Here is a 72,089-nt window from a genome sequence, read left to right as displayed (position 1 = left end):
CTCTTTTCCTCATGATGGAAGTTGTGTCTTATTTTGTACTTTGTACTCTCATTAGTAGCTCTTGTACCTGTTTAGACTAGTTCCTTATGAGGGTTGTATTAATATTTTAAAAGAATTTTTATTGTACTTTTAAAGGATGTTTAACTAAAATCAAGGTAGAGATCTTCTTTATTGTTAAAAGTGGTGAAATATTGTGTTTTTTTCATTCCGTATTACCTATTTTAAAAATGGCCGATAAGAATTCTCTTATATAGGTGTTTGAATAGGTGTGTGGACGACCGATAGATTGGGTTGTGATATAAGATTTGCGTATATTCTATTCTCACTATACCTTACTTGAAGAATTTCACTATGTATGTTGAGAAAACTAGTAGCGTGGACTGCAGAAATAGTTGCTTTCCTCCATTAATGGAGGTCGAGCTCACATGAGAGGAACAATTTTAGAGAGAAGAATTATGTGAAGTGTATTTCATTGAAGAAAATGGAAAACTGAATAATTATTACAGAGTGATATATGTATATATACGTGAGTCAATCAAATAACTACCTTGACTCTGACTTGGTAACATATTTAACTAACTAACAAACTTTTAACTAGTCCTAACTACTCTGATTCTAACTAACTCTAACTCTTTCAATCTCATCACTCCCCTCAAGTTGGAGGTGAGCTAATCACAGATAACTTGCTCAGAATTGTAGCATCTTGACTCCAGTCAGGCTTTGGTGAAGATTTCTGCCAATTGTGAGTCTATGGAGATGTGAAGGAGTGCGATCAAACCTTGTTGAAATTTGTTCCTAACAATGTGATAATCTATCTTTATATATTTGGTTCTTTCATGAAAGACTATTTTTTTGGAAATGTGAACTGCTACTTGGCTATCACAAAAGAAATGTATGTCCAAGGAACATTGTACTGTTAATTCATCAAATAACCTTTCAAGCCATACTAGCTCCCCCACCACTTGCCTCACAGCTCTATATTCTACCCCTGCAGAAGACAGAGACACTGTGGCTTATTTCTTAGACTTCTAGCTAATGGGACTATCACCCATAAGTACTGGATATCCACTAACTGACTTTCTTGAATCAGGAAAAGCTGCCCAATCTAAGTCACAATAAGTGCTGACGGTTAGTTCAAGTTTGTTTGAAATAAAAAATTTCAATGTAGGATCTTATTTCAAATATCTAAGAACATGATAAACTGCCTTCAAATGTGGTTATCTAGGTGACTGCATGAATTATCTAAGGTGTTGAATACTATATGCTATGTCCATTCTTGTGTTTGTGAGAAAATTAAGCTTTCCAACTAACTTCATATAGTGAGTAGGGTCTGACAGCAGTTTGCTATCTGTGGCTTTTAACTTCTCAATAGAATCAAATATTGATGTAATGGTTTTGTAATTCACAGAGTCAAATTCTTTCAAGAGATCAATAGTGAACTTTATTTGTAAAATGAGAGTACCATCATGTCTGTACAATATTTCTAGTCCCAGAAAATAGTGCAATCTTGCTAGATTTTGTATTTTGAACTAATCATGTAAAATAGCCTTCAAGGAGGTGGTTTCTTCCAAGTCAGTACCAGACAAGATGACATCATCAATATATATAATAACAAATACTAAGAAGCATCCTTTCTTCTTATAAAATAGTGAATAGTCACTATTTGAGTTTGTGTATCCTTTTGAAAAAAGACTGCTAGCCAGCTTATCATACCATTGTCTGATGGCTTGATTTAAGCCATACAATGACTTTTTCAATTACAGATCATGTAGTTGCTTATCCACGACAAAGTCCTTGAGGTAATGCCATGTACACTTCCTCATTTAAGTCACTACGGAGGAAGGTATTGTTGACATCTAGTTGGTACATATTTCATCCTTTCTTAATAGCCAAGGAAATTAAGGTTCAAACCATTGTTATCTTAACTATAGGTGAAAATGTATCAGTATAGTCTATTCCAGCCTGTTGAGTGTACTCCTTAACTACCAATCTAGCCTTGAACCTCTCTACACTCTCATCTGGCTTGTGTTTGATTTTATACACCCATTTACTACCAATAGCATTGTTTCCCTCACGTAGGGTGACAAAATTCCAAGTATCATTTGCATACAATGCTTTAAATTCTTGTGTCATTGCCATTTGCCAAGCAGAATTCAAGATTGCTTCTTCATAAGAAAAAGGTTCATATTCATGTGAGATGGTCTTTACCATCTGTTGGCTATCAAGATATAAAGTGGTGAAATAAACATTGCCATGTTTTGATGTGAATAAAGTAAGAGAGTATTGTGGATCAGAAGCATTAGATACATGTGTGGAGGAGTGTAGGTTTGGTAAGGTGTAGATGTATTCTTTCATGTAGTTGGGGTGTGAAGTTTCCTAGTTTTCTTCCTAAGTGGTGTTGGAGCATCACTAGAAACAAGAACATTAGGGCTGGATGAATGTGGTGCAGGTATGGTTGTGTACTGGTATCTAATGTAGGTTTATTATTATTAGTGATCACTTGGTTGTTAGTAACTTCAGGTGATGTGTTTGTTTCCAACAATTCATCATTAACAGAAGTGTTTATTGTACTAGGTATACAAGTCAAATTATTGAAATGATGGACAAGTAATTTTAAAATTGAATTAAAACTGGAACCATCAGGAGCAATAACAAAAGGAAAGACTGTTTCATGAAAAAAAGATATTTCTAGACATATGAACCCTTTTGGTAGCTAGATTTGAGACCATGTAACCTTTTGTATAGAAGGGATATCCAACAACGATTTGAGGTGTTGCCCTTGGTTCAAACTTGTATTTATGAATTTTCAAGGTTGTGGGAAAACAAAGGCAACCAAAATATCTAAGATGAGAGTATGTGAGACTTTTTTGATATAGCAATTCATATGGGAATTTGTTTTGTAGCAATTTGGTAAGTAGTATGTTAATGAGGTAGTTAGCAGTTAGGGCACATGCTCCCCAATATCTCATAGGTAATTTAGATTGGAATAGGAATGCCCTTGTCATTTCAAGAAGATACTTGTGTTTCTTTTCCACCATACCATTTTGTTGAGGTTAGTAAGGGCATAATTTTTGATGTATTATTTCTTTTTCTTGAAAGAAATAGGTTGCCTCAGCACTTGTGAATTCTAGACCATTATCAGATCTGATGATTTTTAGGTTGGTTTGAAATTGGTTTTCTATGAGAGATATGAAGACTTTTACAGTTTGCAATGCATTGCTTTTGTATTTGAGTAAGTGCATCCAAGTTGATCTATTGTGGTCATCTACCATGGTTAAGAAATAGTGATAACCATCATGAGTGGGTATGTGGTATGGTCCCCATAGGTCAATGCGAAATAATTCAAAAATTTTGTTGGTGGTGATTGTGCTTTCTGGTAAAAGCATTCTGGTCTGTCTAACCATAGGGCATATGGCACAAGTGAAAGGTTGTTTGGTAGAAAAGTTTACATGTATGGTGGAGATACTCTTCATCTTTACGAAAGGTACATGTCCTAATCTAGCATGCCACAAGAGTTCAGTATCATAATTGAGAAAAGAATTGACAACAAAACAAGAAGAATCAACAATAAAACAAGAAGGAGAATCAACAACAAAACAAGAAGGAGAATCAACAACAAAACAAGCTCCTTTATTAATTATTTGAGAGTATTTTATAGTAGGTGATGGTGAAACTTGAAATTCACTTCCAACTAAAACCTTTTCACATTGATGAAAGAGGTAACAAGTTGATAATTAAGGAGTAAAAAATGACATGTGATGCATTGTAAACATCAGAAGGCGGGCAACAGTTGTGGCATTTGGTGCATAGGAAATATAGCCCATTCTTGGCCCTACCAAGTTCTAGAGGGATCTTCAGAGAATGGTCCTGCAGTCAACAAGAGAAACTGTTAAAGCTGACCATACCTTTAAGTTGCAAGGCTAAACAATGGATTGATATCAAATTAAACATGAAACTAGGTACAAACAACACTTTGTATAAAGTCAAAGATGATCAAACAAGCATCACCAATTTCAGTTACTTTGACCTTGTATCCATTAAGTAAGGTGACTAGGAAGGGATATTATAGTATTCTAATATTTTTGAGGTTAGTTTTGTTGTAAGTCATGTGATGTGATGCTCCTGAGTCTATAATCTAAGAGCCAACAGTTAGTTTAGTGCACTCACATGATAGATCATCTATTTCAGTAATTGAAGAGTAACAAACAAGTATACCTTCCAGGTTCATAGCTTCACTCAACATGTTTCCTAAGCTATCAGTTCCATTCCCAACTTGTAGAAAAGATTAAATAGTTGCTTATATTGATCTTTAGACAAATGCAGTAGCATTTGTCTCTTCAGTTAGAGACCTCCTCATACTGGTTTCTATCTACCTCAGTAGTGTACAGATTTGCTAAAGAACCTGAGCCCATTCCTTTAGGAAATCTTGAACTTAATGGATAACCATGAAGTTTGTAGCATCTTTCTTTTGTGTGTCCAAGTCATTTGCAAAAATCACAAAAAACATTTGACCCGAGTAAGAGTTGTCAGTGTTAGATCCACCTCTAAGCACATTATTATTGTTGGAATTCCCAGAACTATTTGCACCTCCTTTATAGGAACTGTAGTTTGTTCTAAAACCTTTAGGTCCTGCACCATTGTGAGTTGAGGTAGATGCACTTAGGGAAGTAGATTCTAAAGCTATGTGATTGTGAGGATTCACTTCCCTCTACTTTTCCTCTTTTAACAATATGGTAAAAACTTGTGCCATGCTGGGCAAAGTGCTCATCATTAGGATGTTGCCTCTTATGGTAGCATACATCTTATTTAATCTCATTAAGTCAACTATCTTGTTCAACCTTCTACATTTTGGTCTTTCCATCACATATGCATATACAAGTACATGTGGAATTAACATCAATAAAATTCATTTCCCCCCACAACTTCTTCATGTTTGTGTAACATCTAGTGATATCCGGATTTCCCTACACAAGATAATTTATCTCCTTTTAAAGATGATACAATTTACATCCATTTGTTTGATCATACCTATCTTCCAATTCTTCCCAAAGTTCCTTAGCATTATTGAAATATTGTAAACCATTGTGCAAATCTGTTGAATGAGAATTCAGGATCCAAGAGGTCATAATATCATCACACCTTTCCCACTGCATGAAGTTTGGATCATCTGAATCTGGTCTCACAACTTCTTTATTAATGAATTCTATTTTTCTTTTGACTGATAAGGCCCTAAGTACAACTCGTCTACAGGATATGTATCCAGTTCCATCAAATACTCTAGGTAGTAAACTTGAGTCTGCACTCTATGATGGATACAAATAGAAAGGACCAGTGATGTCCATACTAGCTATAGATGTGGTACTGACTAAGTTTTGATCAGCTTAAATATCAACCATGGTTACTATACTATAATCTCTAATAAATGTTTGGTTTGGGTTGAAAATTAGGTCTCAAAATACCAAGACAATTTCGCAAACTAGAATTGCAAATTGCAATTCCAAATAGAGTGACAATAATAGGGCTTTCAGGGACTAAGGAAGATGGGTGGATCACAGATCTAGGGTAGGGGAAATCGAAGGCCTATCGATATTGGGAATGGACGAGCCTCGACTGGGCCAACATTGATGAAAAAAGAAAAACTTTCCCCATCGCATTATTAACCGATGTAGGATTCAAGATCAAGTCCAGGATTCAAATCAAATCGACCTTTCCTCTCATCTAAGGGTGAGGCAAGGAATTATTTCAAATATGAGTTATTCAATATCTCAGATGCTCAAGAAGTTTTCCTAGTTGCTCCTCCGACCCGGAGTGGATTCTAGGGGAAGGGCAGAGCCTCACCTTGTAGTAGGAAGGTGTTCGTTATTGGGAAGGGTTCAAACTGTACTACAGGGAGGAGGTCAATAATTTATGATCGAATACAATCTAGGAAGAGTTGTACACCTACATAACAACCCTCCCAGCTCAAAGGAAAATACCCATATTATTTGGAAAAAAAAGATGTGTCAGTCACGGGCTTTATTTTTCCAGTCTCCAGGCTAGAGAAGGGCTATTCCATATCAACAACTATGGTAGCTTGAAAAGAACTAAAGACTATCTAATGAAAAACTTTCTTATAGTCAAAATAGGTGATAAAAGAAAGAGAGCAGAAGTATGACCTTTTCAAGAAGAATATAAATAAAGTAAGATTTCGACTGGTCATGTATCGAAGGAGCAAAGGATGAGGTAGCAATTGTAGCGAAAGCAAAACTTCTCATATCTCCATAATTATTTGTTCTCATGACCTCAAAATGATTGACTACATTCAATATAAAGGAGAAAATAGGATTTATCCCCCCCACCCGGAATGGTTAACTCACATAAAGGTTCTTCCTTAATAGCAGGGTTCAGAGGCTGGGCCACACTCCCTTGTGGAACATGTCTTATGGAATTTCACTCTTTATTCAATATTTCTTTTCTTACTATGCCAATCGCGTAGGGTGAGCCAATTTAAAAAGGCTTTGATGACTTCTTTTAGTTTTTTAGTAAGAATGGGTGAGGGTATTCTGCCTAAATAGTAGATACAAGTAATAAATAAGAGAATACTAAAGATTCGAGCTATATAATTTCTCAATTCTAATACAAGGTACTTATTAGATCGAATGTACTTCTTAGATCTAATAGAATGATTTTGCTTTATCTAGACTAATACCAATCCAATCTATTTTTGGACCAAAGGAAAGGTTTTGCTGCTATCGACACCTACCCGAATTCATTTTTGGTTGCAACCCGAATTTCTAAGAGAATGAAATTCAAAAAGTTGAGGAATGAAGTAACCTCACACAAACAAGTACCGCCCGACGAAGGGGGGACGGGGAAAGCTACAGGCCCAAAACCTTCGACCCTTCTTTCTAAATGGATGGGGGTGCCCGAGGCACCTCATCTTCTCATTTTATCATTGCTTTTTCTCTTTTTTAAAATGTCCTTAATTAAAGGCTTATAGAAAATGCTTTAACGAATGACGTAAGATGATGCCCGAAATAAGAGAACAAACCTGATCAAAGCAAAGAAAAAGATGCCAAAAAAGATTCACTTTAACTTCTAGCTTGCTTATCTTAGTGTAGGTTTCTTGTTTTGTTTCTCATGAAATTCGCGCAGCGAAAGATCCTGAATTTGAGACTTTCTACACCTAAAATATTCTCTTAAACAAAGATATTCGCGCTTGGATAGCGGCTCAAGATTAGCTTCATGAAAACCTTATATTCCCTGAGGAGGTTACCTAGGGCTTTTATTCAGATGGAGGGGCAGTCTTAATTCATCAACCAAAGATAAAAGTAAGAGCAGGAATTCTGTTAATTCTTTGATGAGTTAGAAGTTAGAATCGAAGCGAAGAAATTAGTTCATGCCATGACGATCTATATAGAAGGACAATTTTGTTGATGCATTCCTGCTGGCATGTGATGTTTGGACATAGAATTGAGCCCTTATAAATGGGCAAAGCCAATTTAAAGAGAAGAGAGAAAGGGTATTTCGAATCTCGATCAAATAGCATAGAATGGGACTGTGCCAAGCATAGTGAGTTAGGTATGGGCTTTCTTTCACTACTAGAAACACTATTTGGTATAGATAAGGTGAAATTTGCAGTGGTCATGAAAATATATAGGCCCCTTCCCTTCTCTTTTGGATGAATGGGGTGGTTTAGAAGGCACTTTCCGTTCTACGATCCCTCCGAGCAAAGGGTTAGGCAGGTAGTATAGGCCCAAGTAAAATGACCACCGAAGGGTATTTGGAGTCTTCTTCTTCACTTGAATGGAGATGGAAAGCGAAGAGGACAGGTTTGAAACTCATTTGGTAATCTTCTCCTGAAGTTTGGGCCTTGACGATTGGCCGACCACCTTTTATGTTAGAAGAGTAAAATGCCCAAGGCATAGCAGGATGAACCAATGTGAATAATTGTAATCTTTGTTGCCTGAATATGACTGGTGCTAACCACACTAGGCATGAACATCTCACTCTAAGATAAAAGGAATGAGGGGAAGAATCAACGAGGTGAGTGTTCTCAAAGAGAAAATTATGATGGAAAAGCGTGAGGAGAATTTAAAACTCAAGATATGCAGAATAGAAAGACTCTTGCTGAGGTGGCATAGTGAGAGGTGAGATCAATAACAAAAAAAGCAACAGAAGATCCTACAGTAGTACATTCGGTTGTTTGTGGTCTCACTTTCTCATTCTGATAGACTAGCTTGCGCATCTTGTCTTTGGCACTCATCCTTGGCTTGGGGAGTGCTCTATATCTTTTGTGTCAGCGAAGGAAGGATAAAAGCAATCAGCTGAATGATTGTTATTCCACTTACGGTTACAGTGCCTCTAGTCAGAAGAAGCACTTATGGCACCGGTCCTGATTGATTGTTTTGAAGTGAATGGCCTTTTCCTACTAATGAGTATAGATATGCGGCCTTAGTATTAGAAAAAGAATTAGCAAGGGTACGTGCAAAATCTTCAATGAATACCGGGGAATTGGCCAAGTATTATTTCACTTCCTTTTAGTTCAAGCTATTCCTTAGCGATTGTTCATCTTCCACTCCGCGAGGCCTCCAGAAAAAAGGCGTTCTTTTTCATGGATTCTCTCCATCTCAAAAGTGGATTCCCTGTAAGGGTACTTGAGTATGACTATGACTATGAAAAGCTTATCGAAAGAGGAGGAAAGAGTGTAAACTCGACTCTAAAATTTTCAGTTGCCTCCTTCTCTCTGCCCTATAACTAAAAAAAGGAGCACGGCGAAAAGACAACCCAGTGAGAGCCTTGCTCCAAGGCTAGGTGTTGTTTCAATTCACCGATTTAGATTTTTTTATCTAAAAAGAATCGATAGGTTCTTTCTTTCTGGAAATAAAAACTAGTTTTGTTGAGGAACAAAGTAGCTCGTCGCTTACCAGCATTTCTCTTGGGAAGGAAAGCCTGAATATTTTATGTAGATTGATCAATCTCTACCTGTTTGAGTGATCATCTCGATGGGGCTCCGCACATTGGGAAAAGGTTAACGCGATGGGAAATCGACTATCTTTGACTCTAGCCTCTTATTTAACTCGCTACTTCGTCAACTTCTTAGTCCCTCATGAGTGTGGTACGCAGCTCACGGTGGAGCACTCCAAAGGCTTGGTGAGCTAGGTTTAGTGATTGGGGCGGATTCCCTTAATATTTGAAGTGTAAACTCCTTTGACTGTTCTTTGAAGTTCGGCCATGTGATCTCCCTTCCCAGGTATTGGAGAGCTAATTGAAAGAAGTGCATAAGAAATAACAGATCTGAGATAGAAGTCGAATACGATTAAGTAACTAGGGGTATCACACCCCCGAGGAGAAGGACATTATTTCTCAAATATTAAATCAATTCACTCTTCAATGCCTTTCTTCAGACTATTTAATCGGTTGGAGCGTAAGTTTCTAATAGTGGTTCCATAACAGAGATTTTCGTTCTCTTTCCTGCCCAGGAAGGGGGATCAAAGAAAGGTAGCTTTCTTCTCTCCTGGACGGATGGCAACTTATATAGTGGTCGACCTTCCTACCAAAATGCCTTCTTGGTCGAAGAGCCCTTTTTTTACTAGTAAGGACGCAGGAAGCAAAAAAACTTGCGCGAAGCCCTTTCAGTTGTTCCTATGTCGAATGAGTTCATCATTACATTCATGCTTCACCTAAATTGAAGGAAGGCGACGCTTCAACTCGATTGACTCAATATAAGGCCTCGACCTTCTCGAAGGTGTGCTTTAAAAATTCAGAGTAAAAACTGACTTTCTATCTGGTTAGTAGGAATTTCTTGCCTACCAAGGGATTAGAGAACTAGAATAGGTTCAATTCCTCTTTGATGTAAGGTACGGTAAGTCACTCTAAGTTATGCGTGTAAGGCCACCCTTCTTTCCTTGTCCGAGGGACTTTTTCTTTAGAATTTCTTAATAGAAAGGGAATTCCATTGTTCAGAAGAGAATACAGAGAATCCACGAGGAGCTAGAAGAAGACTGTTACTATCCGGCTATCTCGAAATTCAATGTATGAATAAAAGGGATTTTAAGCGCTTTCCTCGTCTTAGCTGCGTACTCAATTCGCATAAAAAAGTGGGAAGGATTTACTGTCATTTAGAAGCACAACATGATGCATATCCGCTCTCTTGCCCGCATGCTTCAAGATCGAGTTTGACTTGCTCAACGAACTCGATTTCCTTTATGTCTTTCTTTAGAAGGCTCCATTCGGGGTTTTTTTCCAGTACCTCTCGCTTCCCAGAAAAGAAATCCATAAAGTCCTCGGTAGGATTGGCAACATCCCCCCTCAAGGCTGCCTTCAGCTCCATACTAAAAACGCTGACCATGAAGGGACATCACGACTATCCTTTCTGGTAATACCGAGCTTTATATGATACTGATTAGTGAAGTAGCTTCTTAGAAAGCAAAGAGATGTGACGATGTAGCAGTTTGAGAATAAGATATATGACTAAAGCTTTGGGACAATGCTCCCCAAGAACTATGTGCCCAGAGTTCTATCCCTAGCCCTTTCACCTTCCACTCAATGCTTGTCTAGCCTCTCCAGCCAAATTGAGAAATTCATCCTTCGTTTTATTTTTTTTTTGTTATGAAAGGCGGGTCTTCCTAGTGGGTGCTTGGAAACATACTTTCTGAAATAGGCCCTACCATGTATACAGTTTGCGAAACAATGCCTAGCTGCGGTGTTAAGCTCTCATAGTGGGCTAATTCAAGAATTGAATGAAATGGGGCCTTTTCATTTTCTAAATTGGAACTTAATTAAACTAAAGAGTCATGCCGAATCTCGTAATAAAGGGAAAAAAAGAGCTTGATCCACTCGAAGAGTTTTCCACCCGGACTCTGACTTCTTTCTGATTCTCCAATCCCTACTAATACCTAATAGATAACGAACCTGAATGGCTTTTTTAGGGCCAAGCTTTTTTATTGATTCAGGGCGCAGCGAAGCCAAATTCAATCAAGGAAAGGGGGCTTACTTTTCCTGAGGCTGATTCATCCTATTCAAATTTAGCCAATTCATTAAGGTTATCACCTTCTACCCCAAAAAGTATCCATCCTTTTCTTTATTTATTAAGCCTCACTGCTATGGGACTTCTTAAAGAAAACTACAATCGCAGTTTATCAACCACTCACAAGACCACCGAGATCTTCGACTTAGTTCCCAGAGGTAATTCACCCAGCCCTATCCCAACCTATACAAGGAGGGCGAGCTACTTTGTTCAAGCCTTTCTCTTTCTATTTTGAAATACTTTCGACTATAACCTCCAATTGAATCAACCGGAAAACAGTAACAGAGAAACAGAAAGAAAAATGAATTCACAATTTCCCAAAACAGAGAAAAAAAATGAGCTGGTGAGATAATATGATACTCACGAATCAATTGGACAGTAGAAATGGCTGCTTTCCTCTATTAATGGAGTTCGAGCTCACATGAGAGGAACAAATTTAGAGAGAAGAATTATGTGAAGTGCATTTCATTGAAGAAAATGAAAAAGTGAATAATCATTACAGAATATTGTATGTATATATACATGAGTCAATCAACTAACTACCTTGACTCTGACTTCGTAACAAATTTAACTAACTAATTTACTTCTAACTAGTCCTAACTCTAACTCTGATTCTAACTAACTCTTCCAATCTCATCATATATTGTTGTTATTGACATTTTTGAATCAAAATATAAACAAAGAATATTTTTATTCATTTCACGTAGTTTAAGAATATTTTTAACTTTTTTCAAAAAATAAATATCTATGAAAAAGTTATTTGTATTATTGTATACCGGATTATATTTGGGCTAAATGTTTGGAAGGTGAATTTTAAGCTATTTAGCTAATTATATATTTTTGAAACTTTTCCTTTTTTATACCCTCATTATTGATCAGTACATTATAATCTCTCCATTAGTAATCATTGTTTAAACAATTAGTAATATATAGTAGTAGCAAATAACATAACCAATATGTGAAAATTTTACTTTCCATCCCCTACAATGGAAATAATGATTAATATTGAATAAGGAAACTCCATCATTTTCCCTGGGTATGTAGGTATAAAAAGAGAGAGAGAGGTTTTGGTTGTGGTTTTGATCAAATCCAAAGTGGCTGTTGTTATTTGATCGAAATTGGTTGACGATGTCTTTCTCTTTCTTCAAGGCTTCAAGGCCTAAAACTCCATCAGAACTCGCAAAAACTGTCAAAGACAGTTTTAATGCGCTTGATTCCATAACTGTTGCTGAAGTTAAAGCCCTCGAGAAGGTTCTTTTTCTTGGACCCATTTGATTCTTTACCTCTATTTTATGATTTGTCATATTCTTTAGGGAACCGAGCTTTCTGGGTTTGTTTTTTTACCAACTGTATTTTTCTTGTTTTTACCTGATTTGGCATATTGTTTAGGGAACTGGTTGTTGTGGGTTAGTGTTTCTTTGCAGATTTTTGGGAAAAAATACAAGCTTTATTGAATTTGTCAAGAAAAACAAACAAAAGGGTATCGACTTGATTATTGGTAATATTGTTCAGCTGTATATAAGCACTACCAACCTGGTTAAGAATCAAGACAAATAAAAAAGAAAATGGAAATGAGCCTATGGTTTGATCTTAAATTCTTTTCTAAATAGAATGGACGGGGAGTTCTACTATTCTCCTTGTGGCGTGGAGACGTAGTTTAGTGATCATAGGTGTGAAATAAGTAGAAGTGATTGAGTGGAGAACTAGTTAGTACTGATTCAAATTTCTAACTGCTTAGAAGCAAATGAGCATTGCAATTGATCTATGGTTACGGGCCTGAACTGAAATTGCTATTTTGTTATGTATTTGGGTGCTTAGAAGGAAATGTTTTTGGTAGATGTTATCTATTGGATTATAGGAATTTCTATTACAAAAACATAATCAGATGCTTTCCACTTGTTCAAGCGAGGCTCAGCTTAGTGAAAGGAATGATTTGGATAGTTGGAAACTGTGATATGGACTTATGGAGTCTGGAGGAGCTGAAGGACTGAATGTAGATTAATAGACAAGTGTTAAGTAAAGTTAACTGCACTGCATATCTTTCATCATAAAATGGAATTAATAGCAAAAATTTTGACAAAGGGAGTAGGTTTTTTTTTATCAGTAGGTTAGTTAAGAGAGCAAGTACTTACTGAGATAATGAAAAATTATTTCACTTTTTAGTTCATTTTAGTTGTAACTCTAGGCGGTTCTCGAAAAAAGATAGCGAAAAAAGTTATCCCCAGAGTCGAGATTGAAGAGGAATGCATAAACCAATGCTTCCATAGATTCGATCGTGGTTTACAATTATAGCTTTCATACCTGTTTGTTTCTTTTTATATTCTTTTTTTTATCAGTGTTTTCTAAGTTGAAAAAAATACTTCCTGTCCCAAAACATTGGAAACTAAGAGTAAGGCTTAACAGGGTAACTATCTCTCCTTGCTTCTTTTGTTCGTTAGAATCTGTTCCAAAGAATGATAATGTTTTTTCAAATATCCCTTTCTTACAGGCTATGGAAGAAGTTGAGAAAAATATTGTGGCAATGAAAGTTATGCTCGCTGGAGATGGAGAAGTTGAGCCGAACCCAGATCAAGTTTCACAACTAACACTTGAAGTTTGTAATGAAGATGTTATTGCTCTCTTCATTCACAAATTACTTATATTGGGATGGGAAGTATGTTTTTATATCTTATCTGAAAGGAAATTGAATCTATGATCAGACTTAATACACTGTATTTAGTTTGAGATTCTATGACTAATTATTATGTCTTTTGCTTAGGCTAGAAAAAATTTGGTCCATTGTTGGTCTATTATGTTGAAGCAAAAAGTTGACTCCACATATTGTTGCGTGCAATACATGGAAAAACATTTGGAATTGCTGGACTTCCTAGTTGTTTGGTAAGCAAGTCTAACTTTTTGTGCATGCACATCTAAAGAGGGTAGAACCACCATCATTTGAAGATAATTGAAATTATTTTTAGAACAATTCCTCTAGTTGTAAAGATGACTTTGTAGTATGTGTTTCCATTTTGGTAACCTGCTGTCTGGTGGCGGTGAAAGTGCTGGGGAACTGTAAAAACTTAGCATCACTATTTCCTTTAACAGAGTGATAGTATTGTTAGTCCATCCTGACTGATTGAACTATGTGATTATATAGGATTAAGGGAAGTAATTATCTTTCCATATGCTGATGGGGAAATTCATTTCAATCATATAGGCTTCGTTGGCTCCACGCATTATATATATCCTTAGAGTGAAGAATTCTCTCTGAAAATTGTCTTTTTAACACTCCTACTTCTGAATTAGCATACCAGAAAACATTCTATTTTCTTTCAGTGGGATAAATATCTCTTTGTTCATTTCCTTTCAATTAGTTTGTTACTTCTCATTTTTACGGCCATTTAGTATTTGAAACTTAAAAGTTTTAATTGCCATATATGATATATCAATACTAGGCTGCTGGCCCACCGACACTTGTATTATGAATGTGTTATTAATCCTTTATAACAAGGCCTTACCATATCTTTCCTGTTTTGATTATAAATATGACATCTGATATTAGAGGTTCTTTTCCTCTAGCAATAGCATTTCTACTCCTCCCTTGTGTTTAGGTTTACCTAGTTACTTTACGAAATCTCTCTTTGACGTGTTCTGGTGACATCTTTAGCTTTCTTAGCAGCTAAACTAGGGAGTCTTGAAGAAGAAGAAAATTATCAATTCAGATTAAACACCTGTAAACAAAGATAAAATATGGTACTAGAAGGTCTTCAAAGAAGATGAAAGTTGAGCAAATAGGATTCAATAAAAAGAATTATCAACCTTTATCCTTTAAGAGTTGGGTTCTATTGAAAGGTAAGGTAAGTATACTTAAGATCTCAAACTATAATGACCAAATATAGACTGAAAATATTCCTGAACAACTGGTATTTATAGAATCCAGGCAGTTAGATTTGGATAACATTCTTCCAGTTTCAGAAGTTCCTTATTGGCTTACCTATTCATCAATAAAAAGTTCCTTATTGGCTTACACGTGAACACCCTATGATCTATTACTCTCTCCAGCATCTCTATTCCTCCTGTTCCCCTCTCAGTAACCTTTTAACATTTATTTATAAGGTAACTCTCGATAACCTTCTAATTTTTAGTAAACATAAGTTACAGTTTATTGTGAAATGTTGTCACTGAATAGTATAAAGATTCATGTTACTAAAATATTCTGATTTCACGAGCAGCTATGACAACAAGGAAATTGCAATGCATTGCGGAGGTATGCTTAGGGAATGCATCAAATTGCCAAGCCTTGCAAAGTAAGATATTCGCACTTCCCTAACCCTGACTGTGTGAAGAGCTGCTTTTTCACCATCAGATTCTTCAGATTCTTGAAACTTCTTTCGTTTTTGCCATTATTTAGCCAAGATCTTTCATTGTTACTTTATTTCTTTGAATGGATTCGTGTTTTAGGTCCAGATTCTCAAAATTTGCTCAACCTCTTCAAGAATTTGGTATTTTACACCCCAAAGCTTTCCCCAATTGGTTTTTTCTTATGATTTTATGTACCTTCTTTTAGATACATCTTGGAGTCTCCCAGCTTTGGATTGTTCTTCAAGTTCGTGGAGTTGCCGAACTTCGATGTTGCTTCTGATGCATTTTCTACCTTTAAGGTCATATTTTCTGAAGTTCAATATTGTGCTTGCTATGCACAGTTCTCTGTGAATGCTGCTTTTAACATATCTTGGAATTCTGCAGGATTTACTCACCAAGCATGAATCTGCTGTGTCTCAATACCTGACTGATAACTATAGTGAGGTTTGTTACATCTTAATCATCACCATTATTTATCCACTGATCAGTCTTAGGTTTAGTTATTTTCTTAATACCTATTGACTGTTACTTCCAGTTCTTTGAGCAATATGAAAAACTCTTGACTTCTCCTAATTACGTGACAAGAAGGCAATCTCTGAAGGTTAATTCCCTCGTCAGTATTTTTTCTTTCTTTTGATTGTTTCTATGGCTCTTCTGCTGCTGATAAAATGTTTCATGAAGTTTAGCTTCTCTCAGAATTTCTTCTGGAGCCTCCCAACTCCCATGTTATGAAGCGTTATATAGCAGAAGTCAGCCATTTGAAAGTTATGATGAATCTACTGAAGGTATTTCATGTTGTTTCTCGCTTGCTCTATCATAGTAATGTTTCATTGGTGAGGATAGCTGGTATATGAGTGTAGGAACTGTTGCGTTACATAGTGTGCCACATCAGTATAAAACAGCATTTGAAGGGGTTTGTAAAGGTCTGTACCTCCACCTTGCTTCTTAAGGTTTTGAATTAATTGCTCAGATTCTTCTCATAGGTCATAGCAACTGGTACAACCCAGGGAGAACCACACCCCAAAAGCTAGCTATTGAGGTGGGAGAGCCCAAAGCTATATAAGCCCCACAACTCCCCATTAAACTGATGTGGGACTCATGTCCCTTAATTAGCTTTTGGGGTGTGGTTCTCCCTGGGTAGTACCAATGGTATCAGAGCTACCCACCATCCTTTGTACATGTCGTGCCTTGGATGGTGACACCGGTATTGCAGTGTTGTCCCAGGGCTAGAAATGGTCTAGTGCTAAACCGTGAAGGACGAGAGATGGGAGCGTGGTGGTTTGTTATGATCTTATTACTTGAGTCCCACATCGGTTTAATGAGGAGCTGATGTAGGGCTTATATAGCCTTGGGCTCTCCCACCTCAGTAGCTAGCTTTTGGGATGTGATTCTCCCTGGTTGTATCAACAACCTTTGAGAGGTCCATTCTCAAACATAAGTGGTATTAGTTTATGAACTGCAAAATCGGGTTACACGTGTAGAATGGTGTTAAGTTATGCATCATCTCCCATTCAGTATAGAAAGACATCTACAAGGGTTTATAAAGGTCATCTCTTAAGTTTTTAGATAGGATGCTCAGACTCTTTCAGTTGAACTATGTTGTTGACAGCACTAAATGAAGGAACACTAGGTGACTCGATAGTTCATTCTCAATTTTGTCCTTATCTGGAAAAGAATCAGGGGACAATATGAATTTTTTGGACAGTTAAGATTGGTCTTAGATTGTATCTCAGGACCTCCTCATGCAATATACTTGCTTTAGTTGGACTTGGGTGGAGATTTATAGGATTGTTTCTCTTTTCCTCGTTCAGTATAAAAATGATACTTTGTTTTTCTGCACATGCAGGACTCAAGCAAAAACATCCAAATCTCTGCTTTCCACATTTTCAAGGTGATATTGTCTTGCCTTTAGATATCCTGCTTTTTGATAAGAGGGGAAAGGGGAGGAAGGAATCATTCTGCTAACTTTCTGGGAACCGTGGGAATTCCCAACTTGAAAATGTGAAACTCTTTTCTGCATGAAGAATCAACAGAAAATCTGCATAGTAATATCTCATGGAGCATGCGCCACTTGTAGCCAAAGATCTAAGCAGATTACTTAACTTATAGTTGTGTAGATCTCCAAATACCTAGAAATGGAATAGGATGATTAGTAGTTGCATTACTCTCACAACCTAGAACCCTAAAGTCCTTTTTCCGTCAGATGTTTTCATAGTATTTCTTTTAGCCATGATTATGGTACACCTACTATGCAGAAATCCTATTGTCTCTTACATAAGCAGACTCATCAATATTCCATCATGTTTAGAAGAGTGCTTCAAATATGATCTTTACTTGTATCAATCAACGTCAACAGCAATAAAAGACGGTCAAATTCAAGAATTTGCTATTTGAGACACAAGTTTCAGAAATCCAATGGGAAGGTTGCAAGTTCTCGAGGATTTTGTGGCAGTGTCGATCCTCATTGAATATGATTCCATTATTGTTCATACTATAATAAGATATCTGAAGTGCTTATGATCTGTCTCTCTCCTTTCAGTAATTAAGCATCCATATTTCTGTGGTCCGGGCCTTCTCTATAACTCGCATATAGCAAAAGCTTAATGCACCTGGCTGGCTGCCTTTTTATGTCCTGTTTGCTCATACAGATTTAAGGTATATGCAGTCCTCATGCCTATACAATTCTCTTGCAGGTGTTTGTTGCAAATCCAAACAAGCCTCGAGAAATAAAACTTATATTGGCAAAGAATCATGAAGGGTTGTTGGCATTGCTAAACAACCTTGGAAAAGGTATGCATATAAATCTATAGGGTACAACTGATCTTGAGGTTTAGCATCAGTATGTTTTTCAATTCTCTGAATTATTCCGTGATACAGGTGGTGAAGACGATCAATTTGAAGAAGAAAAGGAACTGATTATGAAGGAAATAGAAAAGGTGTCTCGGATGGCTAACTTGGAATCTTAAGTATATTCCTTTTTTTTGCATTTTGTCAATCATTCTCATTCTTTGAAGTTAAAGGAAATGTCTGTGTGGGGTGCTGCTTTCTTCAACATCATCTCCCAAGTCTAGAAAGAAATGCCATGTACTAATCTTCTGATCAAACCTATTTTCTCAAATATAAGCTATTGAGTGGAAATTTTTGTGCAGTCTGTTGACTTCAGAGAGAAATCATCCTTTATAGATGAGATTATCAAATGTTGATGGACTGAGACCTAATGTTATACTTCTGCTGTTTATCAATCTTCCTTCTTTGTCCTAGTGGTATCCTCACTTTCTTTCTTCCCCTTTCATCATGCTGGCCTAAGACGCATCTCATAGTGTTTTCTGTGACCGAGAGTTATATCAAGAGGGATTTTTCCTTAATAAAAAGAGTACCAAGACTACGCCCGTTTTTTGCTCCCTCAAATGATAGAAAAAAGGCACTCCTGCCATCGTTTGAGTGACTCATAGGCTTAGCCTTATTCCCCCCACCCCCAGCAGTAGAAGTGATAAAGGGGTTGAACTAAGAAAAGTCTCATAAATAAAGGGAAGAAAGAGAGACAAATGAGAAAGGCAATTTGTCACAGAAAGTTAAGTTGTTCCTCTTTACCTATCCATTTGCAGCTAATACAAAACTGTTAGAAAATAATGGATGTCTTTTTCTTTCTTTTTCTTTTCCCCTACCCCTACTTTTCCCTCACCCCTTTTTTCTTTTGTCTACTTTGGCCACTGATCTTTGGCTATAAATTGCCAAAGATTTGGCAATGAAAAATGTATATGGATACATACGAAATACATTGCAATTTCCTCTCTTTCTCTCTTTCCCTTACTAACTCTCCTTTTTAATTTGCCAAGTTAGTTTATTTTATAACATGTTATCAGCACGAGACTCTAATTTTTTTTTAGAAAATTAACTTCTATATCAGGTATATCTATCGAAGAAATTTAATTTTAGTTGTCTTTATTATTTCTAAATTAATTTTTATCTCAGTTTTTATCATGTCAAACTTGTCAAAATTGGAGTTTATGACACTTGATATTTCTGGCAAAAATTATTTGTCATGGGTACTTGATGCTGAAATTCACCTTACCGTTAAGGGTCTTGGTGATGCTATAATCGAAGGAAATAAAACATCAAGTCAGGATAAAGTGAAGACTATGATTTTGATTCGTCATCATCTAGATGAAAGCCTGAAGGTTGAATACTTGACAGTGAAAGATCCACTTGAATTGTGGAAATGTTTAAAAGGGAGGTATGACCATCTCAGGGCAATGGTATTGTCAAGGGCTGGTTATGAGTGGATGCACTTATGATTTTAAGATTTTAAAACTGTAATTGAGTATAATTCTGTTGTATTTAGATTAACTTCTCAATTAAAATTATGTGGGAAAACTATAAATGATGAGGACATGTTGGAAAAGACACTAACTACTTTTCATGTCTCTAATGTGATATTACAGCAGCAATACCGTGAAAAAGATTTTCAAAAATACTCTGAATTGATCTCATGTCTTCTGGTGGCTGAGCAACATAATGTTTTGTTAATAAAAAATTATGAAGTCCGTTTCACTGGAACTGCTTCATTATCGGAAGCAAATGTGGTAGAAGCACATGGCCAGTCGAAAAGAAGAGAAAATAAAAAACAAGGCCACAATATTGTGCATGGACGTGGCAATGACAGACGGCGATATAATAATCGTCATGGTGGTGGTCAACATAAAATGGAGAACAATATAAGTTCTCAAAGAAGCCCTTCAAGAAGTAACTGTCATCGATGTGGCATGAAAGGCCACTGGAAAAAAGAATGTCGGACGTCTGAGTATTTTGTAAGGCTTTATCATAATTCCTTCAAAAGAAAGGCAAATAGAGGTGGTGCCTCTTCTTCTAATGCTTGGATAGAGTCACACTTAACGTTTGAAAATAATGTTGAGGCAAGCCATTCACATAATGATAATATTGAAGCAAATCTGGGTTTGAAGGATGACGATTTTAATGACCTCAATGACATTACTCATTTGGAGGTTGAAAACTTCTTTAGGGATTGTAGTTGATGTTTAATTTCATTATATGATTTACAATATATTGTCTTTTTATGTACTTTTGTTTATTATGTTTTTACGTTTATCTATTTAAAAGAAAAAAAAAGGTCTTATGTTTTTCTAGCAATATTGTGACTTATTTTATCTCATAGAATATATTTTTATTTTATGAAGATAAATAAATTTTTCAGTCTTCAATTGAATCCAAAATGAGTAATGGAGATATGTGTCTTTTGAATAGTGCCACAACTCATACGATATTAAAAGAAAAGAAATATTTATGTCATTTGATTATGAAAAAGGCATATGTCAATACAATATCCGGTAGTACAAAATTGATTGAAGGCTCTGGAAGAGCGGCCTTATTACTACCTGGAGGAACGATATTGGTAATTGATAATGCATTGTATTGTAGTAAGTCTCAAAGAAACTTGTTGAGTTTCAAGGTTATTCGCCAAAATAGCTATCATATTGAGACTGCGAATGAAGAAAAGGTTGAATACCTTTATATTACTATAATAAATGCGGAGAAGAAAATTATGCACAAAAAATTACCTGCACTTTCTTCTGGATTGTACCATACAAATATTGGTACTGTTGAATCACATGCCATAGTAAATAAAATGTTTACTGATTCTAATGATTTTATCATTTGGCATGATCGATTGGGTCATCTTGGTTATAATATGATGCACAGAATTATTGAGAATTCACATGGACACACTTTGAAGAATCAGAAAATTTTTCAATCTAAGGAATTCTCTTGTGTTGCTTGTTCCCAAGGAAAACTGATTATTAAACCATCAACAATTAAGGTTGGGATTGAATCTCCTGCGTTTCTGGAACGTATACTGGGTGATATATGTGGGTCAATTCACCCTTCATGTGGACCATTTAAATATTATATGGTCTTAGTAGATGCATCTACAAGATGATCACATGTGTGCTTATTATTAACTCGCAACATGGCTTTTGCGAGATTGTTAGCTCAAATTATAAGGTTAAGAGCACAATTTCTAGATTATGCAATAAAGACAATTCATCTTGATAATGCTGGTGAATTTACATCTCAATCCTTTAATGGTTATTGTATGTCGGTTGGAATAAAAGTTGAGCATCCAGTCGCTCATGTTCATACTCAAAATGGTCTAGCAGAATCATTGATTAAACGCCTCCAATTGATAGCTAGACCATTGTTAATGAGGACAAAACTTTCTCTTTCGGTATGGGGTCATGCTATTTTGCATGCAGCAGCACTTGTGCGTATAAGGCCAATAAATTTTCATGAATTTCCCCATTACAGTTGGCTTTTGAAAGGGAGAAAAATATATCCCATCTTAGAATTTTTGAATGTGCGGTATATGTTCTAATTGCTCCACCGCACCGCACAAAGATGGGTCCCCAAAGAAGGTTGGAATATATGTTGGGTATGAGTCTCCTTCAATTATAAAATATTTGGAACATATGATTGGAGATTTATTTACGGCAAGATTTGTTGATTGTCATTTTGATGAATCAGTATACCCAACATTAGGGGGAGAACATAAGCAATTGAAAAATTTCGACTTCTCTTGACCCTATTTCCAACCTTCTCTACTGTGGAGTGTCGCATTCTTCTTTCCTTAAGGTTATTTGATGTGTCTGGATAGTAGGGGTATCATGGCCACTTTCAAGAAGATTAGGAACACGTTTCAAGGTTCAAAAGTGTGGGGTGTAACAGGATTCGTGCACAATTCCACTGTATTATCCACTGAGTCCCTCACTAGAGGGCCAGGGCATGTATGTATAAATGTGATGATGTGATGAAGTGTTGTAATAAGGAGGTGATGGTTCTACAGATATGATTCACCGGACCCCTGATAAGGCCCACTATATTGAAAATTTGAGCATGCATGATTTTACTTTCCCAGGTATAGGTTGCTGATTTGATAATTTACCCCCTGCTTCTATACTTTAGGGATACTTCCAGTTGTGTTATGTTATGTTTTACATACTCAGTATATATGTCGTACTGACCCCCCTTCTTTCAAGGGGGTTGCGTTTCATGCCTGCAGGTACAAATGCAGGTTTTGAGAGTCTGTCAGCTTAGGATTCCGTTCAGCTCAGCTGGAAGAGCCTCCATTGTCTCGGAGCCTAGTTTTTGGCACTGGCCATTGATGTGTAGTATTGTTTTGTTATTCAGGGGTACGTTGGGGGCCCTGTCTCGCCATGTGTTGTCGTTAATATTTTTAGAGGTCTGCAGACATGTATATGTGGGTTGTATGTGTAAGTTTTGTTCAGTTGGGTGTACATGAAATGTCGTAAAGGTTTATATGTATGGCAGCCTTGTCGGCTTACATGCCCTTTCATGGTATAATCTAAATGAAAGAGGCTATCGGTTTATGAAAATGTTATCACCCAATAGGGTTCTGTTGCATGGTATTATGTTAATTACAGTTCGACTTGACCACAACTGATAGACACATATACGGGAGTTCAGATCGGACCCCAACCGTGGCCTACGGGGTTGGATCGTGACACAAGCAGCCACGAAATTTCAGCACATTTAGAGAAGTTTTGAGGCGCAATTTTGACGAGTTTTGGCCAATTTCGAGTAAGGTAATTGGAACTCATTATCACTATATCATTTAGATCCTCGAACAAATCAATGTGAGCAAGAAGTTCAAAAGTTGATTTATTTGCAGAATATTGCAAATCAATTGCTGGGTGCATTTACTAACCTTCCACGGGTTACTAAATCGCATATCATAGATGCTAATACTCAAGTTCGAGTTGATATCCCGATAGGATAACTTGTTCAGGCAAATGAGTATAGGTCATGCTTAAAACATGGAAGACCAATTGGTTCCAAAGATAAAAATTCTCGAAAAAGAAAAGGAATAAATAATCAAGATGATCATAATTTGGAGGCAATTGCTCAAGAAGAGCCCAGAGACACAACAAATGGTGATACCACTAAGGAGGTCCAAGTACCTGAAAATAATGAGAATGAAGAAATCTCAATAAGTTATGTCTTGACAGGAAAAAGGTGGAATCGAAATGATATTGTGGTCAATAATATTTTTGCTTATAATGTTGCCATTGAAATAATGCAACAAGATAAGGATCTTAAATCAAAATCTGTCGATGAATGTAGACAAAGAAATGATTGGCCAAAATGGATGAATGCAATTCAATCAGAGTTAACTTCACTTGAAAAACGTGAAGTTTTTGGATCAATAATCCGAACACTTGAAGGTGTCAAGACAGTAGGGTACAAATGGATTTTTGTGCGTAAACGAAATAAAAAAAGTGAAGTCGTGAGATATAAAGCGTGACTTGAAGCCCAAGATTTTTCGCAAAGGCCTGGCATTGACTAAATGGAAACATATTCCCCTGTGGTGGATGCAATTATCTTCAGGTATCTAATGAATTTGACAGCTCATGAAAAGCTTGAAATATACCTAATGGACGTGGTCACTACCTATTTATATGGCTCATTGGACCACAATATTTTTATAAAAATTCCTGAAGAATTCAAAGTGCGTGAAGCATACAAGGAATCTCGAGAAACTTTCTCAATAAAGCTTCAGAAATTCTTATACGGGTTGAAACAATTAGGGCGCATGTGGTACAATCGTCATAACGAATATTTGTTAAAAGAAGGATATAAAAATGATCCAATTTGCCCTTGTGTTTTTATGAAAAAATTTGGATCTAAATTTGTCATAATAGGCGTATATGTTGATGATTTGAATATTATTAGAACTCCGAAAGAACTTTAAAGGTAGTAAAATGTCTGAAATAGGAGTTTGAATGAAAGACTTTGGAAGGACAATTTTATCTTGGTCTATAAATTGAACATTTTGCAAATGAGATATTTGTCCTTCAGTCAACATATATTGAAAATATTTTGAAAGAGGTTTTATATGGATAAAGCACATCCATTGAGTACCCCAATGGTTGTGAGATATCTTGATATTAATAAAGATCTGTTTCGATCTCATGAAAATGATGAAGAGCTTATTGGTGCTGAAATACCATATCTTAGTGCAATTAGTGCATTAATGTATCTTGCCAACAATTCTAGATCAGATATAGTTTTCTCTGTAAGTTTGTTATCAATATTTATTTCTTCTCCAACATGAAGACACTGAAATGGAATTAAACATTTATTCAGATACCTCCGCAGGACCATTGATATGGGATTGTTTTACTCAAATGAATTCATGTCGAAATTAATTGGTTATGCAGATGCAGGATATTTGTCTGATCCCCATAAAGGTCAATCACAGAAAGGTTACTTATTTACATGTGGTGGTACAACTATATCATGACGTTCAACAAAGTAAATTATGGTTGCCACTTCTTCAAATCATGCAGAGATAATAGTCATTAATGAAGCAAGTCCAGAATGTGTTTGGTTAAGATCAATAACTCAACACATTCAAGAAACATGTGGCATTTCTTTGACAAGAGACGCTCCAACAATATTGTATGAAGACAATGTTGCATGTATAGCTCAATTAAAGGGAGGATACATCAAAGGAGACAGAACAAAACATATTTCACCAAAATTCTTCTTTACCCATGATTTTCAAAAGAAAAGTGAAATAGATGTTCAACAAGTTCGTTCAAGTGATAATTTAGCAGATATGTTCACCAAGGCATTGCCAACTTCAACCTTTGAGAAATTGAGATACAAGATTGGAATGCGTCATCTTCGAGATATTAAATGATGTCTTCATCAGGGGGATTATAATACGCGCTGCGCTCTTTTTTTCTTAGTCTAGGTTTTGTCCCATTGAATTTTCCTAACAAGGTTTTTAATGAGGCAGCACTTAATGCGTATTTTCATATGTGTACTCTTTTTTCTTCATTAGGCTTTTTTTCCCCTGAATTTTTTCTAATAAGGTTTTAATGAGGCACAACATATATGGGCGTTTAGGATAGCTATATATATTTATTCTTTCATTAGAATTTGTTCTTCTTTTCATGGACATCCAAGGGGGCCTACCCCCACTTTTCCCTCACCCCCTTTTTTTATCAACTTTGGCAACTGATCTTTGGCTATAAATTGCCAAAGATTTGGCAATGAAAAATGTGCATAGATACATACGAAATACACTGCAATTTCCTTTTTTTCTCTCTTTCCCTCACTAACTATCTCCTTTTTAATTTGTCAAGTTAATTTATTTTATAACAAAAATTAAAATCTTCTCATAGATGATTAATGGGAATTATCGTTCGCTATTTTCTTGATTTCTTTCAATTTTTTGGGGATAAGTTCACAAATGGCTCTGAAAGGAATGATCTTGAATTTTTGAGCTCAATAAGGCAAAACCTAACCAAAATAGCCTCTTTTGTATTTAATGAAAGTTTGTTGGGAGATGTGAAAGTAGCGAATGATTTTGATGGTCCTAGATTTTTTTGTTGTTGTCTATAACACAATTTTATGTTTTTAATCGTGCTTATGATATTGAAAATGATAAATTTTGTGTCGCATAAGAATTAGAAAATTTATAGTAATATCATCTACATAGTTTTTAATTGCAATCGCTAATAAAAAAAGAGCATTTATATTTATATTGTTTAACTAATATGGAGTTTGTGTTTCTTTAGTTTATGTTGCAACTATAGGAAAGTTATGTCATGAATTGCCTTTAAGGATTTGCCATCGTTTTAGTTGATTCATTCTTGTGTGTGAATGTGGCATGTTTTGGCCATCCGCCAACAAAGTAATGGCCTTAGCTTATTTTCTCTTTATAAAATAGCATTTAATTATAAAGTAAAGTTGTGATCATATCCCACTAGGAATGATAAGTGAGGCCTCTAAATAAAATAAAGTATTGAGGGTATGTGACACCAACAAAAACAATGGATCTACTTTTGTGGGTGCAATTATTAGACTTTTGTGTTATAAAATTTTGGTTTAGAAGTCTTTGACTTTTTGTTCCTTTTTCAAGTTTAGGAGTCCTTTTTGTTAGCATTTGCTCAATCTTTTCTTATAATTAAAATTATTTTATTTGATGGAAAAAGTTTTTTGGAAAAAAAATAATCTCTGTCATAAAGTTAATCATTTTTTGAAGGAAATAATGGATTTCTATAAATTGAGAACCCAAACTTCAACAAATAATAAAATAACTTCTTCAATATAATTGTTAAAAAAAAATTAGGAGGGGCAGGGGGAGGGGGTGGTTATTCTCTCAATAAGTGTTGTTTTTTTCAATATGCAAATTTTCAGGTTGACATTTTTTGTTTTATCATAATATTTTTTGTTATTGTTAATTTGTTATAAGTAGTTGTGTTATATTATCATGCTCATTTATAATGTAGTTCATTTTTTCTTTGCCTTATTATTTAGAGTGTGTTTTCGTGTATCAATAACAACATAACTTTGATTTTTGATATCAACGATGAAAATTTGTTTACTACATTTGATTTTGCTCCTTAATTGATATGTGATGATGAATTATCATGTTTCACTTCAAGTACATTTTTATCATAAAAAATTCATGTTATTATTTAAAGTTTTGTACTTAACAATATGACGTAAACACAACCATTTATCTTTATATATATATATATATAAAATTATTAATTAATGTAATACACATCAATTAACTAGTTATTTTAAAAGCTTGAAGGTGCTTAGAAAAGTTAATTGAACTTTTTGCCCTTCATTAAAAATTCTACAATAGATACAATTGTTGTTTACTATTTTTCCTCAAATTATTATTTAATTATCTATATAATGTTTAAAATTAAAGAGTCCTTAAATAGTAAGAGGAAAATATATTTTAAAAAATAATGTGTCACGATCCGAGACTACCCTCTAGTCGAGACGCGTGCTTAGAGACATAAGTGCTTCCAAGCTAACCTCATGACATGTCATGACACTAAGATTTATAAGAACACAAGATATAATTGAAAAGCGGAAGACAACATGAAAAATCTAATAGAGTCTAGCATATCAAAATAAACAATATTTGAAAGTCAACATAGAGGAAATCTAACTATCTGTCTGAAAGCCTCTACTACATAGGCGAGTTGCTAGGACAAGTCCCTAGCTAACTCTGAAGTCTGAAACTAAAAGACCCAATTGAACATAAAGGTAGACCCCGACATCAGGACATGAGGACTCACCAAAATACTGCAAGCTGGTGGGAATATGTACTAACCGCGAGCTTGATGATGTGCGTCAAAATCTATAGTATAAAATAATATAGACAAAAGAATGTGCGGTTAGTACTTGTAATTTACTGAATATGACATGAGTAAACATGATAAGTCTGTAAAAACATGGTGATACAATGATCAAGTGTAAAGCATGAAAACTGAGTAGCTATACTAAAATATCTAAAATACATGATTAATGCAATAATCAGAAAGTTTAACTGTGGGAGATACTATTAACCGACATAAACCATGTAACCTACATCATAGATTTCAGTGTACTACTCCCACACCGGAAAAAAAATGCCCATACTTGCCAATGTATGAACCATAATATATGAGCAAAGGTGGATCCACTAAGCTAATGTCGAAACAAGCCTACGGTGACACGTAGTTCTGGGACTTATGGATTGCTACTAAAGTTCCACAGACACTAAACAGAAACCTTCATCCCAAAAGTTCACTTGGTGCTAAGTACAATAAAACCTCTATAAATACATATGCTTGGGATCGAAAAAAAATATTTATTTATCGAGATTATTAGTTCATCGATAAATGCATAAAATATTTATTTATCGATAAATAAATATTTATTATTTTAGAGAGTATTTTGCAGTATGTGCCATAAGAAAAAAAATATTTGAATTAAGAATTTCTAAAGTTTAAATCTAGGAAACTAAAAAGTGTAGTTTTTGCATATTTATTATTTAAATCTAGAAAAACTAAACGAATTTAGTGAAGTTTAATGTTTCTAATTGTATTCATATATATAGAATATGAAGAGATTTTATGTTAACTATAAAAGGAAAAAGTTAGATGTTTAAAAATCATAATCCAAGTATAATATTTTTTCATCATTTGAAAGACCTACAAAAATCATCTTTAACCAATAAAATAAAAAACGCAATATGTGAGCATAAGAAAGAGAATTCAACTAAAGAATCATATTTTTTTAAAAAAATAGTTATTGGTCTAGTATTATTGACTGATTAAATATATATATATATATATATATATATATATATTCTAAATGTATTCTAGTAATTATTACTTTATATTTTTTCTGGGCCTTTAATACTTTATTTTTAATTATTATCTAATGCATTTAGTGAGAATATTACTTTAATATAACTGGCTCAAGTCGGGACCGGAGAAAAATATTCATTTAGCGAGATTATTACTTTATCGAATATTACTTCATCGAGGTTTTACTGTATGCTCCCAACGAAAAATATGCATAAAACTGATATAGTAATACTATGATAAAACTGTATTTCTGATAATCTGATAAATATGTAGAGTAGCTTCTAAATAATGATCCAAAACTGATAATAAGTGGAGATACTTTATTCAAAAGCATCAAATATTGAATGACACTTTATTTGAAAGCATTTAAAATCATGAAAATCTAATAATCAAAGACATGTATGTGACATAGCATAATTTCTATATCGTGAAAATATTTGTATATATGTGGGTTCATGAAAAAATTATTGAAATCATGCAATTCTAATTGAAATCGTGGAATTGAAGATCACACAAACTAAAGCGCTGGGTAGATCGTAGATTGCCGAGTATGAAAGCGCTAAAGAAGGGGGTAGGATCTCTCCTATAAGAAAGAATTGACCTCGATTGAAGAATTATTGAAATTCACTAAGAACCTATAAGAAATCATGAAACCCTAGACTTGAAGAAATTATCACTTCTTTGAGACTCAATGGGCGAAAAAAAATTCATTTATGAAGTTCCCACATATCTTGATCCAAAATCCTAGTTGAATTTGGAGAAGAAAACTTGAAGAATGGAACCCTTGTTTTTGTCTTGGAGAGAAAGCTTGAGAGAGAAGACGTCTTAATTGGGTGAATAATGAGAAAATGAGAGACACTTAGGCTAATAGGAATAACTTAATGAAAAAATTACTAGGGAGAACACTTTTTAATAAATAAATACTAATTTTAGCGATACTTTTTATTTATTATCATCTATAGGAATACATATCAATATTATGATATATATGTCATTTATTAAAAGTGAATTATGCATGCAATATAAATGTATTATAAGTGTTTTAAAATATATGATATTTGTTTGGTAAGAAATTGACACAATGTATTATAAGTGTATTAAAGTGTGTGATAAATATATTATCCATGAATAAAACTTGTATTATATGAGTTTTATAAATTATTCTCGCTAATATGTATTAAAGTTGTATTAACACTGTATTATAAATATATTATAAGTGTTCAGTAAAAAAAATAATTATTGTTATAAATGGTAAATATTTTCTTAATATAGTATATTTACGTAAGTTTCCCTAACTTAATCCTACTTAGAATAACTTAAAACGACATATTATAGGGATTAAAAGAATAGGAACATACTAAAAGATTCTTAATTAAAAAACTGTCGGAGGCATCTACGGACAACATCTACAATCCGTAATTCCATTTAAGGACCGTAGAACACTGCCCGTAAAACTCAGGCTAAATTATTACTTTCAGAAGTTGAAACTACGAAACCTAACTATGGATCGTAAATCGAAGTACGATTCGTCCTCTTAAATCGTAGATTGAAAATACTGAAATACTGAAGCTCTGAAGTTAGAAACCACGAGACCCCAAGTACGACCTGTAATTTCATATACGACCCATACTGGCCACTCGTAGAATTAAAGTACTGAAATAACTACTCTCGTAGAATCAAAGTACTGAAATAACTATTCTGTGAAGATGGATTTACGAGACCTAACTACGAGCTGTGAAAGCTTCTATGACCCGTAAAATCCTTTCGTTCCGTACAAGTCAAAATTTTCAACTTTCTGAATCTCAATCCACGAACTCCGTCTACGAACCGTAAAATATTCTACAAGCTGTAAACTTGACTCGTGGATCCCAAAATTAAGTTTACTGTTTTTGAAGTTCATCTACGAAACCCCTTTTCACGAGCCGTAGTCCCATCTACGACGCGTACATGGGGCTTGTAAAAATTCAAAATTTTCAGACATCAAATTTTCCGATCTGATGAAGGTCTGGTCTGGTCTAAGGACTTCTGGGGTATTACATAAGGATTCCTAAAATATATATTAAGGTGTAAGGGGAATTAATAATTAAGGAGTCTTAAAATATATGGTAAGAGAAAATATATTTAAAAATTAAAATTTCCTAAAATATACGGTCACGGAAAAACATATGTAAGAGTTCTAAGATTTTATCTCATCAACATATATGCATTGTTTTTTATATTCTTAAGTTATTTGTTATTAGACAAGATCCAAAAAAAATTAGCGAAATAATAATTTTTTTTTATATTATGTCATTTTTATTTTTTAATTATTTTTAAAAAACATTATTCTTCATCAATATTTTTTATATGACAGTATTATTTAAGAAAATCAGGTTTGATGAAAGAGCTAAATCTAAGGGGTGTGTGTATATATATATATATATCGTATAAATAAAGCCTTTCGATAGATAACTTTCCGTTTTTCTTCCATCGCAATTTTAAATTTTTTTCGTTGTTATTAATTTGTTATAAGTAATTGTGTTATATTAGTACTATTCTTCATATATAATGTAACTATTTTTTCTTTATCTTAGAGTGTGATGATGAATTATCATGGTCCACTTTAAGTACACTTTTTTCTTTTAAAATATTATATTATTCTTTTAAAATTTTGTACTTCACTACTTACATATAATAATTTATCTTTTTATATACATTATTATTAATTAATACGATATATTTGTGTAAAATACACATATTTAATTAGTAAAATTTTAAAAACTAGTAAAAATATTTCTCTTTTTCTACCTTTTGAAAAGCAATTTTTTTTTTCATTTTGAACTATAGACATTCTCCTTCTTCATTGGATATAACATTGATTTGGCCCGTGCCATTATCAATCGGATTTACTATTTTACTATTAGCTAAAATTATAAACTAATTATGCATGCTATACATACCTAACTCATTTACTATTTTACTATTCACTAAAATTTTAAACTAATTATGCATACTATATATATCAGTTAACTCTCCATTTCTTCCAATTATACAATCCAAAAAAAAAGAAGAAAATTTAAAATTTGTCGGTGGAGTATTTCCTAATTATATTTTTAGAAGGATTTAATTGTATCTTCCTTCTATTTAATAAAAATCCCTCGGAGATTATCTCCTGTACGTCTCCACCGCCGTTGAGATTTTTCCGGCGAAAGTATAGGCCTACAGCGTTTGCCTTACACGCACCCTGCAATATAAAATCAAATCGCACTCAACTTTTCAATTTCTCTACTCATGGATTTCTTCAAATCCGTATTCGCCGACGATCCAGAATTTTCCGATACCGAAAATGCCCCTACTTCTCCATCAAATTCTCAATCTGAACCAGAATCTCCAAACCCTAACCCTGATGTTCCAGCCATAACGAACGCATGGACTTTCGGTTCAAGCTTGTTCAGAACCATAGCATCGAAATCGGAATCCGTTGTGCAAAACTACCGCCGCGATTTCGAGGAATTCAGCTCCGGTTTGAAAAAAGAAACCGCTACAATCCGTGAAGTAGCTAGCCGAGCCGTTAAGGACTTGCCGGCTAGGTTTGAATCAGGTGCGGCCGTTGCACAGGAATCGCTAGAATCGGTTGGACAAGCTATTGATAATATCGGCTCCACTGTATCAGAGATTATTGCTCATGGTAAGGAGTCGATCCTTGATAATGATTCTGACAGTGAATTATCTGAAAATAGCAGTAGGAGTTTAGGGAGAAGTAGTAGTTTAGAGCAAAATTTAAACTTGAACGCTAAACCTTATAGTAGAATTGATGCAACAATTCGAGCAATCCAGTGTGATGCGAAAACCTATTGCGATGAGCCGGATGATATGGTTGATTATAATGAATGGAAATTGGGATTTGTATTAGAGGAGATGAATAGGGAAATTGAGGATTTGATTAAGGAAAATGGTGTAATAGATGATATTTATAGTGAGGTGGTTCCGAGAAGGGTTGATCAGGAGATTTTCTGGAGTAGGTATTTTTACAAAGTTTATAGAATAAGGAAAGCTGATGAAGCAAGGGCAAGGCTTATGAAGAGGGCAATCTCGGGTGAGGAAGAAGAGGAATTGAGTTGGGATGTTGACGATGAATATAATGATGATACGGAAGGGAGCATCCGTGTTGCAAGTGAAAATGTAGCAAAAGAAGAGGTTGAGAAGAAAATGGATAGTTTACAGGTTGAGGACAGGGCTAGGAGATCGGTAAGTAGAGAAGATGAGAAAGAAATAGCATTGGAGACAACAAGTGATGGCGGGGATGAGAAAGGAATTTTGGCAGGGATAGTAGACGATGCTGAATCAAGGGGTGATAAGGGGAGTTCAGAAGGTAAGAATGATAACAGTGATTTTTCAGTTGTTTCCAGCCAAGTGTCTTCACACGAGGGAGATGATCTTGGGTGGGATGAGATTGAAGATATTGCAAGTGGTGATGAGATGAAGGTGGCCGAGAGAATGAGCCCAAACAAAGTTGATTTGGGGAAGCGTTTGAGTGCTGCAGAGGAAGAGATATCATGGGATATTGAGGATGAGGATAATGAATCTGCCAAATCATGATAGTATGCACATTGTGCTTCTGAAGTTGTTTACTTGCTCTCAGCTACTATTATGGTTTTACTTTCCCAGTATTCATTATAGAATATAGCAGTAGTTATTCTGGATTTCATAAGAATAATGTATATATCATTTTTGATTTTTTGAATTTAAGACAACTGTATCCAACTGCTACTTTGGTCTATTCTCCACGTTAACACTAAATTTGTGCTGTGATTTGAGATCTGCATCATACAATGAATCTCAAATGTCAACTTCCACCTGTTTCAAAATTCTACCTGTTGTTGATACAGCTAGAGAAATTCACATTTACTGCGTTTTGAGATTTGATGATATGCTTGGTGCTCAAAACAAATATATTCTTCTGCAATTATGTCATCTTATTTTTGATCAGTACCTTTCCTCCAAGACTATGTTTATAACGGCCCTTGGGCAATTCCTGAATTGTGGTTGTTAGGAGACCAATTCATTCGAATTGTTTATTTGATATTTAGTTGGTTTTGAGTTCCTTCGTATTTCAACTTTGTCTTAAGTTGTGCAACCTACCTTACTTTGATTTTACACTCAAAATAATACATATTCTTTTACCTGGAACACTAATAGTCCTCTTTCTTTAATAAAGTGGTGCATTTTTATTCATAACCCTAAATACCCTTACTTTCTAAAGGGAAGACTCCTCATGGGGACCAAAAAACACCTTTCGTTTTCCACCCTTCGTCGGCCCTTGCCGCCTTCCTTAACAAGCCCTCGAGCCTCCTTTGCGCCACCTTCTTCATAGAAGCCGCCGCCCCCTGAGTGGACGAGAAAGAAAGGATTTCTCGGAGCAACCCCCCAGGTTCCAAACCCAGGAGTCAACTTTCCTGTATGAGCATTCGGTACATGTATCAGTCCGTGGAATATCACATGATTTACTTTTCCTCTTAGACATATTTCTCTACAAACAGATGAAAGTTGTCTTACTTTTCTTCACCCATTCTTTCCCAAATTTTCATAACCTAATTCACAACTTCATGAGATCAAATGGGAAAAAATTTGGTCAAATTGAAGAATGCTTTGGAATTCATCCTACATGGAAGAGGAAGACTCTTAGTTTATGGGTATGTGATCAAAATTAGGAGCTCCTTGATATCAAAATTTAGGTTGTGTAACTATAGATGATTATTTTCTTACTCCTTTTGCCTGTAAGTTTGAAAATTAAGTTGTTGTCTTCATAAAGCCAAAAATTGTATCAGTGTTGCTATGCCATAACATAGGAGGAATTAGTTATATTGATTGAAATTTGATAATTTCATTTACAGATCTCCTGTGTTAATTTTACTAATTTCTTGTGAAAATGGTGAAATAACTAAAAAAAAAAACATTTGTAATAGGCCATAAAACCAATCTCCCCTTGACGAGCACGTCTCAAAGGAGATTTCAAAGATACTATGCACAAAAAGGACAAAAATATGGGGCTTAAGGAGCATACTGTTGATTCGATTTGATCAAACTTTTTCCACTTGATCTCATGAAGTTGTGAATTAGGTGATGAAAATTTGGAGAAGAATGGGTGAAGAAAAGTAATAGAGCATTCATCTGTTTGTAGAGAAATATGTCTAAGAGGGAAAGTAAATCATGTGATATGCACGTGAGGAGTCTTCCATTAAGAAAGTAACAATATTTAGGGTTATGACTAAAAGTGCACCACTTTATAAAAGAAAAAGGACTATTAACACTCCATGTAAAAGAATATGTATTATTTTGGGTCTAAAATCAAAAAAAGTGTATGATTTTGGGCCTTTTCTCCTACCTGCTCCTTAGATTTACTTTTATGCGAAATGATCATGCCTTGTCAATTGTCATTGTGGTGCACCGTGGATGGAAACCTGTATTAGAACAATTACACCTCTATATGCCTTGTCAATTGTCATTGTGGTGCACCGTGGATGGAAACCTGTATTAGAACAATTACACCTCTATTTCAAGCAAGTTGGGATCTGCTTATGAGTTCTCATTGATCATGCCGCTCCATTTAAGTGTGGAAGAAGCTAACTTCATTTGAGAAACATATTCTTTACCAAAGGCGAATGCGGGCGCTCTAAGCTGAAAATCATAGGTGGTTTGGTTCTGCCCTCAAACAACTTGGAGACGAGAAATAAGGAGATAACCAAAGTGAATGCTACTAGATAGTCAAGACGGTAATATAGGCAACTGGTTTTAGAGTATCGTATCGAACTAAAGCTCTCTGTGAGGTAAACACTGCTAAACTGTATCAGTAAGCTAAACGATAGTGATGGGCATCGACCTTCCCATAGTACTCATGTTTCTCTTTGACCTAAATTGAGATTGGACTCTTAAGTGCCATAATTGATGTAATAACTACCAGAGTATCAGCAGAAGAGCTCCACTCATTGTGTTGAGGAGAGACTGAGCATAAGGGGTAAATGCGAGGACTTATTTTTTCCAAAAGACAAACTATAACTACAGTGTACATCATACAAGCTGAAGACTTCGGCAACCGACACCTCCATATTTTCATTACACTATCATGTTAGCTTTTCTAGCATATGGGAATTGGATACACAACGCATTCAAAGTTAAAAGAATATATTGCTATGTTTGAGCTCTCTGTCAGGCCAGTGAATGCTGTCCCATTTCTCAGAGTCTATTCCAGTAAACATCAATGACACTTATTATGGAATTTCCAGATAATTAGCCTTGACAATATCAAAACACTGGAACTTAAGCGCTACTTACAAGGAATATGCCAGCAGAGAGATAGTAAGATATCTATCTATAGAACCATGTTTCTGCCATACTGATGGACAAACAAAGAAAAAATATTTAAAATGTTCCGATCAAACACACATCAGGTGACATTGCCCACAAACCTAGTTGTCTCCCTGCCTCAGAATGCGCAGAATGGTCAAGAACAGGTTCAGAACATCCAGGTACAGAGTGACAGATGCCCAGATGTATTCATCATAGGTAAACCTCTTAATCAGGTTGTCTGTGTCATATATAATGTATCCACAGAAGATTATAGCACTGATTGCACTGTAAACAGCACTAGTTGTAGATCCGAGTGGGAAGAACATCTGCAAATGAACAAAGTCTCATAAGTCGGAGCTACAAAATAGGTCATACAAAAGTTCTATTTTGTTGAATTGGGACAAGGAGATGAGCAGAAGGAAAGGCTATACTAACCTGCATAAATCCAGTCAGCACAAGTACAAAGAGGCTAGTAAACAGTATTGGACCCAGGAAGCTGAAGTCCTTGCCCTTCTTAGAAGCCCAGAATGTGTATCCGGTCAGAGCTGAAACTACAGCTGATGTCAAGAGCAAAGCTTCAAGCACTATTCTTCCTGTAATTTCAAATCACATTAGTATGAGTAAATCATCCAAGTGTCTAAGTATAAAGATATTCCACAAACGCCAAAAATAGAAAGCTTCATAAAGCAGATAAACAACTCACCATCAGTATTAGCACAGGTCACACCCACGGTGAGACTCAAAGAGGCAGTGAAGAGGCCAAGGAAAATAAAATTCAATGGATGCTTCTGCTGATATAAGTGCAAGGGCCACAGCACTGCACACAAGCAAATTATTACTGGTATAGCTTCTACAGAGGGAAAGGAAAGTGCAAACAGGTCGATAAACTTTTGGACAATTTATCATGAGCAAATCCAGAAGCATCAAACCATGCATTAACTACAAATTTGTACTGCAGTTCTAAATAGAGCTGTATACACTATTAAACAACAAACCAATCACCATAAGCCCGAAACCTCAAGTTTCCTCCCTTGTCTCAGCTAAATAGAAAACTCATTATATACAATTCTCAAAGGAGAAAAATATTGATGAACTATCTGTAAGAACATAATATTAGAGTTGATCAACGCAGCGACAGATTTACTAGCAAAACTGAAATTACACTGGCCCAATCACAAAAAACAAAACACACAGAAATGTCGCAAAATTTGAGGTTGTATCGTTGACTGAACACCGCATGAAGAGTAGTTATCCTAAGAGTCCAAGTCCAACAATTCAGAACACAGATATCAACAGTTACGTGCATAAGAGAACAAAACCCCAAAAGATCATAACTCTTTTTCCGATCAAAGCATAAAGAAATAATATTTTCAATCAAAGTACACAAACAACCACCAGTTGCATTTAACAGGAAAAGCCCATAAACATCACGAGTATCTAAAAGGTGAAGAATTCAGAATTGGAACAATTTAGCAGATTTATAACATATTCTAACAAGTAACAATGTAAACGATTTAAACTATTAGTGCAATAACTAGTAAGATTAAACAAGTTAGTACCCAGGTCAACTCAATCTAATAGTTGAAAATACCTTATACCTTGTCCATGTATATAGAACATAAACCAAAACTAAGATAACCTCCTAATAGATTGCACAATTTGCATTAATCAAAAACACATACATAAAAGAAATGAATTTAGCACCCAAAAGTGTGGCCTACTTGTCAATAATTTGAGTTGAGAACCATGAGGTATCAGGTTCCAATCTCGAGAATGACAAAAAAAACCAGGTGAGCCTTGGTGGATAGCATTGGTGGATAGCGTTACCTGTTGCTATCGTGGAATTAATGGAGGTGCACGAAAAGTTGGCCGGAACACGACAATTATCAAAAATAAATAAACGATTCTAACGTGAAACGATTGATCTCAAATTCCGCTCTAGTCCCGCTCAATTCAAAGCATTAATAAACAAAGACCACAATACAAATCACGGAAAAAGCCATCTAAATTTCAGGTCATCCTACGCCAAAGAAGTAACGATTCAGAAAAGCAGATCGGCGACCAATAAGTACAAAACATAAATAAAAAAGAAGATAAAAATCCCAAAAAATGAATAGATCTAGGTTTACTTACGAACAAAAGGAAGGAAGATGAGGAAGAGAAGAAGGCCAGGACTTCCACGAAGGAGATCGTTGATTGGCGTGTAAAGTACAGTAACGGCGGATACAAGGGTGGTTAGAAGGATCTGAGCAGCGAGAATACCATATACTTTACGAATAAAACCCCAACGCAATTGATTCTCTCCATATCCAAGACCTGGATATAACGTTCCTTCCTCTATATCACCTTTGATTCCTCCATCGCTCTCTGTGTTCAAACTCGTGAATCCGTACATCTTCGATCTCTCTCTCTCTCTCTCTCCTCTCTCTGCGACTGCAATGACGAAAGAGTGAATTATTCCTCAATTTTTTGGATATTCCAATTAAGAAATACATTAATTAATATGTAGAAGTTTCTGTGATGTTACCTTGAATTCTCTATCCACTAAAAATATCCGAATATCTTTCCTTCGAGTAATTTACAAATCAAGTAAAATTTGGAGGAAATAATCTCCTGGGACCCATTTACTATTTGAAATTCTTAAAAAAAATATGTTATTTCTTCTATTTCCTATATTATTTTCTATTGACTTTTTATATTTTTTAAAAAATATAATATATAAACGTGTCATTTAACTTAGTCTCATCTAACAACCATGTTCTCCAATTTTGAACGTGTCATAATATATAAATGTGTCATTTAACTTATTAGTTTGAGAAATACATTTATATCTTTTATTTCACTCACATCATGATATATGTATTACACTCTTTTTTTCATTTAAAAAAAATTATCACATCACACTCTACATGAACAAAATATTTTATCTTGAAAAAAATTAAATAAATTATTAGAAGTTAAAACTAAAGATTAAAATATTACTATCCTCTTCTCTAAAATAATAATAATTATAAAATAAAATATAAAATATTTTTCTTATCCCACTCCATCACTTTATCTCATCATAATTAACCCCCCCCCCCCCAATTTTTTTGTTTTATTTTAAATTTTTAAATTTTTTTAATAAAAAAAATTAAAAAAAACTTTTATATATATATATTTCTTTTTTAGGACATTTTTTGAAATTTAAAACTTAGGATTTTTATCGGTACATTTCGCTTTCATTGACAATAAGGTTTGTATTTGAGGTGCCTAGGGATGTGGATTGGAGTGGTTTGCCCTAGTTAAGTTATAATAAATTGTAAAAGCTGGTTTGTATTTTAGGTGCCTAGGCATTTGGATTGGAGTGGTTTGCCGTAGTTAAGTTATAATAAATTATAAAAGCTAGTGTTATACAAATTAAATAAATGGATTTGTGTGTTTGTGTAACGCTCCAATTTTTTGAAAAGTCTAAATAATTTATGTCTTTGTGGTTAGATAAAGAGTGCTTAGTAAATTAAGAAGTATGTGATATGTCATATTTTAAGTGTTCAAGGTTCGTATTTTAAGTTTTGAAGTTTAGCGGGTTGCAAAATAACAGTTGGCAAAAATTATCGTAAGATCCTTTATAAAAACTTCTCTGAAATTTGGGTCACATATCTCAGAGGTTTTCTCTCAATATTTAAAGAGTTATGGGCCCCATGACCTATCAAATCGAAGATCTACGAGTCTAATTTTCAACGTATCAAATCGTTCGTCAATACGACTTCAAAATAGGGAGATATTCATATTTTCATAAGACTACACAAGCAGGCACGTGAAGTGGGCCCCTAGATCGGTGGAACTTTATATATCTTATTCATTTTTTTCTCTATTTTTTTCAGTAATGAACCAGAAAAACCTTCAAACCCATTTCTAGGATCACTCAAATTAGTAATTTTCTTGACCTAAGTCTTTGACGGAAGTTGTTCTACGCGTTGAGCTAGTCACCGTGGTATAATTTGTTTTATCGATTTCATGGCGTATCACACTTTGGTGTTGAGACAACAAGGTTTTGGCCATATTTTAAGGGTTCTAGGTGTATTACAAGCTAAAGATCAAGGTAAGACCCTTCTTTTATTGTTTCTAGCTTTGATAAGCCGAAAATAGTAATTTACAATGGAAATTCGTATCTTTTGTCGAATTATCGTGGCATCTTCTATTCTTGCGTGTTGATTATGGTGCTGCCTTGTTGTAGTAGCAAGGGGGGTTCGTTAAGAAGTCTTAAGGCCACTGGAAATAATTGAAAAAGGTATGTTAAGGCTATTTCCTTCCTACGACATGCTTTCTTAAAGCTTAGAAGCACTATGAGAAGGTTGTTGTTATCATTGTTATACTTGTAGCCAAGATTGTTGGTTGTTGGTTGCCCGAGTAGTTGTAATCCTCCCTTGTCGGGATTCGTATCCTGTTGGTAGCAGCCCTATGTTGGGCACAACTTAAAGGCTATTTGTATAGGTTTCTTATAGCTTAATTGCTCGCCTTTAGCCTATTGAATTGTTATTGTTGCCCTTAGGGCTATTGTGGTTAGCTGCAAGAATATGATCGTTGCCTAAGAAGGCTATGTGTTGCTTGCGGGGCTATATTGATGTCTGAGAAGGCTATGTGTTGCCTACAAAGCTATCGTGTTGCCTAAGAGAGCTATGAGTTGACTACGTGGCTATATTGATGCCTGAGAAGGCTATGTGTTGCCTACGGGGCTATGCTATTGCCAAGAGGGATATGAGTTGACTGTGAGGTTATATTGATGCCTAAAAATGCTATGTGCTGCCTATGGGGCTATATTATTGCCTAAGAGGGTTATGCGACTGCCTACGGGGATAGTGGACTACCGATAAGGGTATATAGACTGAATTGATACCTTCTGGGCTTATGGGTCTAGGTAGGTGGTCTTGTTTGTTGTTTGTACCTGCCAAGCTTATGGGGGATTGGTTAGATTGTTGTTTGATTATTTTGGTATGTTTAGATTCTGGAGCAGGTTAGTACGCTTATCATATTCTTGATTTTCTTACCTGATTACTTTCAGTATATTATGATACCTACTTAGTCTATTGCCTTTCATACTAGGTACATTATTTTGTACTGATTCCCCATTGTATGGGGGCGCTGCATTCATCCGTGCAGGACCCAACAGGCGGCCTGATAGACCTTCTCAGCAGTACAACTGAGTTTTAGGAGGTTGGCTAGCCCCTTTCTTCTGGAGGTGCCAGATTTCTGAGGTTTGTTAGTTTTTGTTGTATATATTTTTGGTTAGGCCGGGGCCCTATACCGCCAATCTTTACTACTCTTAGAGGCTTGCAGACTAGTGTATAGGTTGTATAGCTACGTTATGGCAGGTTGGCCTAGTTTGTTGGGTTGATGGGCTTGATAGCTGTTTGATACATTGTCTTGGTACATACATGCTTTCAGCTTCTATAAAGAGATCATGGTGGCCTCGATGGCCCAATCAGTACTTGTGTGCTAATCAACTATTTATATATATGAATTGTTGAGAGTAATTATTTTGTTTATAGGGGCCTTGCCGGTCGAGAGATTAATTTTAAATCGAGATATACCTGTTTGTGTTTCTTGATTGCGGGTGGCTGCCATGCGGTAGTAGCAAATGGTTCAGCAAGGTCGGCTTGGGCCAGAGTTGTGGCATTAGGTACCAGTTGCACCTCTTGAGTTTGGGGCATGACAGTTTGATCATAAAAGATAAATTTAAAAAGATTATTTTATGGGCTATAACTTAATATTTTTATGTTAATTTTCTTTTTGGTCATACGTGTGTAGACAATAAAATTTGCATCGAGAAAATAATAATTTGAATAAAAAATATCGCAATAATTATAGTATTTGATTTTAAATATGAGCGTTACAATCTCTATTAATCACCTGATTCGTTTTTTCGAATATAAATTCAAGGGCTTTTGAATTTGGTGGATCTGATAGATTTGATCTTGACTTGTACTTGAATTCAAGGGCTTTGGGGCTTGATATTGAATCTTGTGGTCTTAATCTTGATATGTGGATTTGATGAACTTGATATGGACTTGAATTTGATGAACTTGATCTTGACTTGTACTTAAATTCAAGGGCTTTTGAGCTTATTCTTGAATCTGGTGGTCTTGATCTTGAGTTGTTCTTGAACTTGAATGCTTGAGTGCTTGAATTCTTGAACTTTTAGCTTGTAGAAAAATCTGTGGCGTTTGATCCACGAGCTCTCTTTGGATTCTTATTAGAATTTTGATGTGTTTTCTGAATTATGAGAACTCATATATATAGTTGTAGAATAAATGAGTTATGATGAGAATAATTTTCCCTTCGGCCAATCAGATTTAAGTGACATGGCGGAGGAGTAGTGATAAGAACATGTTTCTCTTCGGCCAATCAAATTTTAAATGACATGACATGATCCTATTGGCTTCTTTGTTTGACTTGGTATGTCACGTCACATGACATGTGGCACAGAGATAGGCCTTTAGGATGAGATCATATTGGGCTTTAGCAAAGTGGACTCATCGATTATAGCCCAAATCAATGAATTTGGACTTTAATTAAATCTATATTTATTGAACTTAAATAATACATCCAATTATATTAATCCACAATTTTTTTGAACTAATATATCTTAAATTTAATATAATTCGAATCATTTTATAAAATTATATTTAATAAATTTTAAATAATTACTAATGCCCTCTACTTAAAATCTCGTCTAGATATTTTATCTTTTAAAGACTAGATTTGAAGTATTAATTAAATAATAATTATTTACCATGCACCCTAAAATGTTTAATTTAATATATCACTCTAATATATGTAATTGGAGTAATATAATTGAATGGGAAGTAAGATTCAGTCTCACCTGACAGATTTGCCACCTTCTACCACCTTTGACCAATTACACTTAGGAAATGAAACAAGTAAATGCTTGTTACAATGCAAGCAGAAAACCAATTGTATACGGAAAGGATAGTTTTCAAAGTGATGTAGTTTAGTCAAATAAGGAATTACTCTTAGTTTAGGAGAAGCACTGCAAGGACGGTTATTGAGCATCTATAAATAGATAATTTTTCATCTTATTTTTCATTATCAACGTCTACAATTCACAGCTTTTTTTTGCAGACCCTTTGGAGCCCAACACGTAGCATCAAAGTGAAAGGTGTACATATTTTTTTTGTAAGTTTTGTCTTGTTCTTTTTTTTTTTTGTGTCCCTCCCTTTTTTATAAACCAATGAAAGCAATATTTATATTTTATGCTGATTACAGAATGGAAAGCTTTTTTGTTGTTGTTGTAATACAAGAATTTGATCTTAAGGTGTGAAGAGATGGACATGTGTTTCCACCTTAAGGAAAGTATTTTAAAGGTAATTTTAGTCAAAAGCATCATATAGTCCAAGTCAAAGACTTTACACCGTCTAAAACAAAGACTTTATATGATTTGAGTAGAATGCATCACGTCGTCTGAGCCAAAGACTTTACATGATCGATAAACACTTTACATCGTCTGAGTCAAAGGCATCACATAATCCAAGTCAAAGGCTTTACACCATCTAAGACAAAGACTTTATATGATTTGAGCCGAAGACATCACGTCGTCTGAGCAACACCGTCTAAGGCAAAGAATTTCCATGATCGACAAAAACTTTACATCGCCTAGACTATGCATAGTTTGCGATCAAAGAAAACAAGCATTCATTATTGAGATTCATAACCATGATTATTGAATTCCTAAGTTAAGTGCTAATAAAACATTTTTTTCTCTTTTTTATGAGCAGCTTGAATCATGGTTTACTTCAGAGATTTGGCATCATTTTCTTCCAAGTTACGATATCTTGTAATATCAGATCATAAGGGCAGTGAGGTAGAGATCAAATTTCGTGTAGGTACGCCATTAGCTGGCCAATATATTGCTCCGTGGCCATCTTTGGGCGACCTTCCTGATTTAGATGATTGGACTCTTGAATATAACAGTCGTTCTTTCAAAATGTGGGTACTTTGCACTCCCAATTATCTTACCAAAAATATTGCAAGTTCTTTATCATGTTTGGAACGACAAATCATAAATAGAGAGACTCGATGGAATGACACTTTGGAAAGTTTCACTACATTTCAAGCTATTGGGAGTGACCTAAAGATATCCTTAGTAGAAGTCGCCAGGCTTTGAAAGACACAAAAATATATGATGCTGGCTATGGTTCACTTTTTATTAATAATCGTAACACTAATATCTTGCAAGCCTTTTTCAAAGCTTAGAGTCCTGTTAAAATACACTGCTCACCTCAGTCGAAAAACTATCTATATCACTTTGAGAATTACACGTGATTGATGGTCTACCCATAACAGGAAGTCTTTAAGAGAAGGTCGTGCCAAACGTTGCAAAACTTAAGCACATTTGACAAGGGATAAAGATTTTTTCCTCAGTCTTACGAGTATTTATTTGATGCATTTCATTAAATACGAGTAGAAAATAATGATGACCCAAATGTTTATGTGAAAAAATGGCAGAGTTTTGATATAGGAAAGATGCAAAATATGGACAACTCCCGCCAAAAAAAAGAAATGAAGTTTGTCCGTCTCAAGTCATCACATAACCCAACTAGAGTAATGGTGAGTCTGTTAATTGATCTCCTGCTGAAGAAGCCATGTTCCGTAAGTTAGAAGTTTAGAGTCATAAGACAAACGAAACATACTTGGCAGCCTTTTATCTTGCTGGTTCTGTGTATTTGTGCTTCCTAAGAAGGAGGATAGCTTTATGCATCTAGGCGTCTTCACAATCGCCTATCATTTGACATGTGGATGAAGAGTTAGCCGTGCAGTCCAAGTCCTAGCCATCATTTACAAAGGTCTAAACGCAATTTCAAGATGCTCATGACTTGATCTCGTCCAAACTCATTTTCTAATTTATTATGTATATGGTTGGTTGGTCTATTATTTTAATACTCATTATTCATTAGCAGGTGGACCGGCTGATTCCCTTATGGCCGTCTTTTCTGGCCTAAGGTACTGCTAGGTATTTTGAAAAAGAGGATACAAAAAAGAGTATACATGGAGAAGGAACTATTGCTTGGGATGCAGCATTGATCAATAGGCCTCATACAAATCACTACCGTGATTATGACACTAAAAAGGAATTTCTATCGAATTTCTTTATGAGTCTTCGCTCAAACTATCTCACTTTAAGGAACGAGAATGTATTTATTGTGGATCCTTATAGTTCTTACAGCTTCAATTGTCAATTTGTCTTTTTTCAAAACACTCTTGGTCGATTAGAGCAAGATCTTTGGGAAGCTTCATTAGCAGATGGATTAAGGCTTGCGCGAATTTGCATGTTGACTTAATCGAAGGCAAGAGCAACATATCCTCCTAATGGGTCCAACATGAAGAAATTCTTTTTGCTCAATTATAAGTCCTGGTGAAAAAAATTACATGAGAATTTTCTTGAAATTCATATGCAGTTCTTGGTGAATGTTGTTGGTCCGGATATTGTTGCCCTTCACAAGCGTGATGATGAGATATTAATTGTGAACCAACCTCCTGTTTTAAAGTCTAAAGTTATTGTTCCAAACAAGATCTAATAGACCTTCTCATGAAAAAGTTCAAAAACAATTGTTTAATTCAAACTCATCAGACTTCTCACAAACGGCCATCTCAAGATGAAAGTAGTAACAACAATGGTGATCGTTGTTGGAAGAAAGTGAAACCACCTTCAAACACGCCAAAAGATACTAGTTTGCATGCGGTGGAGATTTAATAACTGTCAAAGTCCTTGAAGAACTAACGTTGTTATTAGAAATTTCCACCGCATACAAACGAATATCTTTTGGCATGTCTGATGGTGGTTTCACTTTCTTCCCAACAACGATAACCATGGCTGCTACTACGTTCATCTTGAGATGGCCACTTGTGAGAAGTCTGATGAGTTTGAGTTAAACACTTTTTTTTGAACTTTTTCATGGGAAGGTCCCTTGATCTTGTTTGAAACAACTACTTTAGACTTCAAAACAGGAGGTTGTTCACAATTAAGACCTCCTTATCATGCTTTTGAAGGGCTTCAGTATCCGAACCAATAACATTCACCATGAACTACATATGATTTTCAAAAAAAATTCCATACACCTTTTTCCACAAGGACTTTTAATTGAACAATTTTTTTATATTGGACATATTAGGAGAAAATGTTGCTCTTGCCTTAGATTTAGTCAACACGAAAATTTGTGCAAGCCTTAATCCATCTGCTAATGAAGCTTCATAAAGATCTTGATCTAATCGATCAGGAGCATTTTGAAAAAAGTCAAATAGACAACTAAATCAATAAGGACTATAAGGCTCCACAATAAAGACATTCTCGTTCCTTAAAGTTAGATAGTTTGAGCGAAGACTCATAGAAAAATTTGACTGTATACGCTTCTTTGCATCCTTTTTTTCAACGGTCCCTTCTCCATGTATACGCTTCCTTGCACCCTTTTTTTCAAAATACTTAGCAGCACCTTCGCCACAAAAGGTGACCATAAGGGGATCAACCAATCCACTTGCTAATGAATAATGAGTCTTGAATTAATAGGCCAACCAACCATATAGATAATAAATTGAAAAACAAGTTTGTACAAGATCAAATCGCGAGCATCTTGAAATTGCGTTTAGACCTTTGTAAATGCTGGTTAAGACTGAAACCGCAAGACTAACTCTTTATCCACATGTCAAATACATGCGATTCTAAAAATATCCGGATGAATAAAGTCATATTCCTTTGTAGGAAGTACAAATACACACAACTAACAAGATAAAAAGGATGTCAAGTATGTTTCGTTTGTCTTGTAACTCTTAACTTCTAACTTACGGAACAGGGCTTCTTTAGCAGGAGACCAATTAACAGACTCACCAATTACTTTAGTTGGGTTATGCGATGACTTGAGATGGACAAACTTCTTTTCTTTTCTTGGCGGGGATTGTCCATACTTTGTATCTTTCTTACACCAAAACTTTATCCATTTTTCCACAAAATATTCGGTTCATCATTATTTTCTACTCGTATCTGATGTTGATTGAGAGTTGATCTTCTTGGAAGCCATTATGATGTTCTTTGGTGATTGAAAAATTGAGATGAGAGGTAGAGATTGTCTCACTTGGCGTGCCAGAATGCAAGTCCGAAGAAGATAGTTTGAGCGAAGTGTTTGTTGTCTCACTAGGCATACCAGAATGCAAGTCCGAAGAAGATAGTTTGAGCAAAGTGTTTGTTGTCCCACTGGGGTGTCGAAATTTGTAGACAATAAAATTCGCGTCAAGAAAATAATAATTAGGATAGAAAAATATCACAACAATTGTAGTATTTGATTTCAAAGTTGAGCGTTGTAATGTTTATTAATCCTATGATCCGTTTTTTCCGAATATAAATTCAAGAGCTTTTGAGCTTGATCTTGAATTTGGTGGATTTAATGAATTTGATCTTGATTTGTACAAGAATTCAAGAGCTTGCGGGCTTGATCTTGAATCTTATGGTCCTGATCTTGATTTGTGGATTTGATGAACTTGGTATGGACTTGAACTTGATGAACTTGATCTTGACTTGTTCTTGAACTTGATCTTGACTTGTACTTGAATTCAAGGGTTTTTGAGCTTGTTCTTGAATCTGGTGGTCTTGATCTTGAGTTGTTTTGAACTTAAATGCTTGAGTGCTTGAATTCTTGAACTTGTAGCTTATAGAGAAATTTGCGGAGTTTGATCCACAAGCTCTCTTTGGCTTCTTGTTAGAATTATGGTGTGTTTTCTGAATTATGAGGACTAATATTTATAGTTGTAGAATAAAAGAGTTATGATGAGAGCAAGTTTTTTTTCCAGCCAATCAGATTTAAATGGCACGACGAAGGAGTAGCGATAAAAACAAGTTTTTATTTGGCCAATCAAATTTAAGTGACATGGCATGATCCTATTGGTTTTTTTTTTTACTTGACATGACATGTCACTTGACACGTGACACCAAGATGAGCCTTTAGGATGAGATGATATTGGGCTTTAGAAAAGTTTGCTTATCTATTATAGCCCAAATCAATGAATTTGGACTTTAATTAAATTCATATTTAATGGACTTAAATAATTAAACCAATTATATTGATCCAGGATATTTATTTGAATTAATATATCTTGAATTTAATATAATCCGAATTATTTTATAAATTTATATTTAATAAATTTTAAATGATTACAACGTGGTAGCCATGATTTTTAAATTTCTTTTATTTTAAATTTTATTAATTTAGCCATCTCTAAGAGATAAAGTAGGAATATAAACTAAAAAGATATATACTATACATTATTATGATTCGGTGTAGAAAATATTTCTGCGGACTACAATAACTTCAATTCAAAATAATTTTTTTAAGAAAATATTTTTGTGACAACTTCAATTCAAGATAATCTTTTTCTTTTTAAATAGTAGATTTTTTAAGGAATTAGTGCAGAGGACTGATTATCATTTTTTCCTATCTTTATTCAATTTACAGAAATTTTTTAAAAACATGGTAATCCGAATACATTAATTCAGTAATCCAGATATATTAATTTAGGTTTTATGTATCAACAGGTAACATTTAAATCATGATACATTGAACAAAATTAATGTATCCGGATTACTGAATTAATGTATCCGCATGAAAAGAAGGGATTTTTGAAATGGATTAAGATAATAAAAACATGATAAATAAAAGAGTGTAATTAGGTAATTTGTCCTTTTAAATATTTGAACTTTTCATCTTTGTTGCGCCTACTCCCACTAACAAAGGATAATAGCCTATTTCATGTAACCCTATGATTACGGCTAATATTATCACAATACTGATCAATGTTAGTCATTGTGTTTGAGTTGGACTCAGTTTCACGTTCTACATTTTTTTGTTATCTCGTGTATTTTTTTCACCTTTTCTTATTTTATGAGCAGAACGAGTCATTACCTTCTCTTTTTTATTTTATTTTATCATTTTTATGATCTACACATTAATAATATAGTACCGTTGGTCAATCACGATATAAAAATAATAATAATTGAAGATAGGTCTTGTAAAAAACCACATTAAATTTGCAAGAATTGCAACAAAATAAAACAGAATTCCATGTCTAATATTATCTAAATAAACTTTCATGCAGTATTCAAACAAACAAAAACAGAAAAGGCGTTGAACCTAAACATAAACAGAAAAAATGCTATTGAATCAAGCAACACAAATTTTGACAAAAACATATGATAAAATAGTATATATTTGAATAAAAAATAGAACCTTATGAACACTAGGATTCATCATGAGATAAAATAATATATTGTCTTGAAAAAATTAATATTACTATGAAGCTAAAAATGCTTGAAACGAGAAAATAACATACCTGAGGATGATGACTATAGATATTCAAGTTTGGGGTAGAAGAGGAATCGGACTGGTGAGATAGAAAGGTTAAAAATAAAAATAAAAACAAAAATGTGAAGAGGAGTTGCAGAGAAAGAAAATTATTTTTATTTAAGAGACTAGGCATGGACCCAAGTATATTTTATTAGACCTAAAATCTTATTTAAATGCTATAAAATTATAAAAAGCACCCCGACTACACTTAAATTTTGCCTCAAGTATATTAAGTTTTGAAAGTGACTTTCTTCTATAACCCTTAAATTTAAAATGTTAAATACCGCAAGTGAAGTATGAATGTCATGCAAATAACATTACTCTATAATATATATATATAAGCGTGAATGTTGAGGAGCTTAGGATCAGCGGGTCAATTGATCGATTTTTCCTTCTCCTTCAACTTTCTCTATTATTTTATTTATTTTAATTTACTTATCGTATTTTTCTTTTTATAAGTTATGTATTTTTATAAAAATAACACTAAAAATCAATTTAAAATATGATTTACTTTTGAAATTTCACCCGTAGTGCATAATTGAAACCGTGAGAGTAACATATTATTTGAAAATTACGTTAAGTGTACTATAAATCACAATAATTAACAACTTAAAATATTTGAAAAACATATTAAAATGTGATTAACTCTCAAAATTTCATATGTGCTTCATAAATTAGGATTGGTTAACTCTTGAAATTTCACCCGTACTGCATAATTAGGACTGAAAAAGTAACATGTATTATTTAAAAATGACGTTAAGAGTACTATAAATCATAATAATTAACAATTTAAAAAACATATTAAAATGTGATTAACTTTTGAAATTTTACATGTGCCACATAAATTGAGACAGAGGGAGTAACATATATTATTTAAAAATTACGTTAAGAGTACTATAAATCATAGCTTAAAATATTAAGAATATATTAAAAATTTGATTAACTTTCAAAATTTCACACGTGCCACATAAATTGGGATAAGAGAAATAGCATATATTATTTAAAAATTTGAGTTAATTAAGAGTAATATAAGTCATAATAATTAACAACTTAAAATATTTTTAAAAACATACTAAAAATTTGGTTGATTTTCAACATTTCACATGTGCCACATAAGTGGGACAGAATGAGTAACATATATTATTTAAAAATTACGTTAAAAGTACTATTTATTACAATAATTAAGAACTTAAAATATTTAAAAATTATATAAAAATTTGATTGACTCTCCTAATATCATTTGTGCCACATAAATTTCAACAAATTAAATAATATATATATCGGGTCCGTTCTTGCACGGCTTCTTATATATCTATTCTATACTTATAGAAAACAATCTCAAACATGTAAATGAATTTAGATATATTAATTATTCTCAATAGAAAGATAGTTTGTTATAAACATAATATTTTATTTTCGGTTGTTATAAACATAAATGTATACATATCAATTTATGTTATAAACATAAATTGACATATATACATTTCAAGGTTTTCTCATACAAGTGGTTTTCAGTTACAAATTACAGTCAAGACCATAATTTTTTTTTAACTTGGCTAATGACACCAATTTCCAAATAAATAATTCTGTTCTTCTGCTGAAGTAGGGTTTTTTTTTCCCGCTGGATTTCGGTCCCCTTAGCCAGGATAGTTTACAGAGAAGAGGGATGACTTTATTAGAACTCTACTAATTCTGCTATTAGCTGAACTCCATCAACTGCCAACTGAAATCATAACATAGCTTGAGATCCATCAACTTGATATTGCTACTACCTATGAAGTTGTGATGCCAATATCCATATTGAAAAGCAGATGTCATCATCGTAGGTTGAGTTATGGAGTTCAACACGAGAAAACCTGTGCAGCATAACAGTATCTCTCTGGTTTCATCAACTTGCCATTATTGTGAGATACTTTACTACACAACTCCCATGTCCGTGATATGTGGTTGTCAAGAGCAGGGTCAAGAACCTCTAGAAAGCACATATACTCTCATTTTCCTAGTTTTCAGTAACCTGTAAAAAACAGACCACTTTTTTTTTTTCTTTTTCGAGAGCCATTTCAAATTGCCACAATAAATTTCTAAATTTACTTTCAACTTTATAGCAGGCTGGCAGGATGCTCCCATCAAAACCTGTAATCCAGCTATCTACACTAAATTAGCCACAACTAGAGAAAGAGTTCATCTTGTTAATTTACATTTAACAAACATGCAATTTTTTTGTTCCTTGTTTTCCTTCTACTTTTTGTTGAAATTTACAAGTTCTGTATGATGGTTACTCAATGTAAGAGAAAAATTTAAAGCATAGGTGGCCAACATATTAGTTTCCACCTCACACTCAAATTCAATTAGGATGCATGTAAAAGTGTGATCAAATTAAAAAAAACTTATCACTATTAAAAGACTAGTAATTGCAGTTTCCTACATACCCAGCAAAGAGAAGGAATGATGATGCCATGGAAATTGCTGCAATTGAAAGTGCCACTCAATTTACAGGTCAATAGTGGGACATCAAATTTACGCGAAGGTGCAAAATGATTGGAAATTGGCAACTGATACAACTGTTTCAGCTGCTGGAAACAGCACCGGCCCTAGAAGACAAACCAGACTCAACTAGCATGGGAGCTACAAAGAACTGAATCTTTCACTGTTAACTCTTACTACAAGAGTTTGATCTCTTCTATTGCTGAAAAGGAACATAGCCATCGAGACAAATATGGATTAACAAATCACCAGGCAGTGGCATTTTTCCGCTTGACTTTGGCCCCTGAAGCTGCCCCTTACCCAGGATAATATACAGAGAAGAGGAATGACTATGTAACAGATGTCATTTGTCTGAATGCAGGGATTATGAATCATCTCTTCGTACATTGTCCCGTAATAGCACATCCATGGCTGGTATTCCTGACTATATTCAATGTTAAGTGGGTAATGCCAAGAACAGCACAAGAATTAATGCAATGCTGGTAATACAAGGTCCTAAATAAAGAAAGAAGATCTGGGACACAAATCCTCCCTGCATATGCTGGGTTGTGTGGAAAGAAAGGAAACTGAGAGTATTTGAAAGAAAATCTGGATGGCAAATGTGAAAGATGTAGAAAGCACACTGAATTTTATCTGTCTGTTACAGTAGGCGTAATCATGATGTACATGCCCATGAACAAACCTAGTGATGAGTAATAAAATATTTTGCCCCTGTTAGTAAAAAACAATTGCAGGAATGGAGGATTTTAGCTTCAAAAGCATTGGACCTCCAGTGTTTTTGACTGAACAAAAAAAGAACTGTACTTTTCTTTTAGGTTCTCAATAAATTGTTTCGATGTAAGTTCCCTAACCTGAGTGTTAAAATTGTATTTAAGAAGCCTTCTGTGAAAAGTAATAACTAGAATTTTAGCTCAGTCCAGAATTGTCCCCATCGGCGTTTCTGTCTCTTTCTTTTAAGGAAAGAAAATTTAGTTCTAAATTAGGATACAAACCAAACAAAGTGAAGTAAACACAAAATCAGTCATACATTTTGATCTAAAATAGATATTTCCTCCTATGAAGTACCACTAACCATGACAGTTGAATATTGCAAGAAAGTAGTATTCAAATTCTCACCACACTGGAAACACACATCAAAACAGTTCATTTGATAAAAAGTTATTCAGAAGAACTGATTGGTGTCTCTCCTAGCAGAAACCACAGATTCTAAGGAATGACTGCACTTCAAACAGTGTCAGTGCATCCATCATCAAATTTACTGTAAGCAGTAACAGAAATACAGTTGGGATGTGCAGCTGCACATGCTAAAAATTTGATCCCTATCACATATCAATAAGACCAACAAAATACAACATAATGTCATAACAAAAATGTTAAGTTGCACGATCAAGGTTTATAAAGCAAATAAATCCTCTTCCAATTTGGCCTTGGACAAGATAAAGGTGCTGCAATCTTTATGACATCAACCATCTTAAATTGCTCAGACAATGTATCCCATTTGCATCTCAATATGGTGGGAATTATCTTTGCAAAGTTTATTTACTAGAGAACAGAAAATTTTTTCTTTGACAACATGACCTAACCTAAGCATGTAATCTAAAATCGATAAAGAGTCATCCAACAATTCTGCTTGAGAAAGATGATAAATCAGTTTCTCAAAAGTTTTTCTCCTTGGTCTGAGCCTATTCTTCGTCATACTGCTTAACCAATCTAGCCCCTCTGTTACATATCCTTGCTTGATCAATCCAAGTATGATAGAATCATGAGTCGAAGCTGCAGGTTTGACACCTCTATCCTGCATATCATTCCACAATGATTTCGCTTCCAAAACACGGCCAATCTCACAAAGTTTCTCAATTAACACTGTGTAAGAAGCAGGTGATGGTTGCAACCCCTGCTTAAACAGTTCATATAAAAATTGAAGACCTTCAGTAACCTTCCCATTCTTGCAGAAACCCTGAATAAGAGAATTGTATGTGACCACATCACGGGCAACACCTTTCTCAGCCATTTTATTGAACAAGTTGTGAGCTTCGTCTACTCTTCCATAAAGACACAGCCCGTGAATCATGGTATTATATGTCACTGTGGTCTCTCCATATCCTTTATCACACATTTGCTTATAAAGACTTTCAGCTTCCCTTAGATGGTTAGTTGTTAAATACCCATGGATGAGTGCGCAATATGTGTATTCGTTGGGATTGAATCCCTTTTGAATCATCTCAAACCATAATTTCCGGGCATCTCCAAGCAATTTCATTTTACAGAGACCATTAATCATCGTTGTATACATAACCATATCAGGAGCATAACCTCTATTCTTTAGATCATTAAATATCCGAAAAGCTTCACACCTCTTTCCCGTTTCACATAGTCCCTGAATAACATGCTGATAAGTGAATATATCGACAGAACAATTAGTTGCAAGCATTGAATGGAGAAGAGATGACAGTCTAAAGTAATCTCTGTTCTTGCATGATTCGTAAATCAGTTTATTAAAAGTAACACTACTAGGGGCATGCCCAGCTTCCAAAACTTGTCGAAGAAGTTGATGACCTTTTGGAACATTGTTTTCCATACAAAATGCTTGAATCAAGTGCCCAATCGTATCTACATCTGCTACAACACCAGATTCTGTCATATCCTCATACAATTTCCAGACAATGTCAGTTCTTCCAGCTCGGATAGAATGTGAAAGGGCTGAATTCCAAATTCTCAATGATGGGCAGTGGCCAACACCTCCCAATTCAGTAAACACATTGAGGGCATCCTCAATCAATCCATTTTCACAAAGACACTGAATGTAGGCCTCCAAACAACTAGGTTGAAGTACAAAGTTCATATTTTGCCGAAAACATTTGGCAGCACTGGCAGCCTTGGCTTGTACAAGTCGACTAAATATTACTTCATCAGAGAACTGATCCCTCGAAAATCCATTTTGAGAACTAAGCCAATAATGAAATCGAAGCGACAACAGAGCATTTTGTTGTGCCTTCAGAACCTCAGTATAAAATCTTGGATCAGTAAAATTAACAGTGGGAAAATCAGATAACAATGTTTGTTCCCACCTGGGTCGTGTACGGATGACTTTGCAAACATCTTTAGCTATCTCAACAAAGTTCTGTTGCTCAATTTGATGATTTTCTGAACTTGATCGATTAGGGTTTTGTGCAACAACTTCACCTTCAACCCCACTATTAGTGCCAGCAATACTAAGGTTACGGATTGGGCAATTAACATTTTGGCGAGTGCACAAGTTTGTGAAAACAAATGGAGGTCTAGCCATTCAAATCTGCAAATCGTTTAATCAAATTCAAATGGGTATCCAATATCCAGAAATGTCAATCAAATATTCAGCTAAACAACATGGAATGCCTCTTTATATGCACATTTAAGAATGTACAACTAGCAATATGAGATATTAAATGCCAAAAAAAAAGAAGTTCAAATCAGCAAATTCCTCAATAAAATACAAATGGGTGTCCCGGAATTCCAACAAAATTTCAGCTAAATAAACGAATCTACAAACACATAGAACCATGCAGCAAAGAATTTCAAAATCTGCAATCTTGAATAAAATTCAAATGAGTATCATAAATGCCAAAAAGAATCAGCTCGAATACACTTCAAATATTTTAGAAAAATATTACCTTTTTAGCCTTATAAGCAGTAAAGCTAGGTTCTTGATTCTGAAACTTTTTATAATTCTGTCTCGAACCCAAATTATTGGCAAGGCAGGAGAATCCCTACACTGAAACTTTGAACGAAGAATGCATTAAGGCTTAGAAAAATAACAAAAAAGATATGACGAATCTTGCTGATTGGTGAGATTTTGAAAATTTTGCAGAAGTGTGAAGCAACAAATATGAGGAACAGAGGAAGAAGACGACTATTTCACTTTGCATTTTGACACATAATACGCAATGCAAATACAATTGTACCGATTGAGCCAAACAAAGCCTATCTTCTGTTGGGCCTACGTTTTTTCGATGATTGGGCCTTTACACAACCTATTTGGGAAAACTTACATAAATATACAATATTAAGAAAATACTTACCATTTATAGCAATAAAAAAAATTCACTAAACACTTATAATATATTTATAATACAGTTTTAATACATATTGCAGAGAACTATTTATAAAACATATATAATACAAGTTTTATAGATGGACAATACATTTATCACATACTTTAATAGACTTATAATACATTATGTCAGTTTCTTACTACACGAACATAATATATATTTTAAAACACTTATAATACATTTATATTATATGCATAATTCACTTTTAATACAAGTGTATATTTATCATAATATTGCTATAAATTGTAATAAATAAAAAATATCGCTAAAATCAGTAATTAATTTTTAAAAAGCACTCAATTAAGTAATTTTTCCACCCATTTGACTAAAATTTTGAGATCTGATTTTTAATGAGTAACTTTCAAATTAACAAAGATTTGAAACATAATTAGGTTATTTAGTTACAACTAATCTAATTACATTTCATAGCTATAACTTAAATTGTTATGCCAATCGTTGTTTGTATATCTCGCTGAATTATATAATTGGGCTTTCTCGTTTGTATATCTCGTTGTCTTATACAAATTGAGTTTTTAAAGAGATTGTATATACAAATACAAATTTGCTTTACAGATTTGTATATGAGCCCCTAAATTTGCTTTGTATACAAATGCAATTCTTTACGTATATGAGCTCCGAAATATACAAATACAAAAGAAAATACAAATTTCTCCAGAGATTTGTATATGAGCCCCTAAATTCGCTTCCGAATTTATATATGAGCCCCAAAATTTGTATAATAAATTTTTTTATTAAACTGTAGCCGCGATTTATAATTATGTGAAACTATAACTATATTAAATAATACACTAGTAATATTTGTCAATTCGCCTAATTTTTTTATTTTTAATTGGGGAAACTGCACAACATAATAAATATATGCTATGTATTTATGATACACAATTATAATTTAATATTACGATTCACAACTAATCTTTTAATTTTATAGAAAATCATTTATTTATATGCCGAAGTCATATTATACAGCGTTACATATGTCATTGCTCAATCCCACTATCTTACTTTTCTTTATTTCTCTATCTTTATCCCAAAATCAAACAGTTAGTTCTCTTTCCTTCTCGAATCATGATTTCAAGGTGATTCTCTCCCAAAATCAGAATCCCTCAAAATCATGTAAATAAGATTTAATAGTTTTGGATTTGTATTCGCTGAGATAATCTCATTTTTTGTATTTTGTCATTGACTTCCAATCATTTTTTACAATTTTAGTTAGGATTAACCAAAACGACCTCCAAAGAGTTATGCTCTCATGATAGACCAGTTTTTATTGAAGAGGTTAACACGAGGTATACCATTTAATATTCAATTTTTTGATTATCGACCATCTTTTGACATCTATATCACGCAAGACGATAGTGAAAATGCATGATTGTTGTTCAAATGCAAGAAGAGAGTCAAACCGAGCAACGTAATGATCAGTGGCGGAGCCAGGATCTCCATGAAGGGGGTTCAAAGTATAAAAAAGTAAGCACGTGAAAATTACGCTACAAAAACAAAGCGAGAAGGAAAAGGAAAAGATTAACCTTAACCCGCTAAATTTAACTTGCCTTGACACGTTTAGCGTTTCTTCCTACTTTTATCCTACTCCATTGAGCTGTAATGATCCTCTGGGTAATTTCTGTGTAAATGCCTTTTTTTCTTCGTTTAGAGTGTTCTTATAGCAACCCCAAGTCATTTATGACTTACTGACACTGGGTGTTCGGTCGTTTGGTCGTTCGTTTGGGTTTTATGCATGTTTCCCTATTTTGGAGTTTTTGATACTTAAATAGTTGACTTCAATCAAAACATAGGAAAACAACCTCAAAATGAAATTCTGATGGTTCCATCAGCTTGAGAATGATCATTTTGGGCTAGAAGCATGGTCGACTTGAGTCCTAAGGCGTTCGACGTGAGTTGAACCATTGGGTATTTTAGCCTTTAAGCTTTCGCTTAAGGTTGATCTTGGTCTACATTTTTGGAAAACATACTCGGATGAAAAATTTGTTAGTGCGATTAGCTACGGAATATCAAGTTTGGTCTAAAATGACCTTTCATGCACTTTTCGAGGCTTCCGGTAGGATTCTAAGGTCCCGTATGGAATTGGCTAAAAATGACACTCGGTGTAGAACCCATTTTTTGTCTAAATGACTTCGATGAAAATTTTGACTTCGTCGTTGAGTCCGAAACATAAAATTTGATGGGGTAACATACTTCGTTCGCCTACACGGGGTTTCGAACGAATTTCAAATACCCCATCAGAGAATTATGAGACTTAGCTAAAACTTTTGGTGCTTGTGCTGGTGCCTCCGCTTTCGCAACCCTGGCATCACTTTAGTAGACCTCGCTTAAGCGGCCAGGGTATCGCTTAAGCGAGGCTGGCCAGCTCAGGTCCTGTCGCTTTAGCGACCTGGCCTTCGCTTTAGAGGCCCATGCTTTAGTGGCCAGGGGCTTGCTTTAGCGAAGGCCGCACTTTTGGGGCACGTCGCTTTAGCGACATTAGTGGTCGTTTTTGCGACACCTGAGGATCTATTAAGACCCCTTTTCGGGACCTTTTTCCCATTAGTTTGAGATTATTTAGAGAGCTTCTCAACTTATTTTCTTGGTGGATTTTGATTGTTATTACTGGGCTTTGCTGGAGAAGTGTGCAGAGACTCTCGAGAAGGTGTTGTAGCATCGTTTCAGAGGTAATTCCCTTCCATCTAGACCTCTCCTTAGCCATTAATGGTGTTCTTGAGTTTGCTTTATTGCATTTGCAGTTGTGGGCTATTTTGAGCCTCGAATTGTGTTCCATCTTGGGACACAAGTTCAGAAAGCTAATTAGGATCTTTTTATAGAGTCAATTTTGAAATTTACCCTGCGGGTCCCACAATCTCATTTTAGACTCTGAAATTGATTTGTTTTTGTTTTAAGTGAATTTAGTGTCTAAACGATTGTATTAATGTTGTGATTCTATTTTTGATAGCGTGTAATGGTCTAAGACTGTATGGAAGTGAAAAGCCCCGAAGACTTAATTTGGAGCGTGCGCGATTAGTCTAAAGGTAAGTTATGACTTTTCTCTCCTTAGATTAAGCTTGATTATGTAAAATCATGTTGATTGGTTGGAATTCGGATTGGTTAGGATCCTAATCATGCTTAGTTAATTAGAAACCATGTCTTAGGCCTAATTCGGGTAATTGCGAGCATGTTGCCTTCTTTATTGTTGATTATCCATACATTGTGGTGTTGCTTTCTATAGTTTGTTGTTGATATTGGAACATGTTTGGACTTAGTCCAAGCTTAGACTAGTGCTTGCCATAGACTCACGATATTTGGAGCCTTTAGGCCTTGTTTATACTCTGATGTCTCTTTGGACGGCTTAGCTCGTTGTATACTGGTATAGCAAACTTGGGTCTGGTAGTTTGAACCTTAGATTAAGAGTTTCCTCAGCTTAGACGATCTTCTACCCCTTCTCCCTCTTTTTATGGCCTGTATGCTGATGATTTGAGATTCTGGACTTCGCCTGGCGATTTGAGATTCGAGCTTCGAGCTTGGAGTGCTTGGTTGATTATCTGAGAATGAACGTCGTTCCATAGTGGTTTTACGATGACGAGCTGATATGATATCATTTGACAGCCACCATCATCGCAAATTTGAGGTCTGATCATGCTGCTCTCTTATCCTCTACGGAGTTGATACACTTTGGCTATAGTTTATTGCCCCTTTGATGACTCATCCGTTGTTCGGGCTCTGTGCTTATTAGCTGAGTTGCTATTATTGACTATTTGGAGACTATTATTGGCTACTGTGAGATTCATCCGTTGTTTGAGGTTCGGGCTTGTGCTCCTTTGCTAGACGACATTTGTTGGTTACTTGGAGGCTATCCGCGGTTTGAGATTCGGACTACTTTTTTCGACTCTCGACTCACCATTATATATTCCTAGTAGTTTTAGCTATTTTGTGTATCCGTCGGGCTTATGGGAGTCTGCTCGAGTTTTTATTTAAACTTGCGCATGAGTGTACCTTCTAGGTTAGCTTATAACTACTTTAGTTTGTTCATTTTTACACTCGTGTGCATCCCTACTTAGAATTCCATTCCTTGTTTCTAATCTGTGTTATTTCTACTTTTCACATTATTTTTACTTTTCAAGCTCAGTCGGCCTATGATGCCTATTGAGTACCTATTGTTTTGGTGCTCATACTACACTCTGCATCTATTTTTGTGATGCAGGTCCGGGCACCAACTACCAACGTTGATTCAAGCCTGCAGTGATCTGACATCGAAGACGAGGGTGAGCCCATGACGTTTGAATTTACCTGTCTCCTTCTGTATATATTTTGACTAGTCTTTTGGCTTTTTGAGACATGTCTCTATTTCCATGGTCCACTGTTGAGACTTATACTCTTTTACACAGACAACTCTGTATATGTGATTTTTCAGGTTCTAGGAGGGATCTTTTGTTGTATATAGTTTTTGGCTTGCTTTCGCTTATTCTATTGTAAATTATGTTGATAATTTAATTTCTACCTTTGATCACATTACTTGCAGTTTCGGGATACGGGTCGACTTACCTACTGGTGGGTATAGTAGGTGTCATCATGACTCAAGAAATTGAGTTGCGACATGAGCTTTCTTAAACTTTCTTATGTTTTTATTTTATTTTTTTTGAATTCTGAATTAGTGTCCATTAAATCATATGTTACTTTAAAGTCGTCAAAGATTCTTTAGAAAGGTGTAAGAATTGAGTTACTAATATTATAATGCATATTCAGAAGATTAATATATGACATCATCGATTTTTTAGTTTGTTTAGTTCAATTAACTAGGTTATTCATTGGTAAAAATAAGTTTAGTTTAATTTTCATCTCTCTAGAATAGAATTGAAAAAAATAGGAAAGAGATATTGTGAAATTAAAAAAAATCAATTAAATGGATATTATTAAAAGGATATTGAAGATTTTTAAATTTATTTATTTGATTAAATTTAATTTACCTTATTTTATATAAATACTTTTTCTATCTCAATTACAAGTTTAATAACAATTCATCATTTTTAAAAGAATTTCTTATAACTCTCAAAAGTGTGTATTCTACTATGCATAATATATGTTAAGCAATCCCCAAAAAAATATATTTAAACCTGATCTTCTGACACAATCATATAGATTTTGAACTGATTTGTTTAAATTAGGTGGAAAAAATATCAAAGGCAATGTGTCCATTTTTTGGGCGATTGGACATAAATTTGATTAAATTATTGGTCTAAAATTTTGATAAGAGGCTCATGTTGCTTTGTATTTGTCATGATCCGAAATTACCCTCAAGTTGTAACACGGTGCTTAGAGTCACAAGTGACCCCGAACTAACCCTTGATATTGGTATAGTCATGAGCAACTAAATATGAACATGTAAAATAATTAAAATGACTGAGCAGAAGCATAATTATGAAATACAAGTTCAATATTTTTCTGAACAAAGTTTTATATACAACGACTGTAATCTGAAAAGAATAGATTGAATACAACAACTCTAACGGACTGTTTATGAAGCTTGTACTAATACTAATTATAGTAAGTCGCGGGACATGACTCCTTCTGCCCTTAATCAATACATGAGAATAGAAATAGCATACTAGAACTACAAACTGACTTGAGTATTCAAAATATGAGAACTCATCACCTGCTAGTCGGAAGATGCGATCCGACTGACTAGGATTCTGATAGTAAGAATCTGAATCTACATCACATGAAAAATGTAGGCAAAAGAGGTATGCGGCCCGTATTTTAAATACACTGAGTATGTGAGATATGCATGATAATCTGTAAAGATGGATATGATGAATCTAAGATGCTAAATTGAATATGGAACTGAAATAAAAAATTGATTCAATGACCAAGTAGTAAAACATGCAAATGATAGATACTAAAACAGAAATAACTAAATGCAAGGTCAAAGCAATAATCTGAAAGACAGAACTCTGGGAGATACCGTTAACTGACATAAATCATGTGATCAATAACATGGTGTCCAATGTCTTCCCACACCGAAAAAAGGTTGTCCAACTTGCCAGGTAAGGACCATATCATGAGCTATATGTGGATCCACTAGTTTAAGCTTATTTGTCCAATTGAGACATCCTACGGGAGCACGTAATTTTGAGACCTAGGTAATCTCCACTAGTTCAACTTGGTGCTAAGTAAACTCCCAACGGAAGACATGCAGAATCATATCATATTCATATTCATAGTCATTGAAAAAGTAAGAATATAGTAATACCAAATCGTTCATAAAGACTCATAATTATAAGAATGACTCCTTTAAAATATCATGATTTCATAACATAATCAATTCATAAGAGACACTGAATCGAAAGCATCTAAATCATGATAATAATATAAATTGAATGATACTTTATGTGAAAGCATCCATAATTCATGAAAATCTGAGTTCATAAAGCTTGCATGTGAAAATAGCATAATTGTGATCATGGAAGTACATGCATGTCATGGGTTCATGAAAATATCATTGAAATCATTGAATTAAAATCAATTTATGCATAATAACAATGAACATGCAGGAGAAACTGAAATTCAATAAGAACCTATAAGAAATCATGAAACCGTAAAATTGGGAAAGGTCATAGATTGAAAAATTGAGGTTTCTATGATACTCAATGGGTGAAGAAGATCCCATTGATGAAGTTCTTACATACCTTGAACGAAAAAACTTGGTAGATTCGCTGAACTTGAAGCTAAATATAATTTCTTAAACTCTTTCATAAAATAATGTACTTGAAATTAAAGATAATAATATTTTGTAGAAATACTTCTTGAAAATAATGCACTTAAAGTAAAATATACTTTTTTGAAACTCTTTTAAAATAATGCACTTGATATATTTAGTCAAATATACTTTTTGTAACTCTTCTAAAGTAATGCAATTAAAGCAACATAAATATATTTTCTTGAAACACTTCTAAAATAATGCAATTAAAGCAAAATATACTTCTTGAAATTCTTTTAAAATAATGCATTTAAAGTAAATATACTTTCTTGAAACCCTTATAAAATATTGTAATTAAAGCAAAATATACTTTCTTGAAATTCTTGAACTCTTCATTCATGAAAATAATGCATATGAAATTCTTGAACTAGATTTTTAAATAACTTTGGTTAAAGAGGGATCCATGTGGTATAATAAGCACGAACCATGAATCAAACAACATCAATGATGCGAAGTACCATAATTTCAATAATGAAATCAAGAATCGAAATAGAAAGTAGAGAGAATTCAAAAATTATGAATCATGGGGTAAAAATCCTAACTTTGATCTTAATAATAGAAATCGTAGACGTAGGGCGTAAGAAAGAACTAAGTTCCTAACTTTGATAATCTTATATACCTTAAAAGCTCCATGAATCTTGAAGAAGAATTATCAAGAAATTCTTTCTTGAGATTGTTGAATTATTTTCTTGGAAATTCTTCACGAAAAACCTTGAAAAAGATTTGAAAGAACCTTAAGTCTTATGTTTGACTTTCCTTAGAATTTAAGCTTGATTTTTCTAAGAATTTTGTCTTGAGGTTTGAGAAAGGAGAAGGAGAAATTAAAAAACACGGAAATATGATTGTTTAGGGCTTTAGAGACGTTAAGAAATCTGTTTTAGAGGTTTTCTAGGGGTATAAGGACAAAAAATAACCTTTTTAGTATTTTTCTGTCGTCCAAAATGTAACTGCACTGCATCATGTTAGTAAAATGATCATAACTCTTTACTCCAAACTCCAAATGAAGCAAACTTGGTGGCGTTGGAAAGAAGACTTATTGACCTTTAATTTGATAGGTTGTATGTCACGATCCGAATCTGAATATGATGACATTCATCTCAATATCGCATGTATATCAGTCATAATTACACATAGTAAGGGAAAATACTCAGACAATCAAATCGATGCAATGCAATGAGTGCCCAATGAGATGCAAAAACTAATAACCACGATGCTTGGCATGTCCCTTCAATGTAATAAAGTAACAACCATGGCGCGTGGCATATCCCTCGAATGCAATAAAATAACAACTATGACGCGTGTCACGTCTCTCGAATGTAATAAAATAACAACCACGGCATGTGGCACATCCCTCAAATCCAATAAAGTAACAACCACGGCGCGTGGCACGTCCCTCGAATCCTCTTTATTTTTCTCTTTCATCATAATTTAGCCGAAACCATTTCACATCGGCGTAATCATCAATTTGGACTTCAATGATAAGTTTCAACCCAAATGCATATGAAAATGCTCATACAATCAATGGGAATGAAATGAAGTCCAATACCATATGCAATTCATATCAATAATATCTCAGTGTAATCTTTACAACGAGTCAACAATGTAATTAGTTCAAATACCTCGATTCATTAGATCAAATTTCCTTTTTATATCTCTGATAATCAACCTTAGGTATTTTTATGATTCATAATCAACATAATATCAAGTTCACATCAATTCACATAGCACGTAGCAAGAATACTAGGTTCGACAAAGCTTATGAAGGTTTAGAGTTTCACTTGCCTTAGTCAAATCATGATCAATCAAAAACTTGAGCCTTCCTCTTTCTAATAGTATCCAAAACATCACAATTTAATCAAATAATGATTCACAATAAGATTCCGGAACTAACAACACCAATTTCATAAAATTAGAGCAAAAGGGTCAAAACGACTCAAAAATCCAATTCCAAAAATGAAGGGCAAATCTAGAAACTAATACATAAATACGTTATCCAAAGCATTTGGAAACCAACGGTGAAGACCATTTTGAAAACGGAGTTGAAATCAATCCATAATCATCAATTTTACTAAAATCTATGTTCTTGAGAAAACCTCCAATACCCGGATCTGAAATTTGGACTCAAATCAAAAATATTTCTTGAAAAATATCTTACCCATGTTTAGAAAAGTTCACATATAAAATTTCATCAAAAATGGAGTTGAAATCGACCTTGAAATCTTCAATTTATCAAACTTTAACTTTACCGAGAAACCCAAATTATACACTATTAATATGATGAAAATAATTGATGAATCAACAAGTTTATGCCAAAATCAATTTATCCATAACATAAGGATACTAAATATACCTTTTTCATAAAAAACGGAGCCTAAATAGATAAAATCCCAATTTTCTCAAAAAATTACAAATAGGAAAAGAAAACCAGATAAATAAATTATGAGAAAATATCGAATTGAAGATTGTATACTAACCCCCATATTATATTGAGAAGAAAACCACAAGAATCACTCAATTCCGAGCTCTAAAAATCTCGATATGCTCAAAATACCAAATGAACACAGTTTGAAATTTATATACCTGTACCACTCTATTTTGCACCAGGAAACTAATTACTTAAATTTTCACTAAAAGAGCCGTAACTTCCTCATACGATAGCAAAATGATCCGATTCTTTTTCCTAAATGTCTTAAACAATGATATGGACCTGCTCGTTCAATCGAAATTCAATTTTGTACTCATTTTCCCAGTCAAATGTTATTTTTGCTTGATAAATAATTATTACATATTTTGCGATGAAAGTCCAATCTTGGCTTAGCAAAAATGCACCAAAATTTGTGGGTTAGTCCTATAATTCATGCTCAAAATTTTAGAAATTTCAGAATAATTTTTTGATCTTGAAAACTAATAATGAATCTTTTAGTTATCACAATTTGTTGAAACAGCGTCAAAGCACCCCACTAGCTTAAAATCTCACTCAAAACTCATTCGGGACTTTATGAACACAAACCAAATATGCTACTAACTTGAAAAATGATATTTCAGACTCAATGAAATCGTTAAAATTTGTATTCGAGGTCCCTTTGACCCGAAAGACAATTAGTCGCAACTAAACTAACTTTAGGCCTAAAAATACTAAATCAAGCTCGAGACCTCTAAATATTAAACCAAGACCACTTCTAGGACTAAAATCATCCACCAAATCCAACAAAGTTGTTGGAATTCTATTTCGAGCATCGAAACTTCGAATGTTGACCAAAGTCAATTCTATAATAAAAAATTCAAAAATTTCCAACTTAGGACCTCAAATCCACGTTACAACCCCAAATCTAATTCAGTCAACTCTCCTAACCAAATTCCATATTTTGGAGCTGATGAAATTGACAGAATTCCATTTTGAGACTCGTAGCTTTAGTTGGTACAAAAAATCACTTTTGAACACTTTAAGCTTTTAAAATCTCAAAAGTTCCAAAAACTCAATTTTTTGAAGAATTTTCCAAAACTAACTTCGAGAACTGATCGATCATGACTCGGAGAAACTATGAGAGGGATAAAATGGTTATTTTTCAAATATTATCAAAAATGACCTTCAGGGTCATTACATCATCCACCACTAAAACCATGATCGTCTTTGAACATAAAGAAGAAGAAAGAAGAATACTCGACGTTACCAAGAGCCCGAGGTATAATTTTCAAATTTGGTATTTGCTTCCCCAAATGAAATCATTCTTAGACCATATTATTAGGGTCAACTACCAAAACTGAACTTCTAAACCAAAATTGAAGAATCTACAAACCAGGAGTGATTACCAAGCCATAGACTAATTCATGACCCAAATCTGAATCAAAACTCTCTAAATCACAGCACAACCATCAAAATGAACCATTTTCCCACATAACCATGAGAAGATTCTGAACTACTACCTGGTAAAACCCGGAGTGAATCCAGAACCAACCACCAAACACGTATAATGCACAAACCCATCACTAATATTAGTTAACTTTGTTTTTCTTAACATAATCCTTCCATGAGCTTTAGCTGTAAACACCTGATCTTTAGATAATTCATACTCATCAAGGGAGAACCCAACTAATTTGATCCAAAGAAGGAGATGACCAAGTAACCGCCCAGTTAATAATACAACAAAGCATACATAAGTTCTAATAGCATTGTCGGGATATTGAAATAGTAGCTGTGATTATAGACAACTACTGAAAACAGAAGAATTAGGCCTAATGGCCCTCAAAGTCAGTCACACCTAGCTGAAACATGTCCTCAATGAGAAGATAAATACCAAGAATGTCGAGAAACTACAATTCCCCATGATAGATCTCTTACAAGCACTCTTAATGAGGTTCGCACATGCAGTACCACTAGTATACCCTGACTCCCTAAAGTTCTCCTTTGTCTTACTTGGAATGTATACACAATTAAAACTCTTCCGTTTATCTTATTTTATCACTAACGCAACTCGAAACATACTCGACTCATCAAAATCCAACATATTCACCATAATCCAATAATTGAAACCAAAAATCCAATGCCAATATCATGGCCTTACTGATTCTCTACTCATGATTCCAAAATCGTCATTAGTATCAAAATTCTTTAGAAAACACATTGCCACTCTCCCGTAACTCTGAATTATGACTTCTTTTTTTCTCAAAGAAAAAATTTCTATCTTCTCCAAGCCTACTCTAAATATTCCATGTTAGAAACTGTCTCTACCCAAGGCTGATAGCACTAATTCCAAATCTGTTATTGTTTTTCTCTTGAGCTACAACTATTACATCAGAAACCAATATCAACTCATATGCAAACCTTCACATGCCAAATCTTAGAGAAATCATTGATCATCACCTACCATAAATGCATAACTTTTATTCAACACCAACTATTTTTGTAACTCATCATAACAATCTGCGTATTTTTCATCCACAAAGTAGTATAAATCCAGCTCAAAATCCTCAATAACCGTGTAGAACTATAAGTCCTTCATTTAGTGCATCCATAAGTCATCTACCATAATTTGAACAATCCAACCCAACATAAAAACACAAAATCTCTCATATATCAATCTTTGTCACCCTAACCAAAATCAAATCTTCAAAAAAGTAGCTGATAACCCTTCATAAATCCGTGCCAAACCAGCCTACCTTGCATTGTAATATCTTAACTTAAAGGTGAGAATCCATACAATACTTAATTTTGAACCAAAGATTTATACGTGATATTTTATTTCTTCATACCTCTTACTTGTATCTATTATGCAAGACTTGTTTCTTTCCATAACTCATCTATCATTATTGTTCCTTGGCCAAACTTCCACATCATTTTACCTTTTACCTTAAATCGAACTTCTCAAATGAAAACTTCATCGAACTCTTTTACAACCAAAACTAATAAACTCTATAGCTCAAGCCATGCATAAGTCCTTCTAAATGTTTGACGATTGACACAATCAATCATATCTTACCTTGTCAATTCATACCTTGACAAAACTAACTACCACAAATATAGACTTGCAATGCAACAGCTGAATTCGATTCAAACCAGGTAAATCAATCCCATTTATCAATAGACATTACTCCATATATCAAAGATTTTTATGAACTCACATACCTTAGCTTACCATTAAGACCTATCCATCGATTGTACTATGTCCCTCATTAGGAACCCAAACTGTTTCGGTCACTAAACTCAAAGCGACTATAAAACTAACCACAACACTAGAGTCGAATGTTCATAGACTCTCTTCTTGAAGCAAGCTCAACTTGAATGATGAACACCGGATATTATTCCCATAACCAGAATAAGACGGACGAAGCCACATGTTTCTAAATTTAACTCATCAACTCCCCAAAGATAAATCATTGTCCTTTACAATCCAAAATGAATATCTTTGCTCTTACATCCCTCCAAGGGTCAAATTACATCCCATTAAATTTTATAAGTTGAAATCCTTTTGATTCTACTCGAGTGTTCTCTAACACATCATACACTCTCTCTATGTAACTATGGTACCTTTCATGTAGTACCAAACCGCAACCTTAGATTCCCACAAGTCACCATTACCATATTGTGTCTCTTTAACCAAAAACCCTTATCATATAGATGTATTCTAATCATGGAATGCCCCAAACTCTTATTACTATGTTCAATAGCCATGCCATCATCTCGAAGTTAACCCTATCATCCATAGGATACCTTAAACCCAATTATACTAACCAAATTCAAAGGACCAACCCAATTTTAATCGCACCTTCTCACTAACATCCCCAACTGCCTTTACACGAGTATATTTGTTGGTATTTCCTTACCCATAGCTTATTATTTTAATATCAATCTACTCTTATTGTCTTATCAGGAATTCATCAGTCCCCAATATAATTATGCCAACCCTAGGGTCGTACCTTGCCAAAGAGATAAGGCAGGATCGATACACTCGATCCACCACTATAACGTTTCTTGTAAATAATGCTTAACTCAAAGGTTCATACTAACGACCACTTGATTTTTCAACTGAGAATGCAACATCAAGCCTCATTACTCGAGTAAGTGAAATAGTTGACAACTCTTTAGATGTCTCTACTTCCATACATCACTAGTACTACACCGTGAACATCCTCTAGATCCACCACTTTATCACATCATATCTGTTGAGAAGATTGTACTCGATTAGCCCACACATTTATACACATTAAGTAGCTACAAAAAAATTACCAAATCATTTTAGTCTCCAGCCAAAAGTGATAAGCACTATTTATAAGCCAGGTCAATAACAGAAGCAACATAGCCCATAATCGTAACCAAGAGACACAAGTACCATCGTAGCAATTGTATTATGACCCTTTTTGATTTACACCCACTCGATGAAACCACAGTTGAAGTTCTGATCTCGGTTGGCACCACATTATCTTCATCATTCATTATGCAACCCATTCTTTTTATGACGGACTTCACAAGCCGTAGTCCCCAAGGTCACAGATCTCATAACATAGTTATTCCCTTAATCATACCATTTTTAATTGTTGAACAACTTCAGATATCATATAACCCACACAAGTGTTATTCCCATTGTTGAATAATTTACCAGAAGGGTAAGACATTCATGAAGTCTCGCAACCATCATTCATCTTTCAATACTATATGCTCAAAATATATCACTAAACAATAACCTTACTCACCATTTCGAATCACAGAGTATTCCAAGTCTGACCACACATCCTTTTCGTAAATATATCACTTCCGCCTCAATATGAGATCCAACTCTAAAACCAAGTGATGATATTTCAACTACACGCACACAGGACCAAGTATGAGTCATCACTATAAGTGAGAGAATGGAGTTGAGCGATAAAAATTAGATCAGACCAAGGACGCACGATAGAAAATCAAGAAGTGGATATCTTTCCTAACAATTTTCATAGCCTCCCAAAGATAAGTACAGACGTCTCCGTATCGATCCTCGAGACTCTACTTAGACTTGACTTATGCATGTGAGACCTACGAACCTGGGGCTTTGATATCATTTTTTCACGACCTGAATCCGGGTGTGATGAAACTCATCTTAACCCACTGAGACAAGTCAGCCCAAACCCAAACAAATATAGAAATAAAGTGAAAACAGTCTAAATAGATAGATAAGTTTGTAAAAGCGAAAGTCTTGGTCATCTACAATACCCCAAAGGACTGATTGTCACATGTATAAGCCTCTAATACATTACAGATAAAAGAAAATACAAGCCTCAATGCGTTTGTTTCTCAAATATAACAAAGGATAAAAAAGAAATAAGAAAGATAGCCTGCGTCGACAACTACCTCTCAAGTATCCTTAAATAGCTGTGGATGAAGGAAAAGGAATCTGTATCACTGTACAGGCTTGGAACCTACATAGTTGCACATAACAAGGGGTGAGTATCAAACAACATGGTACTCAGCAAGTAATACAATAAAAGTAGGTAAAGCTAAATAAAAACAAGTACTTCTTACACACAATCCGAACCTTCCTGACTACAACCTGCAAGCAGAGCATCCCAATCTAATAGTGGATTTATAGATATAACTCATGTAGCACGTAAATCAAGTATATTTCAACAATCCAGATAAATATCATCAATATCGCATGTATATCAGTCATAATTACACATAGTAAGGGCAAATACTCAGATAATCAAACTGTTGCAATGCAATGGAATGAGTACCCAATGAGATGCTACAAATAACAACCACAGCACGTGGCACGTCTCTCGAATGCAATAAAGTAACAACCACGATGCGTGGCACGTCCCTTGAATGCAATAAAATAACAACCACAACGCGTGGCATGTCCCTCAAATGTAATAAAATAACAATCATGGTGGGTGGCATGTCCCTCGAATGCAATAAAATAACAACCACGACATGTGGCACGTCCCTCCAATCCTTTTGGTTTTTCTCTTTCGTCATAACTTACCCGGAACCATTTCACATCGGCGTAGTCATCAATTTGGACTTCAATGATAAGTTTCAACCCAAATACATATGAAAATGCTCATGCAATCAATGGGAATGAAATGAAGTCCAATACCATATGCAATTCATATCAATAATATCACAATGCAATCTTTACAACGAGTCAACAATGTCAATTAGTTCAAATACCTCGATTCATTAGATCAAATTTCCTATTTATATCTTTGATAATCAACCTTAGGTGATTTTATGATTCATAATCAACCCAATATCAAGTCACATCAATTCACATAGCATGTAGCAAGAATACTAGGTTCTACAAAGCTTACGAAGGTTTAGAGTTTCACTTGCCTTAGTCAAATGACGATTAATCAAACACTTGAGCCTTCCCCTTTCGAATAGTATCTAAAAAAATTATAATCTAATTAAATAATAATTCACAATAAGATTCCGAAACTAATAACATAGTTTCATAAAATCCGGGCAAAAGGGTCAAAACGACTCAAAAATAAAATCCCAAAAACGAAGGGTAATTCTAAAATTAATACATAACTATGTCACCCAAAGCATTTGGAAGGCAACGGTGAAAACCATTTCGAAAACGGAGTTGAAATCAGTCGATAATAATCAATTTTACTGAAATTCATGTTCTTAAGAAAACCCCAATACCCGAATCCAAAATTTCGACTCAAATCAAAAATATTTCTTGAAAAATATCTTACCCATGTTTAGAAAAGTTCATATATGAAATTTTATGAAAAATAAAGTTAAAATTGACCTTAAAATCGTCAATTTATCAAACTTTAACTTTACCGGAAAATCCAAATTATTCGCGGTTAATATGATGAAAATAATCAATGAATCAATAAGTTTATGCCAAAATCAGTTTATCCATAAAATAAGGTTAAATGTACCTTTTTCATAAAAAAAATGAGTCCAAATCGATATAACCCCAATTTTCCCCAAGAAATTTAGGGATAGGAAAAACAATTCGATGAAGAAATAATGAGAAAATGTTGAATTGAGGATTGTATACT

General features: G+C 34.4%; 4 protein-coding genes and 1 long non-coding RNA gene across 6 annotated transcripts; 3 read left to right on the top strand and 2 right to left on the bottom strand.

Annotated features, from left to right (window-relative positions):
* The first annotated feature begins 11,953 nt into the window (after window positions 1-11,953).
* LOC129887192 (uncharacterized) lies at window positions 11,954-18,609 on the top strand. Of its 2 annotated transcripts, XM_055962183.1 has the most exons (11): window positions 11,955-12,259; window positions 13,497-13,661; window positions 13,767-13,885; window positions 15,220-15,294; window positions 15,555-15,648; window positions 15,734-15,793; window positions 15,885-15,950; window positions 16,036-16,134; window positions 17,196-17,240; window positions 18,043-18,139; window positions 18,227-18,609. In XM_055962183.1, exons 1-11 carry the CDS (start codon window positions 12,137-12,139, stop codon window positions 18,313-18,315), a joined length of 1,032 nt encoding a protein of 343 aa, XP_055818158.1. In that variant the 5' UTR covers window positions 11,955-12,136; the 3' UTR covers window positions 18,316-18,609. The 2 variants fall into 2 exon arrangements, with proteins under 2 accessions (XP_055818159.1, XP_055818158.1); XM_055962184.1 differs by lacking the exon at window positions 15,885-15,950 and having other exon boundaries at window positions 11,954-12,259.
* A 12,976-nt stretch (window positions 18,610-31,585) lies between these two features.
* Window positions 31,586-33,342, top strand: LOC129887191 (uncharacterized). Its single transcript, XM_055962182.1, has one exon. It carries the CDS (start codon window positions 31,822-31,824, stop codon window positions 33,127-33,129), a length of 1,308 nt encoding a protein of 435 aa, XP_055818157.1. The 5' UTR covers window positions 31,586-31,821; the 3' UTR covers window positions 33,130-33,342.
* A 2,353-nt stretch (window positions 33,343-35,695) lies between these two features.
* Window positions 35,696-38,439, bottom strand: LOC129887190 (BI1-like protein). Its single transcript, XM_055962181.1, has 4 exons — window positions 38,011-38,439; window positions 36,581-36,694; window positions 36,313-36,470; window positions 35,696-36,203 (listed from the first exon to the last, which is right to left on the bottom strand). Exons 1-4 carry the CDS (start codon window positions 38,270-38,272, stop codon window positions 35,997-35,999), a joined length of 741 nt encoding a protein of 246 aa, XP_055818156.1. The 5' UTR covers window positions 38,273-38,439; the 3' UTR covers window positions 35,696-35,996.
* A 14,434-nt stretch (window positions 38,440-52,873) lies between these two features.
* On the bottom strand, window positions 52,874-55,651 carry LOC129887189 (pentatricopeptide repeat-containing protein At5g18950). Its single transcript, XM_055962179.1, has 2 exons — window positions 55,397-55,651; window positions 52,874-55,038 (listed from the first exon to the last, which is right to left on the bottom strand). Exon 2 carries the CDS (start codon window positions 55,030-55,032, stop codon window positions 53,227-53,229), a length of 1,806 nt encoding a protein of 601 aa, XP_055818154.1. The 5' UTR covers window positions 55,033-55,038; window positions 55,397-55,651; the 3' UTR covers window positions 52,874-53,226.
* A 1,374-nt stretch (window positions 55,652-57,025) lies between these two features.
* On the top strand, window positions 57,026-60,260 carry LOC129884927 (uncharacterized). The gene is made up of 3 exons (XR_008766004.1): window positions 57,026-57,144; window positions 58,800-58,875; window positions 60,045-60,260. It is a non-coding gene; the product is annotated as an uncharacterized LOC129884927 (long non-coding RNA).
* The last annotated feature ends 11,829 nt before the right edge of the window (window positions 60,261-72,089 follow it).

This window comes from Solanum dulcamara, chromosome 4 (genome assembly GCF_947179165.1).
Source record: "Solanum dulcamara chromosome 4, daSolDulc1.2, whole genome shotgun sequence".
In the NCBI taxonomy this organism is placed as follows: Eukaryota; Viridiplantae; Streptophyta; class Magnoliopsida; order Solanales; family Solanaceae; genus Solanum; species Solanum dulcamara.
This window is presented reverse-complemented; position numbering and strand designations above follow the sequence as displayed.

Excerpts from the sequence above, each read along its gene's own strand:
- LOC129887192 (XM_055962183.1), top strand. The coding sequence starts at position 12,137 with ATGTCTTTCTCTTTCTTCAAGGCTTCAAGGCCTAAAACTCCATCAGAA. Across the intron at positions 15,295-15,554 it reads AAATTGCCAAGCCTTGCAAA|ATACATCTTGGAGTCTCCCA; the intron begins GTAAGATATTCG and ends ACCTTCTTTTAG. Across the intron at positions 18,140-18,226 it reads GCTAAACAACCTTGGAAAAG|GTGGTGAAGACGATCAATTT; the intron begins GTATGCATATAA and ends TCCGTGATACAG.
- LOC129887191 (XM_055962182.1), top strand. The coding sequence starts at position 31,822 with ATGGATTTCTTCAAATCCGTATTCGCCGACGATCCAGAATTTTCCGAT.
- LOC129887190 (XM_055962181.1), bottom strand. The coding sequence starts at position 38,272 with ATGTACGGATTCACGAGTTTGAACACAGAGAGCGATGGAGGAATCAAA. Across the intron at positions 36,695-38,010 it reads CATCTTCCTTCCTTTTGTTC|TGCTGTGGCCCTTGCACTTA; the intron begins GTAAGTAAACCT and ends GCTTGTGTGCAG. Across the intron at positions 36,204-36,312 it reads TGCTGACTGGATTTATGCAG|ATGTTCTTCCCACTCGGATC; the intron begins GTTAGTATAGCC and ends GTTCATTTGCAG.
- LOC129887189 (XM_055962179.1), bottom strand. The coding sequence starts at position 55,032 with ATGGCTAGACCTCCATTTGTTTTCACAAACTTGTGCACTCGCCAAAAT.